Source organism: Urocitellus parryii, chromosome 10 (assembly GCF_045843805.1).
Source record: "Urocitellus parryii isolate mUroPar1 chromosome 10, mUroPar1.hap1, whole genome shotgun sequence".
Taxonomy (NCBI): domain Eukaryota; kingdom Metazoa; phylum Chordata; class Mammalia; order Rodentia; family Sciuridae; genus Urocitellus; species Urocitellus parryii.
Window position 1 is genome coordinate 68590580 of NC_135540.1, and position 68259 is coordinate 68658838.

A 68259-nucleotide genomic window follows, 5' to 3' on the forward strand; every position below is an offset into this window, starting at 1 on the left:
TATTACTCATATTCTTGATAATTGCCATTCTGACTAGAGTGACATATCTCAGTGTAGTTTTAATTTGCATTTGTCTAATTGTTATAGATCTTGAATATATATTTTTATATATTGCTTGACGGGTCATATTTTTTCTTTTGCAAAGTGTCTGTTCAGTTCCTTTGCCCATTTATTGATTGGGTTATTTGTTATTTTGTGTTGCTTTTTGAGTTATTTAGAAATCCTGGAGGTTAATTCTCTGAGACTTTTCCCATTCTGTAGTCTCCTCTTCACATTCTTAATTTCTTCCTTTGCTGTGAAAAAGCCTTTTAGTTTGATGCCATCCTATTTATTGATTATTGATTTTACTTCTGGTACTTTAAGAGTCTTGTTCAGGAATTCTGTTCCTAAGCAGACATGATAAAGAGTTGGGCCCATATTTTCTTCTACTAGGCACAGGGTCCCTGGTCTAATGTCTAGGTCCTTGATTGAGTTTTTTGTGGGGTGAGAGAAAGTGGTTAAATTTCATTCTGCTACATTTGAATTTCCACATTTCCTGTATGTTTTGTTGAAGAAGCTATGTTTTTCCAATGTATGTTTATGCTGCTTTGGGCTAGTATGAGATACCTGTATCTCTGTGTCTTCTATTCTGTTCCATTAGTCTTCATGTCTGTTTTGCTGCAAATACCATGCCATTTTTGTAACTATGGCTCTTTAAGTTCTGATCTTGTGATGCCTCCTGCTTCACTTTTTTCACTGAGGATTGCTTTGGTTATACTGGGTCTCTTATTTTTCCAAATGAATTTCATAACCACTTTTTCTATTTCTATGAAAAGTGTGATTGGAATTTTAATAGGAATTGCATTAAGTTTATGCAGCACTTTTGGTAGTATGGTCATTTTGACAATATTAATTCTCTCTATCCAAGAACATGGGAGATCTTTGCATCTTCTAAGGGCTTCTTTAGTTTCTTTCTTTAGTGTTTCATAATTTTCATTGTAGAGATATTTAACTTCTTTCTTTGTTAGATTGATTCTCAAAGATTTTTGTTTGTTTTTTAAGGCTGTTATGAGGGATAGTTTTCTTAATTTCTCTTTTAGTTGATTCATTATTGGTGTATGGACACATGATTGATTTATAGGTGTTAATTTTATATCCTGCTACTTTGCTGAATTTGTTTATGGTGGTGTCTTTTGGGCCTTCTAAATATAGATTTATTTCTTTGGCAAATAGGAATGATTTGAGAGCTTTTATTCCTATTCATATCCCTTTAATTTCTTTCTTCTGTATAATTGTTTTGGCTAGAGTTTCTAGGACTATGTTGGATAGAAGTGGTGAAAGAGGGTCTTCCTGTCTTTTTCCAGTTTTTAGAGGATATACTTTCAATTTTTCTCTATTTAGAATGATGTTGGCCTTAGGTTTAACATATATAGCTTTTACGATGTTAAGGAATCTTTCTACTATCCCTAGTTTTTATAGTGTTTTGAATGTGAATGAATTCTATATTTTGTCAAATTCCTTTTCTTAATCTATTAAGATAATCATGAGATTATTTTCCTTAACTCTATTGATGTGGTGAATTATTGATTTCCACATGCCGAAACAACCTTACATTCCTGGGATGAACTCAACTAGATAAAGGTGCACTACCTTTTAAATATGTTTTTGTATGCAATTTCCCATTATTTTATTAAGACTCTTGCATCTATGTTCATCAGGGATATTGTTCTCAAGTTTTCTTTCCTTGATGCATCTTTGTCTGGTTTTGAATCAGGGTGATACTGGCTTCATAAAATATGTTTGGAAGGGTTCCCTCCTTTTCTATGGAATAATTTGAGGAACATAGGTGTTTGTTCATCTTTGAAAGTCTGGTAGAACTTGGCTGAGAATCCTTCTGGTCCTGGGCTTTTCTTCCTTGCTAGGCTTTTGATGGCATCTTCAATTCCATTGCTTGAAATTGATCTGTATAAATTTTCTATGTCCTCCTGATTCAATTTGGACTCATTCATTTCTATGTCCTCCTGATTCAGTTTAGATCATACAATCTAGAAATTTGACAGTCTTCAAAATTTTTTATTTTATTGGACCATAAATTTTCAAAATTGTTTCTGATTATCATCTGTATTTCAGTAGTGTTATGTCTTGTTGATGTAAAATTCCCTGAAGCAGTATGAAATGACCTTCTGGGTCCTTTCTCATTAACTTTGGCTTAAAGTCAATTTTATGTGATATGAGGTTAGAATCTCCTGCTTATTTGTGAGATCCAGATAAATGATATATTTTTTCCCATCCTTTTAGCTTCAGTTTGTGGATGTCTTTTCCTATAAGGTGAGTCTCTGGAAGACAGCATATTGTTTTGTCTTGTTTTTAATCCAATCTGTCAGTCTATGTCTTTTGATTGATGAGTTTAGGCCACTTATATTCAATGTTATTATTGAGAAATTATTTTTATTGCTAGTCATTTTGATTTCTTTCTGGTTTTCACTTTGAATTTGTTTTTCTTTGATTGTCTATTCTTCTAGTGTAGTCCCTCCATTTTCTGGTTTTAACTTTTATTTCTCATTTCTTCTTTATGAAACATTTTATTGAGTATGTTTTCTAATGCAGGCTTTCTAGTTTTGAATTCTTTTAACTTTTGTTTATCATGGAAGATTTTTATTTCATCTTCAAATCTGAAGCTTATTTTTTCTGGGTATAGTATTCTTGGCTGGTATCCATTTTCTATCAGAGTTTGATATATATTATTCCAAGACCTCTTAGCTTTGAGGGTTTTGATTGAGAAATCAGCTGAGGTGCATATTGGTTTCCCTGTACATGTAAACTGTTACTTTTATCTGGCAATATTTAAAAGTCTATCCTTATTCTATATGTTAGACATTATCATAATACTGTGACTTAGTGTGGGTCCGCTGGAATTTTGTATATTTGGGGTCCTATAAGCCTCCTGTATTTGATTTTCTATTTAATCACTAAGGTTTGGAAAAATTTCTGATATTATTTCATTGAATAGATTGTGCATTCCTTTGGTTTGTATCTGCAAGCCTTAATCTATCCTGATAAACCCTATATTTGTTCTTTTCATGTTATCCCATATTTGTTGGAAGTTCTGTTCATGGTCTTTTAAATATTTTCTCCATGGTCTACTCTATTTTAAAGATCATTATTTTGTCTCCATTATGTAAAACTTGGTCTTCCAAGTGGTGTAGTTTGTTCATGATGCTTTTCATTGAATTTTCAATTTGGTTTATTGTTTCATTTTGGGGATCTCTGCTTGATTTTTCAGAATCTCTGTTTATTAAAACGTTCTTTCACTTCCTCTGTGTTATTTCACTCCTTATGTCAACCTATACCTTGCAAATCAGTTTAATTATGAACATTCTAAACTATTCTCTGAGATTTCTTCCACCATGGTATTGGAGGACTCTGTTATTGAAGTATCTTGGTTTTTGGAGGGTGATTTTTTTCCCTTGCTTTTTCATGTTATTTGTGTGTTTATCCATTTAAAATTATGATTTTAAGGCAGTAGAATTTCTACATTGTGGACTTACAGTGTCCTTGAAGGTTTCCAGTACATCACAGTTTAGTGGGAGAAAAATTAAAACACACAATACAAACAATATATAGCATTAAATCAAATAGTTCCTATTATGACATCTACAATATTAATTGTCACAATAAATAGAAATCATGTGGTCAGTTATTGCCCATAGTAATCAGGGTAAGTTTGCAAAAGATCTTATAATTTCAAATGATGGACAGGGAGAAAGCAGACGTGACATAGAATGTGATAATTATGAGGAAGGAAGAGAGAACCTAGAAGTAAAAAATTAAAGGAAGAGTGAAAGAGAGAACAATCAAAATTAGTTGTTAGGAGAAGAAAAGGGAGAAAGAGAACCAAGGGTAAGAGATAAGTGAGAGAAATAATATATAAAATTTAAAAAATAAAAATAAAAGAATACAAAATAAAATCAAAATATATTACTCATCCTAGTCCTGAAAAACAGATTCATGAAAAAATCTGGCTTCAAAAGTGCTAGAAATGAGAAAAAAAATATGAATATGTATATGTGTGTCCATGAACCATTCAGGTCACAATTAAACAGAAAAGAAAAAATAATAATTTTAATTTTAAATTATTTAATTTTAAATTAGGAAAAAAAGATCTTAATGAAAATTTAAAGAATTTTTTCCACTGGAGTTTAAAAGATTCTCAGCTTCCCTACTCCGCAATGTTAGATGGGATGGGCTGCAGTGTGATATCTGCTCCACTCTCAGATTGGGATTGCTGGAGTGTGAGAGGATATCCTGTAGGTAGAGCTTTTAGTGGTGGGGTTTAGGCTTTGGTAGGCTTCAGGTTCTTCATTGAATAGTGATTAGTCTAAAGATTTTAAATCAGCATACTGGCAGGGCCCAGCAGTTATCAGTCCATACTGGAAGACTACACCCCAGAGATCTCCCCTAGGTTCTACTCATGTGGTGGAAGAGCCAATTTTTAGCCCCCTCCATCACCTGTGGACCCTATGTTTCCTTGTCTATCAGGCTCAGTCTTCAATTCTTCCACCCTTGTGAATTCCTGGCTATGCACATCTCTCTCAGCAAGTAATGCAAGTGGCAGGATTGAAGGGGAAGGGAGAAGCTGGGTGGACTTCCATAATCAGTATACATGTGTGCAAACCTCTCTCCATTTTTTACTTTCTCCTGGTCACTTACATACACTCTATGTCATGCAGTATGGGTTTGCCAGGAACAAGTTCCCTCAGCTGCCAGCCCCTGCACAATGGCTGCAAAATCCTTCCTTCCTCTGGCCTCCACAAGCAGCAGGAGAGCTTCACCTTCTTCCCCACAGAAGGAAATTATGTAGCATGCCTTTCAATTTAGTTGGGCAATACCTTTGATCTCTGATCTCTCCATATCCAAACATACCTCAGGCCTTCTAAAAATAAAATAATTCCCTTATCCCTCCAAGTTGCTCTTGGAGGGACATCTCTGGCTATTGCCTCCAATGTTAGTCACTACAACCCCAACAATGGCACTGGGGATTTATATCTCATTTTATTATATCCAAACTTCTGAGTCCCTAACCTGTTTTGAATGTCCAATATTAAATCTCAGTAAAGCCCTCCCCGCCCCCCCCTTTTTTTTTCACTCACCTTGCTGAGAAGCTGCCTATCTGCTTTCTTGATATCACACCATGGAGCAGCCAAGAAAATGACTTCATGTGTTCTGCCATCTTGAGAAACTTCTACATAAGGTTTTGGAGTTTTTTTATACCATATGTATGTGTGTGTGTGTGTGTGTGTATATATATATATATATATATATATATATATATATATATATATACACATATATGTGTGTATTTTATGAAAAAATATAGATATTTTATGAAAATAAATATATACATATATTTATTTTATGAAATGTTGATTATGGTATTGACTATAGAAAATATTTAATACTATTGGAGAAAAGCTAAACCCAAGACTTAGTTAAAACAATTAACATTTAATATACAGAGCACTATGAAGAAAATGGCATCTCATTGAAATGATAGTATTAGCCAGTGAATCTTTACTTCACCCACAGGATGGAAAAATTGACTATAAGGCTGCTTTCACTATGAATCTGTCAAACAGAATAACCATTGGGAATTCGGGTCACCCAAGAAAATGGAAGGATCCTGCTAAAAGCTGTCTTGAAAGAATGAGCTCAGTGGTAGACGATCTCTTGATTCAATCTCCAGTATAACCAAAAATAAAACAAAACAAAATATAAGTAAAAAGACAAATATAATACGAAAGTGGGATAAACATACTAGTATATATTCTTATTAAATTCATATTTTGAAAGTTGGTATTATAATTTTGATAATTTGCCTTGTTCTGATTGGTCTAGTGTGAGGGTAAGTTATAGATGTATGTAATATGAAAGCACGTACACAGTGAGGTAGGAATGGCCAGAACTGTACAAAACACAGTAAAAATTTATTCACCTGATATTCACATAATAACCAGGAAAACTGTATAAGTTTTGAGATGATGCCTTAGTCAAATCATAAGAAGAAAAAAATTTTCCTTAAAGTTCAAATATAAAAATACAAACCTTTGTCCAGACACATGTTGTAACAACATTGCAGGCAGCTCTGAAGGGCTAAAATGATATACAAGATCACCAGTAACTGGGGATCTCTGTTGACTGGCCCCCAAATTGCTTGATTCCTGTAAGTATTTTGCTTTTAGGAAGGGTAGCTGGATGTACTGTGACCTCCTGAACTGTAGCCCAGAACAGTGAAACAATGATGGTAGAAAAGTGGTGAAATCCGGACAGAGTGTGCAGTTGAATTAACAGCAAGGCATTGATGTAAATTGTTAGCCTCATCACTATACCTTGTTTTATATGAATCATATAAAATATTAATATTAAGTGAATCTGGGTAAAAGGCACATGAGAACTTCCTACACTATCTTTTCAACTTTTCTATAAATCTTAGATTACTTGAAAATTAAAAGTTTACCAAAAAATGTGGGAAGGAGACTTAAATATGTACTGGTGCACACAAAACAAACCTGAGCTGTAGTGATGTTCTGATAACAGTAACAGAGATGAATACACAAGTGTCATTTCAAAAACAACCCATGGAGAAAAGAGGAAGTAGTGGTTGAGAAAAGGGCACATGGGCCTCCTGAGTGCTGGCCATGTTTTACCTTCTTGACCTGAACTGGGGTTGCACACATGTCTTCATTTTTGGTAATTCACTGAACTGTACTTTTTTTACATACCCTTCAATCAAAGAAAGGATTAAAAATATTTCAGTATTACTGGCAAATACTTTCCCATTTCTGGTAAAGGTGAGGATGAACACAGAGTATAGAAATAAACAAGGTGTACAAGTGGGGGGGATCCTGTGTGGGCCCAGATACAACAGTCATTAGACTATAAGTCTAAAGTTTTTAAACCTGGAAGGACCTTGGAAATGACCAAATTTAGCCCTGGCAAATTCTTCATGGAGGCAGGTTCACAGGTGCTGCTGTGTTGAGACAGGCAGGGCCAGACATGGGTGTCTTAACAGAGCTCTCAGGAGATTCTGAAGCAACCACATATATGCCACCGAGACATCTGGGGAGTGAAGTGATTTCAGAGCCAGAATATCCCAGAAATTCACAAGAACCATATCCTCGGCCTGGCTTTCTGTATAACTAAATCTCAAACCCATAGTAAAGACTACTGAGATTTGAGACCCCCACTAGAAGTATCAGTAAGTTCCACCAACCTTAATAAGATTATCATAGACATGTTTTGTTATCATCATGAATTTTTTTACCCTAGAAATATCACTGTTTTTTTCAATCTAATTTAGATTTCATTCTTCCAATATAGCATTAATATTTTAACATATTTGTTATTTATTAAGTAATGGCAGGTCATAGTTCATAAACTATTAAAAGAGAAGGGCTACTAACCTATGTATTGAGGTTGAAAAATGAGAAAACTAATCAGTCAGAGATATTATAACTAGTCAAGAGTTTCTAGAATTCAATTCTCTTTTTTCAGACTGATAAATTCAACTGAATTTCTCCCCATAATTATTGTCTAATAAGAGGAACTTATATATACTAGTTTTGGGCTTGGATTCTTTCATTTATAGTTCTGTTAGTTGTGATTTTTCTGAAAATTTTTTCTATTGAAAACACTTCAACAGTATGTTGGCAATCATGCACAACAAAAAAGTCTTCATTGGATACTTAAAATAAATTAAGGTGCTTCTTATTAATGTAAGAGTAACTCATAGTATATTAAAGGTGATTTTAATTACTTCTTTTAAGAAATAACAATTTTAGGTAGGCAATTGTGAGGAAAATTATCATCATAAAAGCCAAAGCCACATGATTCTTCCATAAACTCCAAGGTGAGAGATCGATGCCCTGGTTTGTCAAGAATTCTTCACCAGTACATCTGAAATTCAACACAAAAATATATGACTATATTCCTAACATCTTTCAAATTGTACTAAATATAGTTGCTATTCCTTTGTTAAAGAAGTCTACAGGTCATCTAAACATTCAGTATCTGTCATTTCATAAGTAATAGATAACAGTCATTGAGTACTTCAAATTTTGCTAGATATATTAAGCAACCTGCGCCTTACAGCTTGGTTAATTCGTAAAACAATCTAAAGGAATATAAATATTATGCATATTTCAAAAAGGAGATGATGCAGGCTTAACTTACTTGGCCAATTTTACAGATTCACACTATGAACCAATTTCCTAGGCTTCTCAGATTCATCTGTTTTCAAATCTATAATGCTGCTCTCTTCAAAGGAAATACTGATCAAGCAAATTCATTTTCTCCTCTTGGGAAAACCTTAGTTTTGATGATGACAACTCTGTCCCCTGTTTATATGATCAAAGCTCCTTAAATTCTGCTTACATCACAAGATAGTCATCCAAAAAATAGGCTAAGAATTCTAAAACCAGAACCAGGGGGGAAAAGGGTTTGTGAACAGAATTCTGTTCTGTCAGCTCTCACACCAATACTATAATGAGTATTGCAGATAGTCATCGACAGGAAGATACCAGCAGGTCTAGGATCAGGCTCAAACCTTAAGTAGCAGGTGGAGGAGAGCAGGATGGAGTGCCTCTGTCAGAGGTGAGAAAGCACCTGGGCAGGGCTTACCAGTAGCCAATCCAGAGGTTCACAGACTATAAGCCCTTAGTAAACCATGAAAACAGTCTATTACAAATTCAAATGTTCTGAAAAAGAACTCATTTTTTTTTTCACATTCGATAATATTTTACTATTAAGAGAACAAGAGTTACACAACATGTTCACATACATTAGTGCACAACAACTCACTTTACAAGTTAGAAAACTTAGGCTTAGAAAGTCTTATTGACCTTGAAAGGATCCTTACCAGCTCTGAGGCCAGGGACTTTTCCATATCATACTATGATAGTAAGCAAACCCAATGTGACACTGAATGCAAACTTACATTACATAATTGGAACAGCTACTGATTTCTGTTGTATTGAGTTCTGGACAGTAGTTTCGTCCCAAAAATTCATTGTGTTGCAAAGCCTAAAACACAAGGGGGAGAAGGGTAAGATAAATAGTTTCAAGGGATTATCACAAGGGGGCAGGGTAAATAGTGTCAAGGGATTATCACAATTATGCTCTCAAGTTTAATGTTTATTATTATTTCTAAAAAATATTCTCTTTCTTGCCATGTCTTTGCCACAGCAAAGTACCTAATTTTCCCTGGAAATAAAGTAGACTAGGGTTGAGATGCTGGTTCCCATTGGATAAGAAAGGAGAACTCTGGTTAGATTAGACTGTGGTTACTTCCTTCTCTCCCAATTTTATAGTTTGAACACTATAATTAAAATGATATAACATTGAAATGGTTCTGTGATTGGGTTTGGAATCTCTGATGGCTTCATAACTGTGGCATGCTTGGTGGCTAGGAATTTTCTGTGCAAAGACACAGAATGCCTGGCTGCTAGGAAAATTTCTGTGCAAAGACATGGGATGCCTATCTGCTGTAGGAATGCTCTGCATAAGGAGGATCTGTGCTAGAGTCTTATCAGCCTTAACCTTGACCTCAGGCTCACAGCTCCTGAGAATAAACAAAACTCTCTTGTTAGACAACCACGATGTTTCACCAAGCTCCGTTGCACCTGAACCTGTCCACATAACAGTAAATTTAAACAATGGACACTTGAGAGCCACACAAACCTCTTAACATTACATATTGCAACTATAGCATGTAAGTGAGGAATAAGCTGCATAATGTTACTTACTCTGTAAGCTGCCTAATGACACAATGAGCAATAACGTACTACTGATGCCAATGATCTAATGAAACTTATTGATATAAATAAATAAAGCTGACAGCTTGACTATTCTGCTATTCTGCCTCTATATCTTGTCTCTGTGTCTCTTTTTATTTTCCTTACATAATAGAGCTCAAAGAATATTGCTGATTTATAATAGCAAAAATCTCTTATTTATTTTTTCCAATCCATTTTAATTATGATAGTCAAAAATGTAATCATTCTGTATTGACACAGGTTATTTTGGAGTTGAATAGCTCATGAAAGACAATATGGTTTTGAGTATTATATGATTTTCGTTCTGTTCTAGTTTTCCTTTTGATATAAACTATAAATTCTAGTCTCTCATCCTCTCATTTACTTCCTTATTTAACTAAAACACTACATGTTTATCATCAACTTTTATCTTCACATTTTACTATGAGATTTATATATGACTTTCCTCTTCCTCAAACAATGGGGTGACTGGGGAAAACCCCATGTGACTCCAGGAACTTGTGCTAACTGAGGCTAACAGGAGAGTTTCATTCATTGCTCTTGAAAGGAGACTCCAAAATCACAGACATTCACAGCTCATGGCTGGGGAAATGAGCTGGTCAGGCTTTATTTTGCTTTTCTCATAGCTTGGAAACACATGTACTGTAAGAGAAGAAGACAACTTACCAAATAGCCATAGTGAGGGTTACTGAAATACTCAAGCCATGATAGCCAAGGTGGAAGAGGAGTGAAAGTCAGCAATATACCCAATAAACCCTATAAAAAGCAAAGACCATGAATCAGAACCCAACTTGTGATTTTATGAAGAATTCTAGATAATACCCTCTTCAACTTTCAACTCTACACCTTTCCAAACATTTCCACTAGGATCAACTCTCTTCATATTCCTTCCAGTTACTCTAAAAAAAATCTTCATCGTTTGAATGTGTATACACCTCTGTGTATCTAAGGTTGTTTATTATTTTAAAGGAAGGACCATTTCCTATAATCTGTATAATATATACTATTTGGATGATCTAAAATTATTAAGACTATGTCCTCAACATTCTCTGTAACTGCACACAATGGAAGTTTAAGAAATAGTCATTCCTTGGTACCTGAGGGGGATTGGTTCCAGAACCTCAGTTCACAGATACCAAAATCTTCAGGTATTCAAATACCTTATTTTTAAAATGGAGTAGTATTTGCATGTAAATCATGTACTTCCTTTTTTTACTTTAATATTACTTCTTATATATTTCAAATCCTTTCCATATTCCTTAATGATACTATAACATAAATTCTATATAAGTAGTTGAAAATACATATTTTATGGCATAATGACTAAAAAATGACATTAAGAATAATTTGAGGTTCAGAATGCAGGCTTCAGATTACCCAAAGCCTAGAACTGATAAACACAATAATATGATGAAGTACAGCAGAAAATATGGTCAATACTTCCATTTAAAGCTATCAGAAATCAATATTACAATAGAGATGCTAGGAACAACTTCTCAAAACACAAGGAACAGCTATGAGGTTCATATAACACTTGTCTTAAATGGTACAATTTAGGTGGTACTTGGTACCACTAGGATAGCAACATAATGACAATGTTGTATGTCTGCCCACATTTAGATTTTACCTAACGAAGTGCTTCATATAACACATACCATCTCTGAGTAATATGTGGTTTTATGACTATGGTTTTAAGGTTCTACCAAGATCCTTTACACAATATTCAGTCAAAACATACAATAAATCAAACAATTCATCTGTATTTATTAAAGGATATTTTATTTATTAGATGAAATATAAACAAGACATTACTTTCTGAATGAGATACATTGTAGTTGACAAATTCAGAAATAAAAGATTTACACTTTGACAAGAACTTATGCTGATTATGTATCACTGAAAGACATCTATTGTAGCAGAGATGACAAGTGCATTAATTGGTTAAGCACTCCTATTTAGTCCATGTCATGGAACAAAAATGTGAGAACTATGTTGGGGATATAGCTCAGTGGGTAGGGTGTTTGCCTCATGTGCACAAAGCCTTGGGTTCAATCCCCAGCACCACACACACACACACACACAAAAAAAAAAAAACATGGAACTTGTTCTGTTTATCTGTTAATTCATCTATGTGATTACAAACTTTAGGGCCATGTGAGATTAGAATTAAGTAACCATTATAAAGAAAAGATAAGCAGAAATACTTGATATAGAGATTCTTACAAACACAAAAAGGGAATCACCTAGTACTGTGGACTTTAGAATTTTCCAGGATTCTTAAAACACTCCTTTTCAAAATACAGGACCCAGGTAAGACACCCCTCCCCATGCCACACACTATTACACTTCTCAAGGAGCTTCACATTCACCTTGGAGTTTCAATGCATCCAATGAAACTGTCTCCACTGGTTAAACAGCTGGGAGTTCTCTAACTCCAGCATGAAAAGCAGGTAGAGAGTCTACTGATCTCATTACTCTGGTTTCTAAAGTTCAAGGTCTTATTCAATACTATCAAGAAGTGTCTCTTAAAAGCTCATCACTAAACACATGTTCATACTAACGACATTAGAACACTAGCAAAATAAGCTTGGATAAAGTTGAGAAGGAAAGCTGGTAAATTCTCTAGAATATACCTCATCTAGGCCTCCTGGAAGCATCCAAGTCCCATGTATAGAATACTCAAAGTAGGTTTTAAATGACAGGTAAAGGTACAAGGAAGAAAGAAGGGGAAATTTCCTTCTGAGAGAAGTACAGTTCATACTCACCAGCATTAACAGATAATAGGTACTTAAAACTGCTGCTATGAACAAACGTTGATATGAACCTATAGCCAGTACCAGGGAAGCAGTTGAATAGTACACCATCAAAACAGTAAGCATCCTGATTGAGAAAGCTTCTGCCTCCAGTTTCAATCCTTAGAAAGAAAAGAAGGGTTTAGCCCTGCTGCCTAGGTCAATATGTATTCAGGATCATTTACCATGCAAATAATGCTAATATTCAGAGCAATTAATACCTGAATGAAGAAAGTTACCCACATCCAACTACCATGGGCCAGCAATTTTAATTTTCACCTATATATAATTGCATGAAGTTACCACACAGATTTATTTTGTACATTTACTTCCAAAGCACTTTTCCGTATAGCACCTCTGTTTTCCTATGTGGAATTAGGACAAACTTCAGAACTACTTAGATGGAGAGGCACAGGCAACACAACTGGTCAAATTATACTGCCTTCTCCTATACTCAGACATCACCACATTGCTCACTATTTGCTGTCACTGCATTACTGAAGAAATAGGGATCAGGTTTCACAACTTCAGTGGTTTTAATGCCTGGAGGAATGAAAGGAATCTCCATACCTAAGTCTCCCAGACAAATCATCACATGGCTCTGTGATAGAGAATGGAATAAGATAAGTATACTTTAAAAAGTGTACCAAGCAAACATTCATTATATAGTTTAAAGATTTGGAACAGCTATAAGAACACTGATCAGGAGTCTGGGGCCTAGATACCATGATCAATTCCTTATAATACACCTCTTATTTGTAAACCGGAAGTTTTTGGTTCTTATACTATAGTGTGTTATCATAAATAGATATTTCCAGTGTATGTGAGAAAGAGAGAAACATATAGAAATTCAGAAGCAATGACCCTGGGGTAAATTCTGAGAACAATGCAACAATGATCTATTAAATCAATAAACCCCAAAGTAACCATCTTTCTCTCATTATTAAGGGTATAGGGAAAGAAGACATGTTCACAGATTCTTTACTTTTCTATATATCTCTGTAGACCTTATCAATAATACATACCAATCTAAATTTTATCTGTATATAGTCACATGTTGAGAGACAAAGAGAGACGATATAGATAGATAGGCAATAACTATCACAGCTCCTCAGCATAGTGTTGAGTTTTTTATAAATTATTTCTATGTTTCTTTATGATACGTGGCATCTTGGTAAAATGAAGTTTTGTAAATATTGAAAGTTCTGTTGAGTAGAGCATGGGGCATGTGTGCAATCCCAGTTCTTCAGCGGACTGAAGCAAGATGATCTAAATTTTCAGACCAGTCTGAGAAGCTTAGAAAGACCCTGATCAAGACAAAAATTTTTAAAACAGCTGGGGATGTATCTCAGAGATAGAGCGTTTGTCTATCATCCATGAAGCCATTGGATTGATACCCAGCATGGCACCAAAATCAAAAACAAGAAGCTTCACTTGGGAAAGACTTGACAACAATACTCAACTGAATGGCTATTGTTGAGCATGCACAATAGATCCATACTTCCCTAGTGATGGGAAGTGTGTACTTCTAGTTGTAGGAACCATAAACTTGCTTGCAAAAGAAATTGGTTTTAACACATAAGCAAAACTAAGGACACATTCTCTTTGTATCGTTACTTATCTATCAAGAAGTATGCTACACAAGTACATATAATTGGCAGCAAACTCCTGGGTAGTAATTCAGATACCAGTTTTCCAAAGAAGTAAGATGACACTTCATACCATCCACTAATAAGCTCTTGTCTACAAAACAAAAACACACACCACGCATCCCAGATTAGTCCAAGGCACAGCCCAGCAGAGACGCTGCTGTCCAGGTTCCTGCTGCCACCAGGTCTGCCACCAGCTGCCCACGGGCTCCAGGCTGACCCTCCCACCCTGCCCCTATCCCTTCTCCATTGCAGGTATAGCCTCCCTGGAGGTGGGACACAGAGTCTGCATCTCCTCACTCTTCTCAGATACCCTGCTTCTCCTCTCAGGCTGACTCCCTCTTAGTAGTACAAAAAGGGCTAATTTTAGCAGTAACAGAAGATTTTCTTCACTCCAATTCTGACCCTGTAAAAGATGACACTGTTATTCTCCAAGGGCTCAAAGCAACTTATGATCCCTAAACTTTTTATACTTCTGCTACTCTCATGTTAGAAAAAGAAAATGACTTCTCCCTCCAAAGATCACCAAGCAATACACCCATCAGCTACCAAACCCTCATCTTTCTTCTTCCTGATGTCTTTCTCCTGAAATTCCAAACTCTTCCACCAGTATCTTCATTCCTTCCCTTTCTGATAATTCCAGTCCTTGGCATATAAATAGGGTAAAATATCTTCCAGCTTTGAAAGCAGAAGAAACAACCCAGTCTGCTTTTTAGTGTAAGACTGCCCTCTTGATCTTTCTATTCCTTCATCCACTAAGGCCAACTGTACTCCCACCTCCAATTGCTAATCCTACAACTTAACTCTCTACCAAGAACTTCAAACTTTTCTTGCAAGGGTCATGGTGGCCTGTTATTTCCAAAAAACCTAAAGATACTTTTCAGCTCTTTATTGCTGGCTTTCTCTGCAGCACTGCAAACTGATGACCACACCTAATTCTGAAACTTTGTTTTCCTTTGGTGACAGGCCCCACAAGCTCTTGATTTTCTATTTCACTCTTGACTGCTTGTTTTCAATTAATTGTGATAACTTGCATACATATTTCAAAAGCTCATGTTACACAATGATAAATACATACAGTTTATATTTGTCAACTAAACAAACCAAGAAATAAAAGAAAAATACTGGTAATCCTCTGGGTCACACCTTTGACCCAATTATAGATCCACTCCCGAAATAGAAACCTACTCACCTAAAGAGCTTCTCCAGTTCAACACTCTTTCCTCCTAACAGGCCAGCCAAACTCTGGAAGATAGTCAGTGTACAGAGTGCCCGGGCTCTGCCAGGACAGAAAAACATACAAACAAAAAAAATCCTCAGTCAATTCAAAGCTATTAGATCAGCTTTCAACTCACAGGATCTCCTTCCACAAATTATATAACATTTTTCTTTAAAATAGAGTCTTTAGTATTTTGTTATGGCAGCCTGAGCTATCTGGTCAAAGAAATACCATCACCTTGAATTCAGTGTTTCTCTGTTTATATTTGAAATTTAATCCAAGCAATTTTGAAAGGTATATTATTATTTAGCATCTTCACAGCAATGAGCAATGTATCTCAAAAAAATAAAAAAAAAAAATATGTGTCTCTTCAATCTGAGACTTTGTACCCTTTGATCATAATCTCCTCATTCTGCCCATCCCTCAGATTCTGGCAACCACCATTTATTATTCTATTCCATGCTTCTAAGAATTATTTAATTGTTCTGGAATGTATGTATAAGTGAGAATATGTATTATTTGTCTTTCTGAGCCTGGATTAATTTACTTTCCATAATATTCTCCACTTCCATCCATGTTGTCACAAATGACAAAATTTCATTTTTCAGGGCTGAACAGTATTCCATTATGTATACATACTACATTTTTTTTCCCATTCATCTGCTGACAGGCATTTTGATGTCTTAACTTGGCTATTGTGAATAGTGCTGCAAAGAACATAGGACTGATGACACCTTTTTCACAAACTGATTTCAAATAATTTCCATAAATATCTACAATTGGGATTAGTGGAATCATTTTAAAATACATTTTCCAAATTTGCTTAGCCATAACTACAACCTTATAAAGCTATTAAATCAAAGGTGCTCACACTCTACATAGAATTCAAAGCCAGTTCTTAGTTATACAGGTTAGAGAAAGTGCAAGGATAGTACTTGATCCCAAAGAAGAACAAAACCTTTGGCCTCCCTAGCAATTTCAAATGATAAAGGACTGATAGTCACTGCTGGAGAGTGCTTTAAGGGCATAGTTTCCAAAATGATGCAAAACTACTGTTTTCTAATCAAAAGAATAAATCACTGATCACCCCAGGAGGGATTAGGTACGCCACACACACAGGCTACTTTCACATAGCCAAATGCCCACAGAAAATGTGAACAAAGGTAAGTCAAAAGGACAAATTAAAATAAGGTTGATGTCTAAATTCTTCAAAAATAATCTCAAGAAATTGACCAAGATGCTTAGCATAAACAATGTTTTTTGGAACTGGGGGTTGAACCCAAGGGCACTTTACCACTCAGCTCCAGCCCCAGTCCTTATTTTTTGTCTTGAGACAGGATCTTGCTAAGCTGCTGAGGCTGTTCTGACTCCACCTCCCAAGTAGGTGGGATTATAGGAAGTACCTGGCTCTGACATAAACAATTTACAGGGAAAAAAAAATTTACACTGATATACAGTTTCAGAGGTTTCAGTCCACCCTTGGCTGACTCCTTTGGTTGGGGTAAAAGCAGAATATTATGGCAGAAGTGATGCTGGAGGAAAGCTGCTCAGCTCATTGCAGCCAGGAAGCAGAGAGAAAGAGAGAGGAGGAGGGGCCAGGGAAAAGATCAACCTTCCACCAGGGCATGCCCCCAGTGACCTGCTACCTCCAACGAGGTCCCACACCCACGAGTCTTTCTAACTTTCAATTGATGAATCCACTGGGGAGAAATGTGCCTTCATGATTCTATCATTACCTGAAAGTCCCACCTCTGAACACTCCTGCATTGGGGAAACCCTTCAACACATGAGAGTTTGGGGGATAGTGTAAATCTAAACAATGCTCATTCTTAGTTTAGAAAATAGCCAGCCTTCTCCATGTATCAAAACAGACTGGACACAAGCTTTTACAATCACCCTCTATAATAAAATGGGGATAAGACCATACAGCCCCTTTGGCTGTTTAGAGGTAACCTTAGGCTCTGGATGACAAGCAGCCATCCCATCAGGTAGCCACGTATGGTTCTCCATACGTGAACTATGAGGAGAACCCTGGGTCTGGGATGTTGCTGAGCACCTATGTTCAGGACATGACACAGCCAGTTAAATCTCTCATCATGAGGAGAGATTAAAGGACACATTACAGTTGAAACTAGGCAACAATCACAACAAGTAATATGAGTGCTCCACACAACAGGAAAAACTGAGTCCTGTCCTCTTATCTGACACTCCTATGTTCCAAAAAAAAAAAAAACCAAAATTCAAAGAAATTGACTCACTAGTAACAACAACAACAACAGACAATCTTGATTACATCAAAAATAGAAACATTTATGTGTCAAACACACTACCAACAGAGTGAATAGATAACCCAAAAAATAGGAGAAACTATTCACAAATTAAGTAACTGATAAAGGATCAGAAATTCATAAATATAAAGAACTCCAAGTCAACAATAATGAAAGAATAAAACAATTAAATTTTGAAAAGGCAAAAGGCTTCACAAGATATTCACCAAAAATCCAATAGATCCCTATTTACAAAAATAAAAATGAACAAGTTCTGGTGGGGATGTGGAGAAACTGGGACCCCTGCCTGCCGCTGGAACAATGGAAAATGGTGCAGCTGCAGTGGAGGACAGCATGGCAGGTCTTGGAAATCTTAACAGAAAGTCCTTATGACCCAGCCATTCAATATACCCCATTGAGGTGAAAGCAGAGACTCACAGAGATAATTCTACTAATCACAGTATAACTCACAATAGCCAAAAAGGGGTCAATGACACAGACTTTCATGAATGGATGCATAAACAATATAGTGGACAATTAGTTGGCCTTAAAAAACAAATTCCAACATATACTACAGTATGGATGAACCTTGAGAACATTATGCTAAGGGAAATAAGCCAGTCATATGCAAAAAATAATATTATATGACTGCAACAGAGAAAGTCACAGATGGTTGCCAAGGGTTGGGAGAGGTGGGTATGGAGACTTACTATTCAATGGTATGAAGATTGCATTTCAGAATATGAAAGAAAGGTCTGGAGGTGGATAGCAGTGATGGATGCTCAGTAAAAATGTATGTGATGCCACTGAACTGTACATATAAAAATGGTTGAAAGGGTAAACTTCAGCTTGCATATAATTTACCACACATATGTATACATGTGTAAAAAAGAATATTGACTCTTTCCTGAGTTTTTCATCATACTTATCATAAATCCAAATTCTTGAATGGATGTCTACAAGCTTGAATAATGTAATGGAAATTTATCAAAATCAAGATCCAAATTTACCTACCTATGGTAGATGTCAGTACAATCATGTTTTAGTGCCAGGAAAAATGCACCTATGACCACTCCCAGAATGACTGCCACAGTTATCTTTTCAAAAAGAAAAATGAACATAAAAAGGGTAAGAATTTCAATTAGAGTTAAGATTTTTCATGTCATTTATTATTATATGATATATATATATATATATATATATATATATATATATATATATTTATATATATATAAAAAATCACATCTCTCCATTTCAATGAACACTTTAATGGTGTGGCCAGAGTCACTAGGAGAATATAAAGCAGTATATGTTATGAAAATGCTATCTAAATTAGATGGAAAATTAAGGTATCTTTTCTTCAGGGAATTGGCAGGACAACAAGTAGACTACTGGACAAGCTAAAATTACTCTCAGTGTCTACCAGGCACTGTCAGTTAAGGGTCCAGTTCAATTCAGGTACTGAACCCAAAAATGCTACTAAAGTTAACAGACATGCAGGGATCTGGGGAAGTCATTTGGGAACAAATGAAACTCAATGCTATAACAGTATTAAAATGTGAAATAATCAGTGAAGGACATTTATGGCATAAAGGAAAATAAAGTTTAAAAAAAAATGAAGCATGATCTGTAAAGAATAGTTTGTGAGGACCCTAATCTGGAAAGACTTCCAAATAAATGCTGATGGTTCTACCAATGTGCAATATAAACAGGTAAACAAGAGTCTTTACTTTCATACAGAATAACTTTTAAGAATATTTAATTTTTCAGTTTCAACACTCCATATTCTTAGTTTTTTTTCATTCCAACTTTACATCTTATACTACCAATAAGTATTAGGATGTTTCCTATAGTTTTCAAACATTTAACAAAACAAAGAATTGCATGACAATATCATGCACACTATTATGAGGTTACACATATTATTCTGTCTTACATTAAAAAAAAGAAAACTAAGCATTAGTAGCAATAATGGCCATATATCTGAGCTTTGTGCATCTGGTTTGTTTTAAACACAAAGATGAAAAAGGAGTTCCCCCAAAATGTTACTCAGTCTTTGTTCAAATATGTTGAACCAACATTTCTCAAGGATATGTTCTGAGGGATGTCTATAGCTTTCACTAAAAAAAAAAAAATCTATAGATGTTCAATATGTTAATAGAAACAATGATTCTCAGACAGATTGATAACAATGTCTTCCAAATTGATTTAATCAGGAAAACTTTAGCACACTGAATAAACTCTAAATAATTTTATATAGATAATTCATTTATTCTAAGAACTTCCAAATACAACTGCTGGCTAGAGGTCAAGTCTGAACTGTATAAATAACTAGTTTAAATCAAAACATAGTTATCAGGTTACAGATAGGGTCTTATAAGAAGGAAGCCATAAAACAAATCTATCTTAACATTTTAACAAATCTATCTTTAAAACTTAAGCAAAAAGAACACTCCAGTTTAAGAATCCTAAACCACAAGGATCATTAAACTATGGTCCACAGGTCAAATGAGGCCAACTACTGTTTTTTCTTCTGCCAACAAACTAATAACAGCTTTATAAAGTAAAAAAAAATCATAAAAATACTATGTCTTTTGATAGGAGATTTATATGAAATTCATGATCCATGAATCAAAGTTTTAGGAGAACATAGCCAGGTTCACTTTTTTTATGTATGAACTAAGGCTGCTTTCACTCTAATGTGAGAGGTAACTACCTGAGACAAGGACTATATGGAGCTGAAAAGCCTAAAATATTAACTATTTGGCGCTTTCCACAAAAGAGTTTGCCTCTACCTACACCAACATTCCAGCATTTACAAAATTGTTGAGATTTGTCCCACTAAACTCAGGGATCTCTAAGAGTTCTCCCCTTATTCTAGAGACTACTATTCTCTGAATATTGCTGGACTTCCTTTTGCAGAACTGAGTTCACTGATGAGACCAGAAGGCTGAACACCAAGCCTGGAGGCACTGGGCTTCTGTTTGCATCTTAAGGACACCTAGGACCAAATGCACCATCCTGGTGTATTTGCAAGTAGCTATGTCCTAATAATACTCTGTCCAGAACTACTACTTTGAGAAGCAAGTAAGAAACATAATACATAAATCATATGAAAGAATGAATGGATTACATCACATTGTTCAAAAATATATAATGCAGGTTGATAGATCTAAGTCATCTGACATGCTACCAAATGACATCAAATTTGCTCTGAAACAGTAAAACTTTACCTTTGATTGGTAGGACATAAAACCGTCCATGGTCTGAGAGAAATGACAGATCAAAAGCACAACAAATATTTGCAGAAATTGACAATCTGACTCAAATACAGATGCAGGCAATAATTAAATATGAACATTATGATGGTTAACGTTAAATAGTCAGTAGTACTTCATTAGAGCCAACAAAAGCCATCTTTCAATACTCAACTGAAAATCAATGATTGATAATGTGCATTTGGTCCTAGGCCTCCTTAAGATGCAGACAGAGGCCTAGTGTCTCCAGGCTTGGTGTTCAACCCCAAACAATCAGCTAAACTGATTTCCTTACAAATGACAGAAAATGAACTGGAAGTTAGAAAAGCTTTGTATGACACAGGGGATAAAAACAACAGAAAAACCTTGAGAAGTGATAATCAACAATGACCACAGAGCTAGCCAAAGAAGAAAATTACATTATATCATCCTAGTTAAGAGGGTTAACCTGACAGTGAATAGCCTTGTTAAGTCTGGTTACTATCTGTGCATAAAATGCAAACCCTTTGAGGTATCTAGTGCTTTCTAAAGTTTAAAATCTCTCAATAAGGAAGGTGAATTATAAGGAACAGCACTTTGCATACAGGATCCTCCACCAGACAGTGGGCAGCCCAGACAATGGTCAGCCTAGACAACCCTCAACTGTATTCATTAACATCATGTTCGCTCACTGCCACATTTCAAGGGCAAAACAACCCTCTTGCCCCTACTGCCTTTCATCTCCCGTCCCTGTTCTCCCTCTGTTGGTGATTAAATTTTCTGTATAGACCTTTCTGCAATCTGATATATTAATTATCATGTCTCTACCCTCATAACAAATGAATTTTGTGAGACCAGAAATGTTTATTTTTACTCATTTTGTGTACTGCTTTGTGAGTTCCCAAAATGCAACACATGATCCTGTGAATGACTCTGCAAATGAAAGTGGACAGCTATGCAATACCCATACATATCTGAGACACACTGTCTTTATTTTTTTTTTGAGGAAAATTTTTTTCTACTCAATATTACCCATTATAATTTGTCTAAATCAACAAAAATTCTGGGTGAGGTAATCCAAGAATCACTAAGAAACTTTCCCATAAGTAAAACTTGTGATTTTTTTTTGTTGTTGTTCTATTGGCCATGAATACATACCAAATGAAGGAAGAATAATAAGTGAATGGAAGAGAATAAACCAATTCCTGAAGTAGATCATATCAAAACCATGTTAATTCTACAGGGGTATTTCACAGCATAATTAAAAGAGTTTTCAGGTCACCTGAAATATGTTTTCTTCAGGATCACTCAGCAAGTTCTTGAAAAAACGCCAGACAATCCATCTGAGCTGATGATAGAAGGAGGTGATATAGGTGGTCTCCTTGAAGGCTGAGCTCCTCTTCTTCTGAACACCTGAGAGTTGGTCTAACTCAGCTTTCGTTTCTCTGTAGATGGAGGAGTTGAGGTAAAACTCAACTAATGTTTCTATGACTGGTATTTTACCCTTGGAGAGCTCTTCAGTCTTGCTGACTTTCAAAGAAAAAATGAATAAAGAACAAAAACACTACTATCAGACAACAAGTTATTTAATCCATTTTTCTATTACCCCTTTCTTCAATAACAATTTGATTTTAAAGCTTGAATATAAAAATTACTAGCTTTATTGCCACATTTCACATTAGGAATACACAGGTGAATGAGCTGGCTACTACTATGATTGTAATTACGGATACAGGAAACTCACTGACCTTTTCCTCCCAACTTGGAACATAACTATTAAAATAAATATCTTCATACAGAGTGATAATGTTAATATAAAAATCTGGTCCTTTAATTATACATGTTAATGCATAAAAAACTGTTTCTAATTTATAAGTACTATAACAATGAGCATATTTATTTTTAAATGGAACCCCCCCCCCATAAAATCAAAAGTACATATAAATGCTCACTCATAAAACAAACAAACAAAAAACCATAGCACTGACAGGTAACAAAGCCTATCTGCTGACTGGTATCAGAACACAACATTAATGCAAATTCACAAAGCCCTGTTAGAATATCCTTCCATATCACAAAACCTCAGCCAAATTGATTAGGCAAAAACTGTAAATCTGAGACTGATGTACCTTCACGCCCTTCTTCCTCTCTGTTTAATACCATAGCAGAAAATTCTCCATTAATGATCTCCAGAAAGAAGACTGCAGGGCTGTTGTACAGCTCACAGGGATAACCTGCAAAAGAAGGCCCTCCAACAACTCAACCCAATGGTCTTCGAAAGTAAAGAGGACTCACACAGTGTGAGACGGGTGAGACTAGGGAAGGCAGAATTATCATCTTCTCCCTCATTTTCATACATACATACATATATACATACATACATACATATCCAACCAAATGTGGACTCTTTAGAACATATTACATTAGTTATTATCTACAATAAGTAGTAAAATTCAATAAGCTATCTAAATTTCCTGGAGTTTATCAATACTCCTTCATAAGACTAAGGCTAAGTACAGGAAGGAAGTTTTGAAGGCCCGATGCATTGTATTCTCTGAGTTGATCCAGGAAATACTGGAATGGCAGTACTAATGACAACAAGATAGCTTTTCCACCTATTAAATTCATATTTCAAATTTATCATTTGTCAATCTGTCATAATTCCAATTCCAAAGAGGAACAAATCCTTCAGAGTAGCATTCTGGAAAGAAAATGACCAGTACAGTACACGTGAACTCTTTCCTTCACTTGTGGTGGCATAAATCATCTAAACTTTGCCTGTGATCTGATTCTTATCTCCTCTGGACTCCCCAGACCCATACATGCTTGGGTACTTTTTTAATTTTTTTTTTAAAGAGAGAGAGAGAGAGAGAGTGTTTTTTCTTTAAGGAGAGAGTGTGAGGAGAGAGAGAGAGAGAGAGAGAGATTGATTTTTAAAAATATTTTATTTTATTTTTTTTTAGTTTTTGGCAGACACAACATCTTTGTTTGTATGTGGTGCTGAGGATCAAACCCGGGCCGCACGCACACCAGTGGAGCACGCTACTCCTTGAGCCACATCCCCAACCCCCATGCTTGATTATTTTTAAAGGAGAGATATTAAACAAAAACAAATTTAAAAAGACAACTGCTTGGGGTCATAGAGAAGCATCTATGATCATACCCAAATATCTCTGAAGCAGATTGTATGTGCTGTTAAAAAATCACATAATTTAATAAAAAATTCAAAGAATCAGACATCCCTGAAATATTGGTCTAATCAGATTTGGGATTAGCCATTCCATTGACTAATAGATCACTCACACCCACTTAAGTCCTAAATCTTGAGTCTAATGTTTCTAGAAAGTTAAGTAGCATCTCCACGAGCTCTCATGAAGGCAGAGCAAGATTACATGTCATGGTAAAAACTAAAAAAGCAATATGTTATAGGTCTCAAAATAATAATTTTGGGCCATTCCGTAAATATTTAACTGACAGAATAACTGGATATAAATCCAAGTAGTTAAATTTTGAACTTTCAGGGAAAGATCACTGTTACGGTTTGGATATGAATTTCCCCAAATATTCATGTTGTTTTAATCAACTGTGACCAAAAGACCTGAAAATAAAAACATAGAGGAGGAAAAGATTATTTTGGCTCATGATTTCAGAGGTTCAGTCCACCATCAGTCAACTCCGTAGTGGTGGGCCCAGGTGAGATAGAACATCATGGTAGAAGGGCATGGAGTAGGAAAGCATCTCAGGACATAATAATTAGGAATTAGGGAGAGAGTTTCACTCACCAGGAACAAAATATAAGCCCAAAATGTATGTCCTCAGTGACCTACTTCCTCTAGCCACCCCCTATTTGCCTATAGTTATGATCCAGTTAATATATACCAGTGGATTAATCCATTGATCAGGTTATACCTCTCATAGTCTGATCAATTTACCTCTGAACATTGTTATGCCATCTCACACATGACCTCTTGGGGAAACCTCATATCTAAACCACAACACACATGTTTAAGGCACGGTACATAATATAGCAATCTCATAAATTAATAACTTGAATGGACTACTGTGTGGTGGGAGGAATTAAGTCACTGGAAGTATGCCCTGGAAGAATTTATCATGCTCCTGATTTCCTCTTCCCTCCCTCCCTCTCTCTCTCTGTCTCTGTCTCTCTGTCTCTCTCTCTCCCTCCATCTCTCCCTCCCTCCCTCCTCGCTGGCAAGAGTTGAACAGTTTCCACCACTACACCTTTCTGTCATGATGTTTCTCACCAAAGGCCCAAAGAAATGAAGCTTAGTTCTCACCTAAGGCGCAAAGCAATGCATATAGCTGTATTGGAGTGAAACCTCCAAAACCATGAGCCAAAATAAATATTTCCTCCTCTAAGTTACTGTTCTCAATTATTGATCACAACAATGAAGAGTTGATTAAGAAGAAGTGTGGTCATTTCTGTGACTATACCTGACCATGTGCTTCAGAAGCCTTTGAAAATGATTTGTGGGAGGAATTTGGAAAAATGTGGAGATACAAGGTAGAGAAGCTTTGGAATGTTGTAAGCAGAGGTTAATGGACAATTATGGTGTGATCTCAGGAGACCAGAATGTCAACAAGAATGTGGACAGTAAAGATTGTGTTCATGAGATTTCAGATAGTAATGAGGACTGTTTTGGGAACTGGACTAAAGTCCATAAGTGGTACATTCTGACAAGGAAGTTGTTTCCATTTTGTTCATGTCTCGACACTCTCTGAGGCTGAATTTAAAAATGATGAACTAATTAATCTACTGGAGGAAATTTCAAGGCAACAAATCATTGGGACTGTGGCATAGTTATTGCTAGTAGCTTTTAGCCATATTTTTAGTGAGAAATGGCAACAAGAAGCAGAGAAGAAACATTTAAAATTTGTCTGTTTGGCCAGAAAAACACTTGTAAAACTGCAAATAAGGAAGGTGTGGTTGCTGAAGAAATCAGAGCCTTTAAAGAGAAACCAATGTTTCATGGAGAAAAAAGGAAAGATGTTTAAAGGAGTAAAAATGATAACTAGTTTGAAAGACTCTGCTTTGAGAAGAGAGTCCTGGGTTACATTGCAGGTACAGGGCCACCTAGAAACTTGTCCTGCCAGGACTCATTTCACTGTCCAAGCACTCAGTAGCTGCTACAGCTATTGTTTGAGCAGACCCAGCTACTGTTCCTACAGGCAGTGGGCCTTGGTGTCATCTGTGTTGTGCCAGTTTTAAATAATGCAGAATTCTGAAGTAGGGGGTTCATGAAAGTTTTTACCCAGATTTCAAAGAAAGGCCTGGGAGATAGGAATTTGGGTCAAGGTCACAGTCTCTGCAGGCAGCCCCTGAGAGGGTGATGTGAGATTCTGTGAGAGGAAGCTAAATCAGTAATGGAGTTGCCAGGACTAAGAGATGTCATGAACCATGGAATGTCTGCTGAGGAAGGATATATGCAAAGAACAAGGCTTTTTTGGAGACTGTTTATTCCCTTTTGGAATGGAAATGTCTACTCTGTTCCATTGTATATTAGAAACATGTAACTTACCTATTATTATCTATATGGGCACACAGCTAAGGTGTTACCTTGAGTCTCACAGAATACTTTGGATTTAGAGTTTTGAGAAATGTTGGAATTGTTAAAGACTAGAGGAACTTGTAGGACTGAATGCATTTTACATTATGAGATGAATATGAGCCTTTTGGGGTTAGGGCAGAATATTATGGTTTGGATATAAAGTATACACTTTAAATACTTAAATACTAAAGAATTTAAGACTCGGTCTCCAATGTACAGAGATGGAGCTTTTAAGAAATTATTTGATTATGAGGGCTCTAACTTCCTCAGGAAACTAATTCATTTCATGGGATAATAATGAGAATATATTACTTAGAAGTGGGACCTAATTTGAAAAAGTAGGTCACTGGGTTCATGCGCTGGAAGGATTTATTTTGTCCCCAACCCATTTCCTCTCCTTTCGTCTCCCCTCCCCACCTTTCCTTCTCATTCTCTCCCTCCTCTTTCTCCTCTTCTTCTTTTTCTTCTCTCTCTCTCTCCCCCCTCCCCCCCTCCTTCCCTCCTTCTCTCTCTCTCTCTCTCTCTCTCTCTCTCTCTCTCTCTCTCTCTCATCTCTCTTTCTCTTTCCTGGTTGCCATGAGCTGAACAGTTCTCCTCCACCCTTTTTCTGCCTCACCTCAGGCCGAAAGCAATGAATCCAGTAGACTGTGGACTGAAACTTCTGAAACTTGAAGCAAAAAAACCATCATACTTTTTGTAATTAGTTTTTCTCAGATATGTATTATAGGAATGAAGAGCTAACACACACAGTCACTGGGAAGCAGAACAGCCAGAGGACCAGTACAAACACTCTCACACACATATGCTGCCATATGAAGAAAATGTTTGGCAACAAAGTGACCAAGGATGTTTTAGAGTGGCAGAACCTGAGATAAATTTATACAAAGATCAAACAGCGCTCCCATCAACACCCCTGTTCTCTCCCAGAATTCCAAGAATGAAGGATCTAGTCCATGAAAACGTCAACCAAACCTGCTGATGCAAAGTATTCCAAAGCCTTCTGTGCAGGACCTTGGTACAATAGTTTTCCTGAGGCCAATAAGGTGAGGCTGTCAAACAGCTTGAAGATGGAATACCGAGGGTGATTAATGGTAAAGATGATTGTTGGTCCCTGGTCAGATATCCTAAGTCAAAAGAGGGAAGATAATGAATCATTACACATCTGAACCTTGCCCTTCCTAATAAAACAGTTTATTCTTACTACTAAAACAAGAGTTCGAAGTTCAACTTCATTTTCTCTTATAGTCTTATCACCTAATCTTATGTTACCTACATGACACCTTGGGAATCTAAATTCAACATTTTTTAAAATATTTTTTCTACTTGTAGTTGGACACCATACCTTTATTTATGTATCTTTTTGGTTTCTTTTTTTTTTTTTAGTTGTTGATAGACCTTTATTTTTTATTTATTTTTATTTTTATTTATTTTTTTTAGAGAGTGAGAGAGGAGAGAGAGAGAGAGAGAGAGAGAATTTTTAATATTTATTTTTCAGTTCTCGGCGGACACAACATCTTTGTTGGTATGTGGTGCTGAGGATCGAACCCGGGTCGCACGCATACCAGGCGAGCACGCTACCGCTTGAGCCACATCCCCAGCCCCCAGACCTTTATTTTTTAATACATGGTGCTGATGATTTAACCCAGTGTCTCATTTATGCTAGCCAAGTGTGCTATTGCTGAGCCACAGCCTCACTCCTAATTCAATGTTTTTATTAGTACTAAATTGTTAGAAATTCACTTTAATATTCAATTTAAAAATTAAACATGGTATCATTCTTTATTATTTCAACAACACTGCAACTCAAAAAAAAAATTCATGATGGGCTGGAGATATAGCTCATCAAAAGTGCTTTCCTAACATATGTAAGACCCTGGGTTTCATACCCAGATATGCAAAAAAATAAAAAAATCAAGATTTTTGTGCACCTTAGTAATTATTGTGAAAAAGTAGTAATTATTATGGGCTTTGTATCTTTAATAATAACAACTAAGGGAATTTTTTATTTGCTTGTTTTGAAAGAATTTTTCATATACATTATTCATATTCTTTGTGTTCTAAACAGGTTTTAACTTGGCAGCATTTAGAGTCAGTTTTTTCCTTGGAAGAATTTTTCAGTGTTTATAAGTACCATAAGAGCAATTAAAATACATAATCAAGATAAATAAAAAAGATGATTCTTACCAAGAAAAATAAAAAATAAAAACATTAGGCTTCTGAAAAGATGGTCCATCGACTGTCTAGAATCTACTATAGGGCTTGTTAAAAATACAGATGCCTGGACAGTCCTCCTAGACACTGAATTAGAATTTCTGAGGATGATACAGGGAGTCCATATTATTAACAAGCTGTCCAGGCAACCTACAAGTATAATCAAGTTTGAGAAGTAGTAATAGAGTAAATAGTAAGACAACAGTCTGGGCTGGGGATGTGGCTCAAGCAGTAGGTAACACGCTTGCCTGGTATGCGCGGGGCTCTGGGTTCCATCCTCAGCACCATATAAAAGCAAAATAAAGATGTTGTGTTCACCGAAAACTGAAAAATAAATACTAAAAAATTCTCTCTTTCTCTTCTCTCTCTCTTTAAAAAAAGACAATAGTCATACAAATAATTCTAATTGATGATTTGTCTTCTATCACTTTAGGATTAGTTTTCCTTTTTTCTACCTTGATAAAACAATGAACATTCTGAAGTATGTACTATGAGGTTGCTAAATGCTTTAGAAATTACTTCATTTTAATTTTCACACTATTGTAATAAGGTAGTTTCAATATTATAATTTCATAACTTTTAACAGGAAAAGCTTAAAAGTTAAGCGAATACCCACTAACTCACAATTATGAAGAAGTAAGGCTATGATTCTATCTCTGGTTTAATTTGTAGTAGAAATAGTGTTAAAAGGCCATTTCACATGAGTTATTACTATGGATGCAAAAAATAAAGGTAAAAATGTTCAAAGTAGATATTTAAAATGTTTATGAGCCAGGTGTGGTGGTATGTGACTGTAATCTCAGCTAGGCAGGAGGTTGAGGCAGGAAGATTTCAAGTCTGAAGTTAGCCTAAGCCACTTGGTGTACCACTGTCCCAAAATAAGAAGTAAGAAGGTCACAGGATCAGTGGTAGAGCACACTGAGGTTCAATCCTGAGAGCAACAACAACAGCAACAAACAAAAAAAAAAAACTTTAGAAGACCCACTTCAATCTACAAATTTGATTAGTTCCTAGTATAGTTTAGTGCCCAAGGGTGCTCTGCCCCAAAGAGATTTGGGCAAGAAGATCAAAAATTTCAATAGAATGTGGAATAGATATAGCTAAGGGTTCCTTGTAAAGGCTAACAACCTAAGCTAAAGATGATACAAGTGGAACATCAAAAGGACCAACAGGACTCAGCTAAGAAAAGGATACTCCTGGTCAAAGAAACTCAGTGTTACAAAGCAAGAGGTGTGTTTATATGTGTCTGAGAGGCAGTGACTTGGTATTAAATGAATAAGGTAACTAAAGAGGCTACAAAAAGAGAATGACAAGCCTAAGATTGGCCCTTCTCTCAGAAACTGGAACTGTATTCAGTAGACATCATTGAGCTGGTAGACAACTAGAAGCAGGAAACAGAATTGTACGAGAGCCCTGCTACCCAAAGTGTGATTGGATGGGCAGTGGCATTAGTATCAGTATTTCCTCTTAAAGTCCTCTAGGGGAAATCCTGGGCTCCACCTCAGACTTAAAGAAACAGAATCTACAATTTAATCAGACTCCAAGTGACTGTGCATAGCAGGGCTTGATCTCTGCAAGAGGCAGGATTCTTGAATGCTACTCAGTAAGAAACATAAAGGAAATAGTTACAATATTCTGTATCAATTCATCATTGTCTAATGAACACTGTCAGCAGAGCTGTAGATAATAAAAAATTTCCTGGGTATGTTCTATAAAGGTACTTGAACTCCAGGCCCATAACCTGGCATCTTCATTTATATGTAAGTTGACATCTAGAGCATAAGATATTTAAACAAACAGCCATCTTTGCATTGTCTTGTTTTTTTCTCTCCTATCAGAAACTTTCTCATGGGTGCATGGCCATCAGAGAAAGCAAGGTAAGTACTAGGGGAAGCCATGAAGGTGGTGTGTCAGGCACCTTACAGTATGAAGTAGAGGGGTTTCCAGAGGTAGGAGACAAAGATATAGCCCAAAGCAAGTGGCAGACTGGTTGCATTAAACAATTAAATCATAGACAGACCAAGTAAGTGAATGTATTAAAATAAAAGGAGTCACATCTCTCATGGTCTGAAGTGACTTGCAAAGGCTGAAAGGGAAAGAACTAAAAATGACGCAGAGGTATTGGACTGGAAATAAAAATAAAAATATGAACTCATGGGTATCTAAATATATACTCTTATTTAAACAGCAATTATTACAGAAATATGTTTACATATTTTTATAATATATATACATATATACACAAAGAGAGAGACAGAGAGAGAGAGAAAGAGAAAGGAGGACTGAAAATATTGCTCAGGTGTAGAGTAAGTGCTTAGCAAATATGAGGCCATGGGTAGGAACCCTGCCACACACACAATAAAAACCCCACTACACACACACACACACACACACACACACACACACACATCTGTATACACACATATAAAATTCATGCAGGGAAAATGTTTCCAAATAAAATAGAATATATTTCCATATTTTATATAAACACATACAGTAAGCCTAGGTATGCCTACTGAAGATCTAAAAGCAATGCCACTCCAATAGCAGTGAGCACAATAGCAACCATATTTTGATTTCTTAATATTAATTAAACCAGAACAAACCACATCCATCCACAAATAGCTAACTCAGGAAAAGTGCAACATAAACATGGAACATCACAGTGACTACAAAGTAATGATGGAAGAATGATCAGGGAGAGGTCAAAAGAACACACAGACCATTGAAAAGCCATCCCCTAGTCAAATAAGGATCAATTTAATCATTAAAACAGTGAAGAAAAGCAGATTCCAACCCATTGCATCACACAGAAAATGAACAGGGGAAAAACTCTTCCTTAGATAAAATGTCAACAATTACCTGTTAGGCAACTACCACAAGAACAGGAGTTATTAGCTTATGCTAAAATTGGTAGGTGAGACTTGAGGAGGAACACAATCTTGGTATAATAGGCAATTATCTTCCCAGAAAAAAAAATACTAATCTACTCTAAAGAAGAAAAGTACTTTCCCAGCAGAGAAGCCCAGAAGACCCCAACATGATCAAATGAGGGAAGTTCACACCACCTATGAGACCGGAATCTGCTCACGGAACATAGGGATGGACCCAGTAGAGGGTCACCCCATGAAATCCACCAAAACTTGCAAGGGCGTGACAGACAGGAAAGGACTGTGGAACTCACACAGATTATCAAACCAACCAAAACAGGAACGCCAGAAAAGACATGTTTCAGTGAAGAATCCCAAGGCACTGCAGGAAACAGACACTGCAGGGGAAGCTGGTGACATGTGACTAGAGTCTAAGCACTGGGTGCTTGTGAAGCCCCCACTGTCAACTTCCTTACCTGAAGGCTGGTGTAGTGGAACATCCTTGCCTCTTGGAATTTACACTGGGGAGAATTTACCAGAGATGGAGAATGAGGTCAGAAAAAAACTTACACAGGTGGAACATAGATGGAGGAAGAGGGGAGCAAATGCAGTAAAATAGAAGTTAGGGAATCCAGGTGAGGGAACTGGGAATTTTTTTTTCATTAAACTTTTCTTGGAACTTTCCTGTCAGTTTGAAATATTTTTTTATAATTTTAAAGAAGATGTTCAAAAATTAATCTTAAAATTTCTCCTATTACATTCCTGCCAGTCTCCTTTCTTGATAGAAATGAATGAATTTTTTTCCCATTTTTCTACTTTTCCAGGCCCCCACTTAGGATTCATAACAGGCCAAGTCCATTTCCTAAGCTCATCCAGTTGGTTCCACCTTCAAAAAAGACCCAGAACCCATGCTTTTCTTACCACCTGACCACCAGCATCCTAGTAGGACGGGGCCTACTTCTGCAGCTATTTCTTGGTGTCCTTCATTCACCTTGGCCTCATTGTGCAGTCAATGCTGACACTCTCAAAATGTCCCTGGACCTTAGCAGCAGAAAATATGTCTCACAGGGGCCAATGAGGTCTATGTATTCTGTCCCAAGCCCAACTTTACTTTACATAATTTCTAATTGTCTGAATTGTGGCCTCTCCAAAACTGATATGTTAAAGTCCTAACACCCAGCACCTCAGAATGTGGCTACCTCTGGAGAGTCTTTAAAGAAGTCACTAAGATTAAAGAAGGTCATTAAGTGGTGACTCATCTGACTGTGTCTATTGAAGGATCCAAGAAGAAACAACTTGTAGACACCTTGATCTCAACTTCCAGCTTTCAGAGCTGGAAGAAAAGTAGTATCTGTTATTCAGCCCCCCAGCCTCTTGTTATAAGAGTCTAGCAGCCAACCTGCACTGGGTTCTGTCCCTCTGGCCTCTCTGATGCTCCACACACATCAAGCATCAAGCATGCTATGCCTCAGGGTCACTGGCAGCTCCTTCCAACCAGAACTCTCTGCTGACAGAAAGAGCAGGACTCACTCTGTCACAGGTCTCTCGTCACATACTTGTGGTCCTCCTTGACTATCCTGTTTTTTAAAACAATTCCTCACTCCCTTCATGGCCTTTCTTCCCCAAGTTGTTCATTAATTTTTCTTAATAACACTTCTTTGCTCCTTGACTATTTCTCTTTAAGAAGAAAGGAAAGAATTTTGCTCTTCACTTCTGAAACCCTGGCACACTGAACCCCTGGTACATAGAAGTTATCCAATTGTAAATAAATAAAAGAACAATGTTCCTACAGTATTTACCTTTTCAGGAGCAAAAGTACAGTATTTGCTGTGCTTATATGTAAACCAGTTGTTGGTCGATCCAAGAATAAGATGGGAGGATCAGCAATCAGCTCCATTGCTATACTGGTCCTTTTTTTCTCTCCTCTAGATAAAACCTAAAACACAGATTATTACATTATCAACAAGAACCACTATGGTCAACACCATAGTGAATTAACTTCATTTGGTGGATTAACTTGATTCCTACAAGATACTTTTTCTCTATTACCCTCATTATTCTGAACAACAAATAAATGGACACCTGAAAGAAGAAGGAGGTCTCTATTTGAAGAGATAAGTACCTGGAGGCTAAGAGCAGAGGATCCAAGTGGCTGGACCTGATATGAAGCTCATACTTTAACATTCTGTATATTCCTCACCAAGTCAAAGGTTTAAAGACAGTGAGTAACAAAACTAAAAGATATGGACCTGACACAGTGAAACCACAGTCTAAAACAGGAGATAAAGCTAGGATATGAAAAAGGAAAACACCTTAAGTATTCTATTAGTCTTCTAACAACAACCCCCCTTCCCCCCACACACACACTTCATTGCTACTGACAAAAGTCCCTGAGTGGACTTATGAAAAGGGTACACTTGAAGCCAGGAGAGCTCTCGTTCTACTATATCACATAAGCACTTTTTAATTCCCATAAGATTTCCTAAATTGATACCATCTACACCCTAACTCAATACATAATTCCCAATTAATCATTTCAGATAAAAGCAGGATGTGGGATAGTCTGCAGGTACCTGGTTCAAACTTTTCAACCAGTCAATATCATTGTGTGTGCTGAGAGGACTAGAATACTTCTGGGGAGAAAGGCAGTAGGGAACAATTCTCAAATGAAGAGTCTCCAAAACAAATAATCAAATGCAACCCATAGCCCTTGATTGGGAACTTTTAATAACTGAGCTTTAAAAAGACATCTGAAGACAATTTGGGAAATGTGGATGAATATGGTTTGACATAGTTGGTGATATGAGGACATGATGTTACTCTTCATTTTGTTAGTTGGTAATGGCTTTGTGGGAAGGTAGGCAAATGTCCTTTTTTCCCAATGCATATAAGTATTTTGGGGTGAAATATCATACAAATTTGTATAAAATAGTTCCGTAAGACAGAGTTATAATAATTATGAGAGATATTAACAATTGAGAAATCAAGGTGAAGAGTACTAGTAATTATATTAATTTCCATATAATTAACATAATAATAGATACATACTAAACATAATGTATAATATATAAATAATACAATGTACATATAATATATAACTATTATATTAATTACCCCAAATCACATCATTATAGTAATCAGACCATCTTGTCTAGATTTCTGTTATGTTCAAAATATCATAAAAACTAAAACTATATAAAATTATTTGATACTATTAGAGTATGTTAATTATAAGAAATCAAAAACAGCCTTTACATATGTTCCCCAGAAATCCAAGAAAGTAACTAAGGACAATGAATAAAATGGTAAAGAACAGAGTTAAAAAAAAAAAAAGTACCAAACTAGAATGAGAAGATCAAATAAGTAAAGAGAGCCAAGGAAAAGAAAATCAATACTCAGTAATAAAAAATAAGTAGCATCACAGGACTATTTTTCTAAATAAAACACTTCACATAAAGCCTATCAGCAAGTATAATAGGAAGCAGCAGCCAATAGGATGCTCCACCCACATTCTTCCTTTTTTTAGGAGGGAAGATCCGGGGCTTCATTCAAAGACACTACATTCTAAAAAACTCATCATCACATACAGCTCCAAATATCTGCTCAGCAAACCCTCCACATGGAGTGGTGAACTGTAAAGTTCATCATTCTCTCCATGATCCTGCAAACCCACAAAAGGTTGAGTTACTTAGTCCATTCTATTACTCTTGCCCACAAACGTACTTCTCAAACCTAAGAGCCTGGTAGATGAGTCTGGAAATAAATATTGGCAGAAAAAATGGGAATGAGGAGAGGATGAGAAAAAAAAATTGCCAAAGATAAGCTATAGAAAAAATTAGTAGCAACGCAAATTAGAAGTCAGTCCTACTGTGATCAAATATAATTCTGGAAGTCAAATTACAGACAAGTTATATATACAAAGAAATAATACCTGGAACTTGTCATTTATCAATTCCAGAAATATGCCTCAAAAAAGCCATGAAACAAAGGTCCCAGGAAGAAGAGAAAGAAAAGAGCAGTGAAAGTCAGGAAGAGAAAAACAGGAAGAAGAAAAGTTAGAGCAAAGACATCAAATGAGCCCTGACTACAGCAATGAGACCACACTCCACTCCAGGGATTCCACCATCTTTAAGATTGTTTCTCCAGCTTCATTTCCACCTTCACAATAGTTATGTAGTCATTTTTCTCATCATTACAGAAAACAGCCACACATGTCATAAGAAACTTCTGATTAAGGTCACACTGTCCACACAGGGAGGTCTGCTTTCCTGGCTACAATTCTACCAGTTTTTTTCACATTACCTTGGAATCAGCCACTTCACTTAGATCTAAATCCTCAATGATCTTGTTGATCCTCTCATTTTTTTTAAGATTTGTCATAGTTGTTGGAAGCCGAAGAGCTGCTGAGAACTGCAAATTTTCTCTCACTGTCAGGGTGTTGATCAGGACATTATTCTGAAGGAAAATACAATTTTCATGAGACATACTAAATCTTTTCTTAGACTATTAATCTAGTATATGTAACTCAATAGATGAAAATAACAAACCCAAGAAAATGCTGTAGTTAATGCTGTGTTTTCAACTCTGCTAACTACAGAGACTCCATATACAGACAGCTGCAGAGCCCAGGGAGGAATTTCAACACCCATCTGAACATCCAAGTGGAGCACAGGGAAGTATGATATGACTACTGGCAGACACATTCAAGTATGTTCTCAGGAAGGAAAAGAGGCAGGGAGCGCAAAAACAGATATCAGCAGACCCTTCTGAAAATGATACAAGTAGAATTGATATCCATGCCCTACATAGGTCATATTCCAGGTCCTCTCTGCCTTTCCATTTAACTCCACCCTCTTTCTAATAGGAAATTATGAGAAGCAGATGTAAGAAAAGTTGATTCTATGAGTATGTCACAAAATCAACTAGAAGCACAATAAACTGCAAACCAAGGCACTTCCCTATATAGAAACATATGAAACCTAAAAGTAAACCAACTAATACTTACTTGAACCACAAAACCTGAATAATATTTGAAATTGGCAGGTCGAGGTCCTCCATTGATCAAGACATCTCCGGATAATCCACTTAGATCTTTCCTTGCAGTTAAAATGTTTAACAACCTACAAAAGGACAAACATGGTACAGCTTTTTTTTCCCCCTTCAATACAGGCCACCTCTCTCAGCTACTGTTAGTTCAAATTCTGTACAAGTTATAAAATTAACTAATTAAGAGATATACAACTTAACTAAAACTTTGTACATATGTGTGTTTGTGTGTTTCTGTGTGTTTGTGTATGTGTATGTGTGTTTACATTCAAATCCTCACCTTACTTTTCATTTATGCCATAAGAAAGCACAGAAATATAAAAGCAAGGCAAATTTGGCTTATCCTGCATAGACCTCCCAAAGGACCCTCCTGTCCATCTGACATTGGTGGATCCAACCCAGGAAATGTGCTCTTTTATCTAAATGTGTCTTCAATTATTCCTATGTTCCATCTCCCCACATTTAATATTATTCCCTTCTTATTCTTCCTCATTAGCTCATAGTAGGTTCGACAGGTGTACCTCAACCACTTTATGATGCTGTATTAGTGAGAATGATAAAAGTTATTTCTAAAAGCACACTGAAACTACAAAAAGAAAGCTAACTTATAACTTCTGTTATACTCACAAAGACTTGTTTTGACCTTTGGGTACCATAATGGCATTGAGACCAGGTTTCATGATTCCACTGAAACACAAAAGCAAAAATGAGTAATGATTCCATTTCAAACAAAGTTCTATTAAATTAGGATCTATGTCAAATACACTTAAGGAAATTTCATGAAATTGCATCAGATTATCATTAACATCTCTTAATTATTTTTTAAAAAAAGAAGCAGGAAATTACTTACTGAAAATAGGTATATTCTGACTGAACAGAAGTTAGTTACATTCCTACCTGTGACTTTATGCTCACATAGTGTGTCAGTCATTTATATTAGACTTGCCCTTCCCCCTTCTTTTCTTAATAGGAATATGATGGATGTCCTGGGAGTAGGGCAACAGACACCAAAATCTGGGAATACAGGATAGGAAGCAGTGAGAGAGTAGAGGGGAAAAGTTGTAGGCTGTGAAGAAGCTTATATGATAAAATAAAAGAACTGAACAAATCAGTAATTATATTAAGACTATGAAGAGGCATTTTTTCACTGTTTTTAAATAGACTTTTTAAAAAATACATTTTTAAACATGGAAAATGTGTGAAGAATCTACAGTGCTAGGTTGGAATTGGTGCATTAATTAGAAGAAATAGGTTTTAATCTACACAATAGTTATAGAAGAGTATAGATGGAAGGGTGCTGAGGAACCATCTGCCATCCACCACTCCACTTACCCCTCCTGGACAGAACCACAACCTCATGTACTTGCATAAGGGATTCAGTTTTATTTTTTTAAACAAAGTTTTATATATATATACACACACACACACACACACACACACACACACACACACACACACATATATATGTGTGTGTGTGTGTGTGTATGCATGTTCATGCATATATATATTCTCTAGGCATGTCCACTGAGGTGGTTTAATTCTAAAGACACATGAATAGCAATGAGCATTCTAAACACTCAGATGATGGTTTATAAATACCATTCTCCACAAATCCACAGAATGAACATCAGCTGATTCTGGCCTAGGGTCAGTGCAGTTTGGATTTTTCTTTGTAATAGGATTAAACCTAGGGACTCATACATGATAAACAAGCACTCTATAATTGAGCTACAGCTTCAGCCTTTTAAAAATTTTAGTTTGATACAAGGTCTTTCTAAATTGTCCAGTCTGGACTTGAATTGTGATTCTCCTGTTTTGGTGTCCTGAATAACTAGGATTACAGGTATATGCCTCAACATTAAAAGTGTATGGAACTTCTAGCTATAACAAGAAAATACTCAAAGAATGAAAGAATAAGTCAAAACAGTGAAGGAGGAAGGGAACTCAAATTGAATGGTCTCCCACTGACTAAGTTCAGACCAACAGAAGTATCAAGATAAATAACAATAATAATACATTACCACTAAGTGTTATTGAAAGAGGAATCCTTGACTATTTTCAATAGAGTAAATTAAAGAGGAAATGGTAAACTGAAGCTTTTTCCTCTTAGTTTCATGCAAATTATGAGATAATGGAAATAAATCACCCTTTGGTAACTATCATATTTTCTCATCCAGACAGGAGTCATGAATGGGAGCTGAAGCTGGTGAATTGAAATATAATAAGGAGCAAGATTCTGGATTAATGTCAGAGCACCACCCTTCACAATAGTAATGAAGTGCAAAGAGGAAAATAGTGACACTGTGGTGAAATTTGGCAGACAGATGCATGACCAGGTGATCAATTTTAACATCACCTGGAGTGGGATGGAATTAGAAGGTACCAGTCTGGATGAGCCTGAAGAAACATGATGTGGTGAGGAGCACAGTGATGGACAGCCCTCAGAACCACTCCTGCCTTCATTCTGAGGATACCTGTCTCCTCAGCTGCTGCCAGACAACAAATGAGTGATGACACAGGAGAGGGTCCTTCTTTCTAGAAAGTAAGGCTGAAAGAGCTAGGGATAGAAAATGATCATGTGAACAGTCTGCTCTCAAATGATTCCCAAAATACAATAGTAAAGATGGATGAAAAAGGAGACACAGTAGGGCCAGGCTCAGTGGCATGCACCTGTTATCCTAGTGGCTTGGGAGGTGGAGGCTGAAGGATGTCAAGTTCAAAGCCAGTTTTAGCAATTTACTGAGGCACTAAGCAATTCAGTGAGACTCTGTCTCTAATAAAATACAACATAAGTCTAGGGATGTGGCTCAATGGTCAAGTGCCCCTGAGTTCATTCCCCAGTACCCCGCCCCTGAAGAAAGAGACACAATGATGGGAGTAAACAGTGGAATGTAAACAGGTAAGGAGTCTAGTGAAAGGATTATGTTCATTCAGGTTTATGTTTGAAGTCATTTAAAAAATAATCATTAATCTGAAAATTTCCCAAAGAGAAGAATGGATTTTCCTCACCATTATAGAATACTCATAAATCTTCAGGAATGGATAATTTTTTCCCATAGTTATTAAACATTGGTAAGGAAAAGTTCAAGCGCTGTGTATGAAGACAAACTAAGCTTAAGGGAAAGTTTTTCATGAGGTATGAAAATATTTTCAATTCTCAAGGTCAAATTTGGTTTAACTTCTTCTTACAAAAGGAAAGCAAAAAAGTATCCAAAGGAAAATCGAGATTCTCACAACATTTCTTGGAATATACTTACTGTTTTGAATGGTGACTTGTATTATTTTTTATTTGTATTTGATAAAATACAAATAAAAAATAATACTAGTAACTCTTCCTCCATCCAATAGCCTACTAACCTGAAGTGAGCAGACAGGAGAAAGATCTGAAACACAACAACCAAAAATGGGTGTCCTTTCCCACAGATACTTACACCAGAAATACGAGAAACAACAGTCCCCGAAATTGTAAAAATTGTAAGAACTTCAAGATTTGACTGCACTTTTATTAGCCTAAGAGAACAAAACCATGACCCCTGTCCTTTGCTGAGAGGCACAACACTGAGCCTTAAGCACAACAAGAAGTCTTGAGCAGAGGTGACACTTAGGGTATCCCATCACTAGTCTACTTGGAGGAAAAGATAATCTAGAGGTGTTTGGGAGTGTGGCTCAATGGTAGCAAGATGGCTCACTGTGCACAAGGCCAAGGGCTTGATTCCCAAAACCAAAGTGGGCAGGGGCAGGTAAATGTACCTTCACATGAAGAATGCACTTTATATGTATTTAGCCTACACATATTCAAATCAAATTACCTTTTACCTCTTTCAACACAAAATCTGAAAGTACCAATATTGTCTTGATTATCTCACAAAACTCTTGTCAGCTTTTCATAAGTCAATTCTATCTAATCATTAACAAAGGATAAAAGCTTTAGATCCACTATTTCTCTTCTTATTCACCTGGTCAGGACTTCTTAACCAACACAAGAGAGACAAGAAGCAGGCATGACAGCAGGTATTGCCAGAGAAGAGTTACAATCCTGGACAGAGCCCCTGAGCTCAGCCCATGAACCCTCAGATCCTCACCATTTTTCTCTCAGGCACACCCCAATACTGTCTACCCAACCCTGTCACTTCCTTGTCTTCTGAAAGATGTTAGGCACTAATGACAGTAAAGACCACAGATGCATACAAAATGTCAAGAAAACAGGTCAAACACCTGATTTTATATAGACCTATAACCATACCAGGACTCTTATAACCACTTTCCCAGCCTTGGAGAGTCAGAAAAAGTTGTTTGCTTACACTAGGAGTAGTTATTTCCTCTAGTGAAAAACAAAACAAAACAAAACAACAACAACAAAAAAAAAACAAGAAACAAGTGTTGCCAGGGCAAATCAAAATTCATTTCCCCTCATGATTATCTCACAAAACTCTTGTCAGCTTTTTATTAGTCAATTCTATCTAATCATTAGAGGGAAGCGCAGTTCTCTAGCAATCAGACAAACATTAACAACCCTAATGGCCAGCATCTGTGAGCTCATATAGATACAAGTAGCGAGAGGTTTCAAACTCACTGCCACTTTAATAATTAAATGACACATTAATTGCACAGTCATAAAAACAAACAAAACACGATGCAGTTCATAAATTTTCTTCAAAGTTTAAACTACCTGATAACTGATTCAATCATATCAGTCCTTGTTTAGCCTAAAGGAAAGAAAGCATGCATCTATATGTCTCTACAAAACTTGTACTCAAATGCTCACAGCAGTCTATTGGTAGTAAGCAAAGCCTATAGGTCAATAAAGTGAACTTTTAAAAAATTCATGCACATACCTGATATTTGATAGTATTTCTTTCTCAACCATTCTTCGTTGGAGCAGAGAGCCACTCTTCACTTGTACTCAATAGCAGATATTATGAAAACTCAACACAGCTCCTTGGGTAATTGTCTCCTGGTCACGAGCGATCATCTCAGGGAGGTCATTGGTGTGTCTTTGTAGCATTGGGATAACAACCTGGTCATTACTGGAAGACATCTTTAGAGGCTTTGCCTTTCTGTGGAGGGAAAAGTAATAGTAAGTTGATATTCCATATATAAATGAGATTGTAAACTCTAGATACCAATTCATTGAAAACAAAATGGTTTTAAACTGTGCTGCAGTGAGTAAATTCTTTTCCAATGAACAAACAGCCTGAATCACTATGATAAGAATAACCTTAGAACCTAAAATGAGAGACAGATGAAACTTTAAATGCTTGTACTCAAATTAGATGTCAGATAAATTCCAATAAGCAAAATAGTTGAGTATGAAAATTACCTACAACTCATAAAGCAGAAAAAAAGACAAGTGAGCCAGGTACATTGACACATGCACACCTGTAAGCCCAGTGAATCTGAAGTCTAAGGCAGGAGGATTGCAATCTCAGAGGTCAACCTGGGCAACTTAGCAAGACCCTGTCTCAAAAGAAATATAAATGTACCTCAGTTGTACAGAACCCTTGGATTCAATTACCAGTACTTAAAAAAATAAAAAGGTAAGGACTGCTCCTGACTTCAAAAAGCATATTATGATACAGCTTCAGTTCTGGGACAGCCTACATGAGCATCATAATATCCTCTGTACTTTTTTTAATGTTGGAAGTGTTCATAGTGTTGTTACCAAAAAGGGCTTAGGCAAGCAGACAGAGACAGGAGAATTCTCTGTATTTAGAGTCCAGACTTCACATATCTGGTTATTATGTACTTTCAGTCAAATAAGAAGGTAGTCTACAATATTGTTTACAATGCAACAGATTTCATTACTAGGAAAACATTTAAATTCTAGGAAGATATCAAATTAAGTATAAAAATGATTAAGTTAATTAAACCAATAGTTAAGCAGATCAAGACTTGAAAACAAAAACTGAAAAAAGAAATCAAAATTAAGAATTCAAGCCATAAGTGGTTGTGCATACCTACAGTCCTAGCTATATGATTAGGCTGAGGCAGGATCATCATGAATTCCAGGTAGCACTGGTAGTACAGTGAGACTCTGTCTCTTATAAGAAAAATAAGGGACTGTGGGAGTGTAGCATAGTGGTAGAGTGCATGTTTGAGACCATGAGTTTGACCCCAGTACAGGGAAAAAAACATTAAGCATTCAATAGTTGAGTTTAGCTACAGTTTAAACAATGACAATGGAAGAGAATTTAGTAGAGTTTACTGAATTGAAGAGAATTAATAAACTTTAGTTTTCTGAATTGAAGAGAATTACATAAAAGAGGGCACAATAGGAAGAGCCTGATCTACATGTAACTAGAGATATGGGAGAGGAGGGAAAAATGAAGCAGCACCAGTCATTAAAAAAATACTGGCCATAGTTTGGAGGTTGAAGCAGGCAGACTGCATGTAAGGGCAAGACCACAATTTTAAAGTTTAATATGTTGGAGGCAACAGCAACTTCAGAATCCATATGAAAGATCTTTGTCATTCCCATACCTTGACCTTCTCTCCTCTAATGATCTTGTCCTCCCTACTCTGCTTCACTATGCCTATTTCTAGTCCCCCTTGTCTAAACAATATCACATCAGTACCACTAAACAAAGAACTGGTCACTCTGGTCCCCTTTGTTTTCCAGTATAGTTATATTGATTAAAATTCCTTTACTGCTTTTTGACATTACTTTTTCTGCCAGTTTTTAGAGACTAGTGTCTGGACCTAAGTTTCTGGGATTCCACCACATTGGACCTCTGGCCTAGGACTTCAGAAACAATACTTAAAGCAAGCAAAATTATGACAAGCCATTTCAAGAAGTACAAGAAGTACAACTGTTGCATGCATTATGGAAACACTGAGAGGGCTCTTCCATTGTCAATCCTCAGTCTCCTCTACATTCTTGTGTGACACACACGAAAGACACAGCCCTCAAAAGTAAATGCCAGGTAAAGCTTCTCTGAAGAGACACAATGTTATCCCCTTTATTGTCACTAAACTGTGTGACAGACCATTCTGTATTCATTATGGCCTCCTAGGTATAACATAATTATTAAGTGCAGAGGGCCCTTGGGTCAGCCCATGTCCATTGTAATGTGCTCCCTCATGGCAGCTTTCTACTCTAGGTTGTATATGATTTTGTAAACATCATATTTATGCTCACTTCAAATGCTTCAAGGATGCTTAATGACAATAAATGCAGAAACAGATTTTGCACACTTGTGTAATTTAATACACCTTGTTTCAAAAAGAATGTGTTTCCTAAGAGAATTTCTGTATAATACCCAGGACCTGGAATAAAGAAGCCCAATATACATTTGTTACTATGAATCTCTATACATTTCTGAAAAAATAATCAGCAATTACATTTCCATTATTAGGTAAGAAAATAAAACAAGGTACTATTATAGATACACACACTAGCTGATATATTTACAACTTAATTTTTTGGTCATATATTTGAACAATTTTAGCATAATTTTTATATGTATTGTAAAAGGCTGGTTAATTTTTAAAGTTAATTATTAAAACTTAACCACTCACAGAAAAATTACAAAAGGAAATTCAATAATTCTTTAACAAACCACCCAAACTTGGAGTTAAACTTCATTTCCTGTGAATTAAAAAAAGACCCAATATATTAGTCAATGCCTTTAAAATATGAATGTGAACAAAATTCTCCTACACCTTTAGGAACTCCTAAGCTCAGTAAATTTATGTCCATTCAATATCAATTCCATTTATCTTCATACACTTGGAGACATGTAAGGATTTTACCTTAACCAACCTGCAAAAACCCACTATAATCAACTGTTCCAACACATCATTTTCTGAAAATCCATTCTGAATCATCAGTTTGTATTTCATAGTCATTTTCAAATGAAACTGCCAGGTTCCGCACATATAATAAGGACTTAAGACTCTCCACTTGAGCCTATGAATATCCAGTTGGCAAGTAAAAGAAGGATTAAAATCTTGGAATCTCTGGATCCATGTTACATCTGTCTCCTTTACTCTCAGTCACCTTGGATTCTGGAAATGACAGACCTGACCAATAAACCCCTTGTGATGAGTGGAAACTACCCCTGCACACACCACACAAAACACACATACACATACAACTAGGAAATACCAGCTTTCTTATCTCTACCAGGTTCCCACCAGACCAACTGTGAGAATGATCACGCATGCCATAGTCTGACAAAAGCTGCCTAACTATGAATACTTCTATGTAGTTCCCCTTGTCTTAATAATCTAGAAGTTCATATCAATGCCCCCAAATACAGGGTCTGGAAGCAATGGTCTACTTCCCAGTATACCTATACTGATTAAACTTCCTTTCCGCTTTTCACCATTACTCTTTCATTTGATTTTGAGACAAGGGACAGAACTGATTGCTAACTCCTCCCCACCCCACCCCCATCTCATCAGGCCTCTGGACTATGACTCTGGTTAACAAAAACTCCCATCATCTCACTTGAGCAGCATGCTTGCTATTTTTTTAACAAATCACAATATAAACCAACTTTCCTGCCAAACAAATTTGCCCAAGTTGTGTGTGCTCAGAGGCAGGGGAGTTAACAGGTCTTGACTCAAACATTGAGAGGAGTCAGCTGGATCTTTCAAACAGGTCCAAAGAAACAGCTTCCTCTTAATAAGATGCCAATCATTTTCTGCTGTGCTGTTGAATTCCTGAAGAGCTTTCCCCAAATACCCCTGGCTCCTTTCCAGGCTGCCTCCTTCCTGCAGTCTGGGACCACCATGAAAAATATGACCCCTTAAAATTAAGAGCATAGAAATTCTGAGTGGGGAAATGAGACTGGTCCACCTCCCCTTAAAAGAGGGTCAAATGCTCCTCAGCAACAGGTACAAGTGAATAAACACAAAGACCCTTACTTTTTTTCAAGGAAGCAGCCTAACACTTCGTCAGAGCCATGTCTCCCTCTGACTCCCCAGACAGCCTTCCAACGGATTCACTTGGGGTTTTACCCACAAGCCAAGTCCAGTGGGGGGTTTCCGGGCTCCCCATCCCCCAGAGTTCTGGGGACGTGGCCTGTGCAGATCCTGGACCACGCCCACAGCCACCTCAGAGACCTTCACAGGACCCAGAGGTCCCCAGTGAATCTGCTGTCTTGGGGTCAGCCACTCACCACTGGAGGCGCCTGGGAAGGTGCGGGCGGCCCAGCTCAGTGCTGCGGGTGGGGAAGAAGTGGTGTGGACGAGGCTTCGTCATACCGGGATCCGGCTTCCGTCGGCTGCCTCCCAAGAGCTGGCTCCCCAAAGCCCAGACAGTAAAACGAAAGAGGAAGGGGTGGTGCCGCTACCAGGAAGCAGTATGGAAGCATCAGGGGGCCTGAGAGCCCAGGTTCTGGGAGAGTGTCCCAAGATAAGAAGAGGAAGCCGTGCTGGTTGAAATAAGCCCTCACAGGGAGGGAGGAAGGGGTGCTGTCATGCACGCTGCAGGGCTGACACTTGCTGTTGGCAACATGGAACACCCGCCTCTTCTTCACCAGTGCTTCTCATTGACTAATGTACAGAACTTTTCCTGCAAGTTGGTGAGGAATATATCCAATTATTAGTTTAAACCTACTAATCCTTTGATTTATGTGTGGAACTTCAGTTTTACAGAATTCCTGCTAATATTTGTCCTATTTTCTTTATTTTTTCCTTTGAGCAATGAGGATCGAACTCAGGGCTTTGAGAATCCTAGGCAAGCTGTCTAGCTCTGAGCAACATTTTCAGCCCTCTTTAAATTTTATTTTGAGATAGGAAGTTGTTAAGTTGCCTACACTGGCCTAGAATTGCAATCCTACCTCAGCCTCCTGGATAGTTGTGATCATTGGTGAGGGCCATGGTGGCCAGCTCAGTGTGTCCTTATTTTATGTCCACCATAGACTTGTTAGAATACATTCCAGCACAGAGCAAGCAAGGAATTTATGTTTCCTGTGCAAAGTGGCAGCTTCATTAAGGCCTGATACTTGAGCCAAAGACATCTTGGTTCTACTATCTACATCTGGTATAGTGACATGTTATAGCAATTTCATCTCCTTATTGGCCCATGGGTAATCATGGGAAAAAAAGTTGATTTCTAATGGCTTAAGTTTATATGTTATGCTTGTTTATCCTTTTGTTAATTAATTTTCAGAATTTATGGTTTTAAAATGCTTCTTGGTTATGTTATTTGTGGTTTGTTTTCTATTTGGGGGGATATGCTCAATTTTTTTCTTTTTCTTTCATTCTTATTTTTGTTTGTTTTAAATTTAGAGCAACAGAAATTCATTGTCTTGAAGTTCTGGAACTAGAAGTTCAAATAAAGTGAAGGTAGGGTTATGTTCCCTCTAAAACTGTAGGGATCCTTCCTTGCCTCCATGTCACTCCCAGTGATTGCTAGCAACTCTTGGTCTCTTTGGCATGGAACTGTATCACTCAAATTCTCTATCTTCATGTAGAACTCTTCCTGTCTCTGTCTTCACTAGGTGCTCTCCCTGCCTCTGTCTTTCAGTGGACAACCTATTATAAGCACACCTGTCCAGCTAATTTTTAATTTTATGGGTATACTGTTTTTCTCTTCTTGGCTTAGCATAGTAGCAAGTTTTGTAAATATTCCAGAGATACCTAAAGAAGAAACTAAGTGATCTCTTTTGATAGTAGAGACTGAATATCCCTTATTAGAAATACCTGAGACTAGAAGTGTTTCAGACTTTGGACTTTTTTAGATGTTGGTCTGTTTGCATACATATCCTGTGATATTTGGGGGATGTGACCCAAGTTCATATAATCTTTGCATGGATGTAATTTATACAATATCAATGTACAGCATTTTAATAATTTAATGGATAAAACAAAATTATATTGCGTGGAAATTTCCATTTGTAGTATCATACCTGTCCCTCAAAGAGTTTCAGATTTTGGAACAATTTCAGATTTAGGGACATGCATCTTGTATATATAGTATGTCACATATTCATTTCAAGCCCTTCATATGTATAGGTCATTTTTGTCTACTTTCTCTGTCAAAGATTGAGATATGTAGGATTAAGTTTCCAACTACAATGTAATTTTCCTATTGCTCTTCCTATACAATCTGGTATTGTTTTATATATCTTAAAGCTCTGTTATTCCATATATAAAATTCATGATAATTAAATCATATGTGTGAACCATTTATCCATATTAAATAACTTTTGTTAGATTCCATAGTCAACCTATTGAGTATAAGACTCCTTTACCCCTTTTAAGAAGCATTTCCTTCTCATATATTTTCTCAAAATTCCATTTGTCTTTAATTTTACTTTGAGGGGTCTTATACAAATTCTAAGGTGATTTTTTTAATTTTTAACCAATATTTGGAAACTCTGTCATCAGTAAAAGTTTAAATCATTTTTATTTATACTTTAGCCAAATTTCTATCACCTTAGTTCTTTCTTTTTATATACTTTTACATAATTTTTATTAATATTTTTTCTTAATTTTAATTCTTTTATTAATTTCTTTTATTTGCTCTTTCATTCATGCCATGCAATTTACACAGAGATATGAATTTATTTGTTTTTAATATTTCTATCACCATTTCCCCAACAATATTAAGAATACAATAGTATCTATTAACTATTTTGAAATAATACACCATGTTTTAAAGGCAGCTTTTGGTAGTTTACATGCTGGTAGTTTGATGCTCTGTGTCTTATGTTTTGTTCTGGCTTAGTTTTTGGAAAATTAGGGGTTGGTACAGGATTGCAATAACAGAATAAAATATGTGCACATGGATACATATGTGTCCTTTAGCTGATGTATTGTAATATTCACTTTTCCTTTCTGGTCCTCACTTCAGGTTCTCTGTTCCATGTGGCAGCTGTGTCCTTCACAATTCATTTCATTTAGTGAGAGTGAGTGCCACCTTCCAAGTCTTTTGAATATGCTGATTTCTCCATTGGTATTGAAAGGAGAAGTGATGCAACTGTCACATCCCAGTTGCATTTTAAGGTGTTCAAATGCTTTCATATACATTTCTTTAGCTGGGCTTCACAAAACCTCTAGATAATATTATGCTCATTTTCTTGAAAATAGAAATCAAACCCAGGAGAGTTAATAGCTGTCCAAAATCCCAAGACACCAAGCCTCAGAATCATGAATCCCAGAGTCAGACAGGATGGAGCAAAGATGAAACACTGACTCAAATTGTCTGACACTAAATCCAGGGGTCATTTACATTCCAGTTACATAGAATTATGATGTAGCTGACTTCTGAAGTGTGTAGAATGGGCACTCAAATACAGCTGAGACAGCCCAGGATTTAGGGAAGGTGAGAAACTAAGTTCATGTTTGCTCATTAAAGATGTTTCAATAATCATTGAAAGCTGAAAGGCTTTGTTTCTCTGGCTGTCCAGCAGGGGGTGCTGTACAACCAAGGAGATCTGTTGCTTATCTCTTACTGAACAAAACCAATATAAAGTTTCCAAGAATTTCAAAAGTGAAAGTCAATATTGGGTTTGGAACGCAACAGGAAAATAAAGGAGATACATTTTTTAAATTAGTAGCTAAGATACCTATATGTACTTATTATGCATAACTATACCATTATTTAGAATTCAAATATTTTAAGTAATTTTTCAAAATTCCTAAAGATAAACTGCAAACCCACAGGTGAGAAAATAGCAGAATGCTCTATATTAATCTATCCAAAGCACCTTCTACTTTCATATTAGTTGAAAGAAATTAACTTGTTTAGGTGTTTTAGGAAACTTCACTCCCTATACTTTCATGTCAGCTTTGTCCCATCAATTGGCTCAGAATCCACAGAAGACCTCTGCAGACTGTCTTATATCTGTGTCCATCTCTATATTGGAACTGCTCAGACAGCTTGTTCCCTGGGGAAATTATGAGCTCCTTTTCTGGAAGGATAAGTAGGCTCTTGTTAATCTTCATGTTCAATACCTGTTCCATGAATATGAATGTTAGAATTCTACACCCTTAACTAGGGTCCAATAGAGTTCTAGGTATGGCAGGTCATGTAGCTCTAGAAGATGAATGTTCTTGTCCTACCAACTTTGATTTATAGCATAACAGGTGAGGGCATCTTACTAGGGTATCTGAAAATTATTCCTAATCCTCCTGATATATTACACAAGTGGCATATAAGAGAGATAGATAGATAGATAGATAGATATTGCTATTAACAAATGTGGGTTTTGGATGTCTTGGTCACCAAGAAAGCAAAGCTTAGAAGGTGATTCTCCCTTCCTTGCCCTACCAGAGTCAACAATATCAAGAGGACCACCTTGAGACTTATCGAGAGCTTGTTTTACTATACTTATATATCATGTTTTCTCCCTCCATGAATCAGTTGATGCACTGTGGTTGATACTATATTTTGGCTATTTTGAATAGTGCTGCAATAATGGGAGTGCAGAGATCTTTGAGTATACTGATTTCATTTCCTTATACATTTTAGTGAGGATACTAGCACATATGGTATTTCCACTTTTAGTTTGTTAGGGAATCTCCAAATAAAGTATAGTTATATAAAGTTTGAATTGGAGAGGCAAAATTTTTCTGGTTTAAAATCCCTATTTCTCAAATGTATATTTGTCATTTTAAATTTATATTGGCACATATGCATATTTGAAGGATTTCTCTGTTTTTTTTTTTTTTGTGTGTGTGTGTGTGTGCTCTTTGGTAAATATACTTCCAATGTCTAGTATATTAAGAAAGAATTATTATCCAAAGTACATGTATGAAGACACAAATTGGTGTGAATATATTTGTATACAACCAGAGATGTGAAAAATTGTGCTCTATATGTGTAATAAAAATTGTAATTCATTCCGCTGTCGCATATAAACTTTTAAAATCAATAAAACAAAATAAAGAATGCTTGTTCCTTTTTAGATTGTGACAGTAGCACCAGAGCACTGAAGCAGGGAAGGATAACACAAATGGAGCAAGAGAAAAACACAGTGGACCAATTGGCATGGGAACACCTGTAGAACAGAAAGGCAGTCTGAGCTTAGATGATTTAGAGGTGGCACAGTGAGCAGTATGTGAAATGTTGTCCATGTTTCTCAACTTGTGAGCAGAAAGCTGAAGCAGGAAGCAGTCTTGTGGGGCTCATGCTGGATCATGCTGTGGGAAACCTGGGAGATCATAGCAAATATTGTCTCAGTGTGCCAGCTAGCACATACTATGTGGCCTGAATGTGATTAAAACAGAGATGATTGCATACAGGGGAATTCAGGTCAGGGATTCATAGGGGAGTGAAACTCTCTTTTCCTTTATGGCTGGTGCTTGCACAACCATCTGGAGAGTGTTGGGAACTGAACAGGTGGGCATGACTGCATTCAGGGAGACTTGGATTTTTATGGGTGGTAAAATGTACAAGACTTGCCTTTCCTCTTTCAATCAAGGAAATTGGTTAGCCCACAGTATGTGTTGAAATTTTGGGAAGCCCCTGGGGTTCAGATAACCAGCAGAAATCAACCTGTGCCCCCCCCCCCCAGAGATGTGTTGATCTAATCTCTATGGAGTAGAAAACAGCCAACAAGTTCCACAGATCCTAGATGTCAGTCATTGGAACTTCCTATTTAGGTCTAACTCTGCATCAACCCTGCCCTACAATTGTAATCAGTCTAATATGTCCAGACAGAACTCCAATAGAGAGTACTTCCCATTGTATCCTACCTCATGCTGGTAAACAATGAAGCTGACAGCCATTTCAGTCAATTTCTGTTCCCAACACTCCTGCCAGCCACTTGGTAAGCAACACAAAAGAAGGAAGGGTTTAATATCCCAAGCACTTGCCAACTCTAAGGGGTGAATAGCCCAAGAAGAAATAGATCATATCAGAATCTCTGACAATTCTAATAGGAAAGTTTATAGCCATGTGTGTCCACATAAAATAATCATAAATGTCCCAAATAAACAACCTAATAATGCATCACAAGATATAGAAAACCAAGAATAAACAAATTATAAAATGAGTAGAATTGATAAAATAATTAACATCAGAGTCAAAATTAATACAATACAGAATAAAGAAGATACAAAGAATCAATGAAATAAATGGTTAGTTTTCTGAAAAGATAAACCAGACTAATAAATGCTTAATCAAACTAACCAAAAGAAAGACAAGACCCAAATTTATAAAATGAAAGAAAAGGGATATCACTTAGACATCTTGGAAATCCAGAAGATTATTAAGCAATATTTTGAAAATCTTTAAATCAATAAATTGGAAAATGTAGAAAAAATAGATATATTTGTAGATATATGCCTCCCTCCCCCCAAAAAAACTGCACTTAGAGGATATTAAAAAATGCAGAAAGAACAAAAGCAAGTAATGTAATTGAAACAGTAACATAAAGACTTCCAACACAGAGAAGGCCATGACGACAGGAATTCTCTGAAAATTCTACCAGTATTTTAAGGAAGTACTACTGCCAATACTCCTCAAACTATTACATGAAATAGAAGGGGTGCAACACTTCCAAATTCATTCTAGTATCACCCTGATTTATAAACCACAGGACATATTCAGGAAGGAAATCTACAAACCAATGTCCTTGAGGAAAACTGATGTAAAATCTAATCAAATAATATAAATTGCATTCAACAGAACATTAAGATTTTACATCAAGACAAAGTTGATTTCATTCCAATGATTCAAAGATGGTTTAACTTATGCAAATCAATAAATTTAATTCATCACAAAAACTTAATTAAGCAGCTGGACTTGTGCTTCAGTGGTAGAACGCTTGCCTGGCTGATGTGAGGCTCTGGGTTTGATCCTCAGCACTGCATATAAATAAATAGAAAAACATTTATAAAGAAAAATATTTTTAAATATGTATATAATTAAGGACAAAATCACATAATCATCTCAATATGTGCTTTGGGTTTCTCATACACAAGTTTTATAATGTTGAGCTAAGTTATTTCTATCCCTAGTTTCTTCAGATTTCTTAACATAAATGCATAACTACATTTAGTCTTTTTATACATTTATTGAGATTATCATATTACTTTTGTCCTTAATTCTATTTATTTGATAAATTGTATTTATTGATTTTTACATGTTGAACAATACTTGCATCCCTATGGTGAAACCCACTTGATTATGGTGTAGTATCTTCTGAATATGTTTCTGAAAACAGTTTACTAATATTGTATTAAAAGTTTTTGGTATCAATGTTCAATAGGGATATTAATCTGTACTTTCCTTGTAACATCTTTACCTATTTTTGGCATCAGGTGATATGGCTTCAAAGAGTGAATTTGGGGGTCTTCTTTATCTTTCTATTTTATGGAATCATTCAAGAAGAATTGACATGAGTTCTTTAAAACACTGGTACAATTCAGCTAAGAATTCATCTGATCCTGGGCTTTTCTATTACTACTTCAATAGTTTTGCTTGAGATTGGTCTGTTTAGGTTTTTTTATATCCTCCTAGTAGGATACAAAAATTGTGGTAGGTCCTATATGTCTAGGAATTTATCAGTATCTTCTAGATTCTCCAATTTAGTGGAGTATGTGTTTCCAAAATACTATTTAATAATCCTCTGAATTTCAGAGATATCTGTGGTAATATCTCAGTTTTCTTGTCTCATTTTATTAATTTGGATATTCTCTTTCCTTGTTTTGATTAATTTGGCTAATCAAAACAAGGAAACAGATAACCAGGTTGCCAACTAGAGCAGCCTGTAACTGAAGCTACTTGAAATAGTTCTTAGCTTCCCTTCTCTCTAGTATAAATCAGAATAGAATGTGAAGTACTGTCCACAGGGGTTTAGTCCAGACAGACTAGATTGATGTACACCTAGGGTGGAGCTGATGCAAATTTCTAAGCGGGAATTTCCAACAGTTGGGGTTAAGCTCTGATCAGACCTTTGAAATTTTGTCAGGTGCTATCTCCTAGGACCAAGCCGATTTCTATCTCTGCTAAGTGTCTCAATCTCAGAGGCCTCTTGAGAACTCCACTCACAGGATGAGATAACCAAATTTCTACAACTCTTACAGACTTCACCACCCATGAACATGGCCTTCCCAGGCTCAGTTCCTATTGTAATCATGCCTGCCTGTTTAGCTTCCCAACTCTGTTCAGCTGGTTACATAAACCAGCCAGATTCAGAGGGAAAATGAGCCACATTCCCCTCCATAACCCTAACCTGAGTCCCCTTGGGAACAATCTTCTCTAGGCCTGTTTCAATCCCACTCTAATGGACACACCCTAGGCCACACTGTAGGTCCTTGCCAGCACAGTATTGCAATATTTGCTATGACCTGGATTCCTGTGGCAGCATGCTGCAACAGGACATCTTCAAGATGGCTGCCTGCCTCAGCTCTTCCAGTTGAGAAACACAGAGCACTTTTAAACACCAGCTCTGGGAGTTTGGCTAAGTTCAGACTGCTTTTGTGTTCTACAGGTTTTCTCATGCTGAATTTGTGTGCCTCACTTCTGTCCTTCTGTTTGTGTTTTCCCTCCACTCTGTGGGGAACTCGTGCTGCTGCCCACCACTGCTTTGGCTCTAATGCACGCTTTCTTGTCCTCTGTTACAAGAAACCAAATTTCTGGATTTTTATGATTCTATGACTTTCCAGTGTCAAATTTCAGTGAATTCCTTTTGTCACAGAGCTTTTTGAGGAGCAGAACTCCTGCTTCTTGAATCCCAAGCTATGGAGCAACTAAAAAGTGCAACTCTCTTCTAATCCACCATCTTTGATCTCTCTCTGGCATGATTCCAGACTCATTCTTATATTAAAATTTCACTCCTTTTTATGGCTGAAAAATATGCCATTATATGTCTATACCACTGGGTTTTCCAATCTTTTTTTTTTGTCTTCCCTCTTTACAGTTCTTCAAATTCAAATTTTAACATGACCATGAGTCTACCACGACTGTCTAGAGGTGACAAAGTTATTCCCAGTTAATATTCCACACCTTCTATGCTTGGGTTGCTGACTTCAGTGTTTATATAATTAAGAAGAAAATATTTAATGTGAGATCATGTCCTTTTCAAGGATGAGGAAATATTCATGGTTGCCACTTTGTCACTATGAAATGTTAAAAATTGTCACTAAAAATGGGACCCACAAACGCAAAGAAGTCAATCCATTATTAAATGTTGATGTCTATGCTACCTGCCCTTGCACATTGAGATATAATGAAACAGCAATAGAAAACCAGCACTATTCCATATACCAAGGTCTTTTTAGCACCTAGTTTGGACTGGAGTCTCTGAAAAGACATCCCTGTATAGTTTCATTCCTGTTGAAAATTGTTGTCATATACTTAGAAATTAAACTTATTTAATAAGAGAAAAGATGTTTCTAATATTTTAGACAAAACTTAGAACTCCTTTCATCTTTTATTCTAAGTTCTCATACATGCAAAAAACAAAACAGAACAAAAGAAAACTAGCCAGCATCAGATTTCTGTCCCTTGTATGAAGGAGTGAGTAGTTAGTAAAGGAGAGGACTCGTATGATAATTGATTGATAGGGCTTTTTGTGTATGTGGGCAGAGTTATCTCTAGTTAATTGCTGTTTGATAAAAGTCAGAAATTGAAATGATTTATGAAAACCTGACCCTGGAAATACAAATCCACTTTTATCTCATTAGATTTTTGAACATATGCAATTCTGGCAATTCTTTAAAAATTTTTGTTTTTCTTTTAAGAAATTTAAATGTTCAGATCCAGAGTAACCACTATAAAAAATTGAGTTATCGTGGTTTACCCAGATTGTACATGGATTCACAGAGCCACATCAATTAATAATAGTTATTTTTCATATTAATCGAAGGGAAATAACAGGTAGAATGAAAACATATTATCCTTCCAGAAGACTTCAATTGCTGACATAAGTAGCAAGACTTTTTCAATGATATTGACATTTTTATTATTTGGCAGCTGTCCGAAACTGCCACAACTGCCTGAAATGTGAAATCATCTTTAAGAAATGTTACATTAACAGCTGGGTGTTCTTCAGTATTGTATTCTGATGTTTTGCTTTGTTTTTATATCTTCTCTCAGTTCTGCATCATTTTGGTATATCAACTTGGCAGAGTTTAGGAAGTTAATAAAGTTTCAGAACCACTGTATTTTACTACATTTGTACTTCATTCTTTAGTATGTACACTATTGTTTATAGTGTGGTGATATAGGCTCCATGTTTATAAATGAGCATCTTTTTTTCTCACACTTTACTTCCTATCATGGCAAAGAGCAGACAAAATTGATTTTAGAAAATTCATGTTATTTTCCATTGCAGACCTTAACAAATATCATCTTTATGGTATTTAATTTATCCATTTAAGTGTGTTTAATCAAAAAAAAATAAGAGCAAGTACAAATTTATAATTACTCCCAATAGTACTTTATCTCAATAACAGAATATTCTCACATGCTTTTTTTTTTTAACTTTAACGTCAGTACCTTCACAGTCACTCACTAGCATAAAACTTTGTGTATTTTCTCTGTACTGGGGATTGGACCCTTAGGCATTCTACCTCCAAGCCACAACCCCTACCTTATTTATTTATTTATTTGACAGGATCTTTGTGGTGAGCCATTTCTGTGAACTGTGGCCGCCATTACAAGATGGCGCTGGTTTCCCCTGTAGTCTGTGACAAACAACTCCTTATCAGAATGAGTTGGCACGCTGTGACTTGGCACCCTATGAGAAAAGTCCACGTGGCAGTTGTGCATTGGGGCTTTATCTGCTTTATTAAGGCTGGGGCACACGGGAGTAGTAGTAGTGGCAGTAGTAGTAGCAGTAGTAGTAGTGGCAGTAGGAGTAGCAGTAGAAGTAGTAGTAGGAGTAGCAGTAGAAGCTAAAAGACATGTCAATACAAAGGCCTGAATAAACAGCTGAAAGAAGAAAAAGTATCAAGGACCTGAATAAACTGCTGAAAGAAGATTCCTGAGTTGCGTCTTCCTTGCGGGCAAGGGGTCGCAACAGATCTTGCTAAATTTCTCATGCTTTCCTCAAACTTTTGATCCTCCTTCCTTAGCTTCCTGAGTAACTGGGATTATATGGATGTGCCAACAAGCCTATCTACAGCTAATTTTTAACCCTCTGAAATGTCCTCTCCCTTTTACATTTTAAAGAAACACATAGGGGAAGTTCTTTGTTTGTAATATTAGGACTTGAGGACACCGAAATGTATCCTAAAGAGCCACAATCCAGGAACTGAGAGTCCTTCAGTGGATCCTTCAGTTGACCCTGGCCTTCTAGTTTTCAGTTTATCAGTCACCTACCTGAGGAACATAACTGTGGTGACTTGAACTGCTCAAATGAGGTCTCATTTGAATGTTGTGCCTTAATAGGCAGAACCTTCCAGGTTATTCAATTCATTTTATCAGATCAAATATCACAATATGAAAATAAAACCTTGTTTTTTATATTAAAATAATTTTATACTAGTACACAAGAAGAGATTGCTTTTGTTGAAGTTCTCACATAAAGATAGATGATAGATATATAATTGATAGATGGATAGATGAATGATAGTTAATAGATAAGATATAGAGGCTACTTTCAATACAAAATCATTTTTTAGCCAATGAGAAGCAAACTGTAGGGTGCATTCATCCCATCCTCCATTTAAAAATAACCCACAGGGGTGTGAAATGCCTGAGATAGAAATGACTACCACCACACACAGAGGAAAAGACCTCCTAGTACAGAGACACTTATGTGACACTTGCATTATTGAATGGGGAGTAAGTAGGCAAGCTTCATCTTGCTACCATTTTGAAATCCTGTCTTAGCCCCTGTCTGCTATTAAAAACCTGCTCAGATGACGCACCCTTTAACCATTTCAGCAGAGACATGGGTATGCATCAATTAGCAATTTGGAAGCCAATATAGAATGTTAGATGCCTCTGTTGGGAAAGAGAAGTTGGACAACATTCCAACTGAAATTATCAGTCCTGAAAATGGAGCCTTTGGCCAGGAACTTATATGTATTCTATGTTCTGTTCTATATCTGCTATACAATATTAAGATTCTCCCTTAATTGATAAAGATTTATTAGTCCTTCAGAATAAGATAGCCCTAATGTTCAAATAGATACTCCACCATTATATCTCCATAAATATTTTATATTGTGTATACTATAGATTATAAAATATAATGTATACTATACTTATATCATACAGTGTGAGACGTGGTAGATGCTGAGGATACCATGGCAAATAAAGCAGATCCTAACCCCACTGTGATGATGATCCTATGAACTTGTGGAGAAATGTCACTAAATACACCACTCTATAGTTATAAGGCACGATTATATGTCATTGGGGTAATTATTGGTTAGTGCCTAGGAAGGCTTGTTGTTCATGATGGTGAGATAAAAAGAGCTTCAAAGAATGTGATTATTTAGGTAAAGGGGTCCGAAACTGGCCACTTCCCTTGTCTCCAATCTGTAGGTGGGAATCTTCATTATATAGTAAAGAAATGTACTCATAAAACATCTGAAGAAATTCATCTACCACATAGTGGGAATGCAGTCTCTCATATATATCACACAAATGATAGCTAATCCAGGAGATAAAGAAAGATTGTAGCAGAAAATGGAGTCCTATAAAATCCATCTAAAATTGGGAAGGAGTACTTCAGTAATCCTGTGAACAGATGTGGGTAGAATTAATACAAACAAGAGTGGAGGAAAATAAAATAGATAAGCAACCTAATGCCACTATGGTACAATTTGGAAGCAACTACCCTTATCTTCCAAGAAGGAAAAGAAAGAGGAGATAGTCATGAATAATAAATTAACTCCTGCTCCCAAAAGAGGCAAAGACAAATTCCTGCTATTAAGAGGTATAATAGGGGCTGGGGATGTGGCTGAAGCAGTAGCACGCTCACCTGGCATGCGCGGGGCTCTGGGCTCAATCCTCAGCACCACATAAAGATAAAGATGTTATGTCTGCAGAAAACTAAAAAATAAATATTAAAAAATTCTCTCTCTCTTTAAAAAAAATAATAAAATTTAAAAAGAGGTATAATAAAAGCACCATGAACTTGCCTGATGAATTTTTGGCTGTTTGCTTAAAGGATGAGTAAGTTGGGGGTCAAGGTTCAGGCATCTGAATTGTATATCTGGACTGGAGGCCATATATAAAATTAGCAGTACATTGGTCTTCAAAAATATTGAAATTAACAGTATTGGTGGATATGGAAGCTGAATATGCATTGATATATTGTATTCCTGACAAAGTCTCGGGCAAGTTAACTGCTATTGATGGGTGTGATGGGAAAAACAGTAAGGGTTCAAGCTGTCAACACTTATGCTTCAGTTTAGACACCTGCTGCCTATCCACTACCTAGTGTTCATAGCTCCCATTTTTAATATGTAATTGATATCCTGATCTAATGGGGTAGATTTCCATAAAACATAGTAAGGGAGTTTCATTTTATTGTTAAGAGATTAAACATGTGAGCTGTAAAGCCAATATTAAGGAGGCATGCTAAACACTCAACATTGATTTTCCTGAGCTTCTCTGTATAGTTACCACTAAACAGTGCCAGCTTCCAAATTGTTATCGAGAGATAAGGGACACCAAATATGAATTGACTAAAATAAACTGTGCTCAACCCACAGTCCTTTTAACTACCTTATGTGGCCAATAAGAAATCTGGACAGGACTTGGTGCATCTCAATTGGTCTCTAGAAGGAAAACAAATCTTCTGATTAAAACAGAATGTATTTTGCCAGTGTAATAAGTCAAAATGGCATCAATTTTGCAATTCCTAAAGGATTGTTATATGAATCATCTATAGGTTTTTTCTTTTATGAACTGATTTTTTAAATGATTCTAGGGATTTAACCCAGGTCCTTGAGCATCCTGTGTAAATACTCTACAACTAAGCTTCATTCCCAGCTCAACTGCTGGTTCTTGTACTAATTAATGGATATATTAATATTATTGGGGCACAGATACACTCAAGATGTAATTAAGGTGACTATTAGAATGTTATTACACAATATTAGCATTAAAAAGACAAGGGCATTTCAGTGAAATATTGGTATTAGCCACTTGTGCTGTATGCATTCAGAGGATGAAAAAAGGGAATATGTGCCACTTTTCACTATGAATCAACAGATGCCATAGTGATTGGGACTCAGTAAGTTACCCAGAAAATTAAAGGATTATGGTTAAGAGTTGTTATCAAAAATAAGCTATGTACCCTTTGTAAGTTACACTTAAAAGCTCTCAAGTGGTTTAGAAAACTAAAAAGCTTGGAGAAATTCAATGTACATTAACCATTGGAAGCAGTAAGTGTTCCCAGAAAATCTAATGCCTATGAACTTCAACTCTAAAGAGATGTAGTGAATGAATCAATGCTATGAATATAAATTTACTACTAATCCTAGTCACTCTTGTAGTTAAATATAAGCATACTGCAGAATATAATGTGCAACTGCAAATAAAGTTGTTACTTTTGTCTATTATCTTAGTCCAGACTTTTTTAGAAAAATATAATTCAGAAAGACATTTGAAATAATATGTTCTAATGGCTCTTCTTTACCTGAAGAAGACACATTTGTTTTCCACTAGATCAAAGTATAAGATTATAAAGGTTTGAAAAGCAAATTTCCATGTCTCAATTTGAATCCCAACTAAAAATATTTTTAGTAAAGCCATGGTAAATGACCTATTTTATCTTGATAGTTTATTTGCATATGACGAAGCAAATTTGTCCAAAGTCTTTAAGTATACTAAACAGTTTCTTGGTCAGTTACTCTGTTTTCTACCTCTAAGATTTCTAGTAAAATGCATCCTGTGCATTAACAAAAAAAAATTTCTCCACTGGATATTGAACCCTCATTTAGTCAAGGGAGGTGCTCTACAATTGAGTTCATCCTCAGCCTTTTTTTAAGACAGGTTTAAGATAGGTTTCCCAGCTGGCCCTGGAAAATGTAATCCTCTTGCTTCTCTTCCCAATAACTGTGGTTACAGTTGTGCACCCCATGCCTGGATAATGATTTTGATTTTTGTTGGATGTTGTGTCATGTGTTTCTCATATCACCCCCAATAAATATTTTAGCCATTTTATCTTATGCACCGCTATTATATTTTCCTCTCCATTTGTATACTGTTCCATTACTGTCATTTCTCCCAAAATGGGCCCTTCTGATGATTTTGGATATGTAGAAAAAAGTTTTGCTCATGTGTTATAATTAAAGAGGTTTTACTAGTATAAGTAAGTGAATTTATACTATAATATAGGATCTTGTCTTTCTTTATACATTACTAATGTAGTATTCATGTCTTAATTATTACAGTATATTTCTTCTGTATTATGTAAATCCAGTAAGTTGTTCTGATATTTGTGTAGTATTTACTAGTATGAAGCCACCATATTTTACTTATGCATTCCTATAGTGAATGTTTGGTTCTATTGCCATCATTTCAAAATCTTTGCATGAACATAATTCCCTTGGTAACTTTTCATGTGTTCCTCTCTGGATGTATGATAAGGGTTCCAGTGATAAGAGTGAAGTGAATAAATATTTTACCCAGGTCTATCAGGCTGCCCACCAGAATGACTGCCCAGGATAATCTAATTATGTGCACTAGGACTCCAGTTTAAGCCATAACCTCACCAGCACTGGTACCATATACTTACTGATAGAATGAGTTGATATTGAGCTCTTTTTTCCCTGATTCCTGGTAACACTGAATATATACTCTAGAGTTGTTACATAATTGAGTTTCCCTTTCTGTATATTTCTGATTCAAACCTTTAAAATTTTATATTTTGACTTAATGGGAAACGAGTATGTTTTGTTCATTGCCTGTTTTTTCAGTTAGGTTGATTACAGTTTTGCACCCCATGCCTGGCTAAAAGATGGATTTGAATGAATTAATGCTATGAATATAAATTTTATTATTAATCCTAGTCAGTCTTGTAGTTAAATATAAGCATACTGCAAGCTCTATTGGTTTAATGTAGATATTTGCAAAGTTATATAAAGGAATAGATAGTGTTATGTTTTGTATGAGACAAGCTCACATTTGAGACAATGCAAGAAGTTTCAGAGGAGAAAGGATTGGGTTGTAAGAGTCTTAAGCCAATCGGTAATTTAATCCACTGATAGGGATAAACTGAGTGGTAACTGAAGTGGTAGGAGTGTGGCTGGAGGAGGTGGGAATTGGGGTGTGGCTTTGGGTGTATATTTGTATCTTGTGAGTAGAGTCTTTTTCTCTGCCTCCTGGTCACTGTGATGTGAGCTGCCTTCCTCCACTATCCTTTCCCATCATGATGTTCAGGCTTAGGTTGAGCCTTGAGGAATGGAGCCAGCCTTCTATGGACTAAGAGCTCTGAAAGTGTGAGCCCTCAAATAAACTTTTTCTCCTCCACAATTGTTCTGGTCAAATCCTTTAGTCATAGCAGCAAAAAAATTTTACTGAAACAGATAGTAAATACTTAGGCTTTGTTGGTGACATCCATTTGCTGACTCATCTGCTCTCCTACAATGTCATAAACATACCAAGAGCCCAGCATCAGCTCCTGTTGCTGACAGCTCTAGCACCAGCAGTGCTGTCAGTACCTCAGCCTTTGTGACAGCCCCAGCTGCTTTAGGACCTGTTGAGAGCTCCATTCCTGCCACCTTGAAGATTTTCTTCTAACGCCTACTGAGCAAGCACTGGAATAGTGAAAAACATTTCATAAATGAGTAATCCCACTTTTCCAATGTATATTTGCTATGGATGTTAATAAAATTCAAATTTAAATATATATAGGATGACTTCAAAGGCAGGAGAAGAAGAATATATTCTTCTTTAACATCTCTCTCCAAACTACTCACTTTTTCTCCCCTTTTTTCCTCCCTCCCCAACTTACCAAGTAGCCTTCCATAGCCACAGGCTTTTTATAATCTTGGTTGACTGTCTGAAAAAGTAATTGGAGTATAAATAGAAACAGAAATTCATTTATTTCCATGGTTCCTTTTAGTTTAAACCAAATTAATTGGTCCTATCCATTATAGACTAATTCTGACATCCAAGAACAAAAAAACATTTTATAAAGATTATAGTCATATTCTTAAATATCTAAAACTAACATTTTTCTTTCTACTTCATAGAAAAATAAAATCATAATTTAAAATTGCACCTTAATTAAAATATAGAGATGATAAATTTTATGTTATATGTTTCTTATCACAATGAAACACTATACAAAAAGTCAATCATAATGCAAAAGGGTGATAAACATAATAATTTATTTGTAGATGCTATTAAATTCTTATTAACATGTATATGTTAGTAATTTTGACTGTTCTCTTTCTTCTGGAAGGTATATTTTGAGCACAACGTATAGATATGCATTTCTCTGCATAATAAGGAAGTCTGTACTTAGTAAAACATAGGTATATAAAAAGCTGGAATTGTATTCAACACCCAAAAAATTCATTGGCCTTGATGTTCACATAGTAACAAGAATATGACATTATTGGTAGAATGAAGATGGTATGTGGAAATCAATGTGGTATACAGGGGAATCCTGTGTAGACCCAGATATAACAGTCATTGAATCATAATTCCAAAGTTTTCTGAGCTGAAAGGACTTTGGAAATGACCAAATCCAGCCCTGGTGTTTTTCAGGGAGTTGGTTCTGCATGTGTTGCTGTGGTGGGACAAGCAGGGTCAGGCATCTGTGTCTTAACAAAAGCTCTCAGGAGATCTGATGCATATACCACTGACTCAACCAGGGAAGTAAAGTGACTTCTGAGTAGAGTGTCTCAGAAATGGCACAGGAGTTACATCCCCAAACCTTTGGTCTCTATTCTAACTATGACCCAAAGTCCCCAGCTGAGACTCCTGAGGTTTTACAATTTCACTAGAGAAGTATCACTAACTTCCAACATCATCAATAACCTATACCATCATAGATTTTTGTCCCCTAGAAATAACACAGGTTATTACAACACATTTTAGATTTCATATTTTAATACAGCATTAATATATATCTGTTATTTATTATAGAATGGCAGATCATGGACTCATCATCTATTAAAACTAGAGGTCTACTAACCTCCCATGCATTTTGAAGGTGAGAAAACTCATACTAGAGATATTATTAACTTTCTAAGCATTTCAGTAATTTAATTCTACTTTTCAGATCAATAAATTTGACTGGACTTCTTTACTGTTTGATGAGATGAGCTAATATAACAGGTCAGTTGTTTTGGCTTGGGTTCTTTCATGTGTAATTCAGTTTGTTGTGATTTTTGTGAATATTTTCTACTAAAAATATTTTTTTTCTGAACAACAGTATGCAGGCTACTGAGCAAAGGCAAAAATATCTGCATTGGTGAAATAAATTATGGTGTTCCTTTTTAATATTAGGGTAATTCATGGTAAATTAAAGGGGATTTTAAAAATCTTTTTTTTTAAGAAGTAACAATTTTAGGTAGGTAATTGCAAGAAGGATAGTAGTTATACAAGCCAAAGCCAGGTGATTCTTCCACAAGCTCCACGGAGATGGATCAATGCCTTGGAGTGTCAAGTATTCTTCACCAGTACATCTAAAATTCAACACAAAATTTCTAATTACATTTGTAGCATCTGTCAAGGTTTACTCAATATATTCACTATTTCTTTCTTAGAAGCCAATAAGTAACCAAATCGTATGAAATCATCACTTCATATATAATATTTATCATGGAGTGCTTAAAATTTTTCTAAATACTGTGCTAAGCACCTTGCACCTAATAAGTTAAGGAATTCCTAAAATAACCCAAGGGGTATAGGTATTACACACAGTTCAAAGAGGAGGATTCATTAATAAGGATTAATGAAGTTGGCCAAGTTTACAGTCACACAATGAACCAAGTTCTAGTCTCCTCAGATTCATTCCATTTCAAATTTATAATGCTACTCTTCTCAAAGGAAGTATTGATGAAGGAACTTTTCACCACTCCTAGTGGGTAAAAGCTCAGCTTTAACTGATGACACCTATAGACCCTACTGAGAGCATCAAAAGTTCCTTCTGGTTTGGCTCACCCACAGAATAGTTATCCAATAAACTCAGGCAAGAATTCTACAACTACAGATAGAGGAAACAAATGCTTCTAGGCAGTCAGGATCTGTCAGCTCTTGTACCATGATGGTAATAATCATCACAGACACTCCACTACAGAAAGATACCCAGGAATCAGACTTAGGTAGCACCTGAAACAAGATGGAGCATTCTTGCCACATGGTAGAAAAGTGGCTCTTAATAAAAAACACCTTGTGCAGTCATAATTATTGCCTGCTGCCATTCTTGTGCATCTCTTGGAATTCAGCCATTTCTAAAATATCCTTGACCTCTCTGTGCTATTAGAGGAGCTTCTTATTTTCTCTTATGTGAAGGATCCTTCTGTGAGCATGAAGGCTGTGGTAGCTTCTCCTTATGTGGTCTAATGTTTCCCGTCCATTTCATCCTGACTAATAGCCTGGCACTAACTTTTTGTCACAGAGACTATGCCCATCTCAAAACAAAAAGAGTGGGTAAGGAAAACTCCTCTTAGTAGAGGCTTTATCAATCATTAACAATAGGGTTTGCGTTTTTACAAAGACTTAATTCTATATATTTGAAAAATCTAGGAGAGATTGAACATGCCAGATTCTCTTTTCCCTTGGTAATTTATCTGTTAAAGTCAAAGATAACAGCAATCATAGAAAACAAAAGTAGTATTAAAAATTAAAAATGAGATCTTCTAAATTGATTGAAATTTGCACTTCAGTTTTAAAGACATTATGCAAAAATAGATTTTCTTGTCAACAAACTGAAATATGTATTTCTTTCTCTAGTGGATATAGCCTTTGATAAGGAGTATACTGAGTCAATGTATAGACACACACACACACACACACACAACTATGCAGACTTTGATTTCCCATAAGTGTGAACAAAGAGAAGGGCCAGAATCTCAACAAAGCAACGTTAACCACTTTTATGCTACTGCTGCTCTTTGAGCTATTACTAATCTCCAAGGGATGGGCTCACTGGTAGCATAGAATCCAAGTGATCAGATACTATGATCCTTCACTAAACTCTGAAAGCAATTAATTTCAAAATCAATAGTTCTGAAAAAATAAGAACTGAATCCCACAACTAAAACATCAGAACAATTTCTCAAAAGTCTCAAAACAAATATGTCTCCACATTAAACTTAAACACAATTTTATGTTCAATACAGAAATTGTATGGGTGTTCATCTATATTACTGTACAAGAACTCATATTTCAAGTGATACAACTTAGAATCAGGAAGTTTTGTTAGCCTTGAAAGGACTCAAATCAGCTTTAAACCTGGGGGCCTTTCTTAATCACATCATAGGAGTAATCAAACCCTTTGTGACATTGAACACAAACTTACATCACATAGGTGGAACAGCCACTGCTTTTTGTTGTATTGAGTCCTGGACAGAAGTTTTGTCCCAAAAATTCATTATACTGCAAAGCCTACAACAAGGGGGAACAGAAGTGAAACAGACCTGGATTCCAAAAGTTTCCCAGAAATTATCCCAATGATGTGAATTCTAATCTTAATTTTGTATTTACAGCATGTAAAAGTCTCATATTCACAGTCTATTTCCCACAAAATACCTTATTTTCCCTGGAAATCAAGAGGCCTAAGCTTGGGATGTTGCTTCCCATTGGCCAAGAAGTTATTACATCATCTCTTCCCAATTTTATAGTCCCATAAACACTACAACTAAAATAATACAGTGGTGATCAAAGGTAATGTTGATTTATGATAATTATGTTTTCCTCAAAACTAGTTGTAATTATGTGAGTTAGAAATTTGGTTATACATGGATGGACAGTAACTTTGGAGTTGATTGGCTTGCTAAAGCCAATACAGTTAAGAGTGTATTATGGTCTTATTTTTGCTTCTTCTACTTTCCCTAATTTCTCTACAACCTTCATCTTCCTCAAACAATGAGGTGATTGGGGAAAATCCCATGTGACTCCTGGAGTTTGTACTAACTGAGGCTAATAGGAGATTTTCAGTCATAAAAGGTAACTCCTGGATAGGACTCCTTCACTGCTCATGGTCAAAGCAATATGGATAGGCATTGTTTTTGTTGCATCCAGCTTGAGAATACATTTCCTATGACAGATGAGGACAACTTACCATATAACCATAGTGAGGGATACTTAAGTACTGAATCCATGACAGCCAAGGGGAAAAGTTTCCAAAATCCAGTGAAAAATTTATCAAAATCTACAAAAAAAAAAAAAAAGCAAAAACCATGAATCGGAACAAGACCAGTAATTTTATGAGAAATTCTAGATAAGTCTCTCCAAGAACTCTAGAATTTTCTATACACTTCTGCTAGGACCAACTCTTTCTTAAAATTTCTTCAACTTATTCTAGACAGTAAGCTTCATCCTTCATCCCTTGCATATCTATACCTCCACACAGCTAAGATAGTTTATGTATTAAAAAAAGGACAATATACCTATGCCGCAGTCTGGCTGGACAGAAAATCACGAGCCACTCAAGCAGGAACAAACTTTATTTTTTTAAAACTGCCGCCAATGCCCTGTACTGCCTGGGAAGATTGCTGACCCACTCCCGCAGCAATCTCCTGGAACCCCAGAGGAAGTTCCTCCCCTGGAATTCCCTCCTACTGCACTTCCCCAACCAATGGGAAGTCTCCAGGAGTCCTGTAGCAGGCCCAGGTGAACAGCAGGAGTCAAATATCCACATGAATGCAAATCTTAACATAATCATATCATCTCAATGGCTAGCTGTCGTCACCTTTCAACCAAAAATGCCATGCATCATATTACTTGGCTGTGGCTCTTAGCATACCTATAGTCTGTATTATACATTAATTTATTTGGGAGATTCAGGACAATATTATCTATATTATATTTTCCACTTATTTGGAAGATTTGTAATTATCAAGACTAAGTCCTCTAATTTTTCTATAACTGCACATAAAATAATACCAAGAAGTACAGTTATCCTTTGGTAGCCCAACGGTATTGGTTCAGGATATCTAGTCCACAGATACCAAAAATCTGCAGATGCTCAAGTCCCTTATTTTTAAAATGGCATAATATTTTCATGTAACCCACATACATTCTTTATGCATAAATAAAAATATAATGTGTTTTAAAAATCATTTTAATATTTCTTGATGCCTAATACAACATAAATACTATGCAAATAGTTCATATGAGTAGAGCAAAATGACAAAGAAATAAGCACATATACTCATTGTAGACATAATCTTTGCTTTGCATAGTATTGATCTGCAGTTGGTTGGATCTTTGAATGTGGATCCCACGGACATGAAGAGCTGATTTTACTGACTATTCAAATTATACTAAATCATATGTACCCAGTAAGGAACCTGACAGTCTAAGAACAATCCTAAGCATCACATGCCCTTTTCTACTTTCATACAACAGGTAATTTGTTATTCACAAGGGTCGAGACTATATATTCATTACATTAGGAATCATCTGGAGCTCAGAAAGGAGGCCTTAGAAAACCCAAACCCTAGACCTGATAAACAACATAGTGTGGTGAAATACAGCAGGAAACATAGTCAATCCCTCCATTTAAAGCTACCAGAAAGTAGTGTGGCAATGAAGATGCCAGG

The 68259-nt window shown here is 36.2% G+C and overlaps 1 protein-coding gene across 1 annotated transcript; it reads right to left on the reverse strand.

Annotated features, from left to right (window-relative positions):
- Window positions 1-7767: 7767 nt before the first annotated feature.
- Window positions 7768-45834, reverse strand: LOC144257157 (broad substrate specificity ATP-binding cassette transporter ABCG2-like). Its single transcript, XM_077803120.1, is given in 16 exon segments — window positions 7768-7932; window positions 8972-9057; window positions 10476-10565; window positions 12575-12725; window positions 14225-14344; window positions 15443-15529; window positions 18751-18833; window positions 22255-22494; window positions 23094-23206; window positions 27515-27666; window positions 33423-33559; window positions 35926-36078; window positions 36629-36743; window positions 37297-37356; window positions 41505-41726; window positions 45795-45834. Coding segments are annotated over 15 exon segments (1938 nt in total). The 5' UTR covers window positions 41708-41726; window positions 45795-45834; the 3' UTR covers window positions 7768-7784.
- Between the last annotated feature and the right edge of the window lie 22425 nt (window positions 45835-68259).